The sequence below is a fragment of the Setaria viridis genome, chromosome 8 (genome assembly GCF_005286985.2).
Source record: "Setaria viridis chromosome 8, Setaria_viridis_v4.0, whole genome shotgun sequence".
Lineage (NCBI taxonomy): Eukaryota > Viridiplantae > Streptophyta > Magnoliopsida > Poales > Poaceae > Setaria > Setaria viridis.
The window spans coordinates 33,219,026-33,290,878 of NC_048270.2; the positions used below are offsets into that span (position 1 = coordinate 33,219,026).

General features: G+C 44.8%; 5 protein-coding genes across 7 annotated transcripts; 4 read left to right on the top strand and 1 right to left on the bottom strand.

The window, feature by feature from the left end:
- Positions 1–11,805: 11,805 nt before the first annotated feature.
- LOC117834535 (uncharacterized) lies at positions 11,806–15,371 on the top strand. The gene is made up of 3 exons (XM_034714090.2): positions 11,806–12,072; positions 13,191–13,529; positions 14,673–15,371. The coding sequence occupies exons 1-3, from the start codon at positions 11,806–11,808 to the stop codon at positions 15,120–15,122; spliced, it is 1,056 nt and encodes a 351-aa protein (XP_034569981.1). The 3' UTR covers positions 15,123–15,371.
- Positions 15,372–20,835: 5,464 nt separating this feature from the next.
- LOC117833732 (xylanase inhibitor protein 2) lies at positions 20,836–22,089 on the top strand. Its single transcript, XM_034713330.2, has one exon. It carries the CDS (start codon positions 20,929–20,931, stop codon positions 21,877–21,879), a length of 951 nt encoding a protein of 316 aa, XP_034569221.1. The 5' UTR covers positions 20,836–20,928; the 3' UTR covers positions 21,880–22,089.
- A 19,086-nt stretch (positions 22,090–41,175) lies between these two features.
- LOC117866313 (protein ACCELERATED CELL DEATH 6) lies at positions 41,176–44,546 on the top strand. Of its 3 annotated transcripts, XM_034750501.2 has the most exons (4): positions 41,177–41,474; positions 41,953–42,012; positions 42,311–42,829; positions 42,930–44,546. In XM_034750501.2, the coding sequence occupies exons 1-4, from the start codon at positions 41,276–41,278 to the stop codon at positions 44,240–44,242; spliced, it is 2,091 nt and encodes a 696-aa protein (XP_034606392.1). In that variant the 5' UTR covers positions 41,177–41,275; the 3' UTR covers positions 44,243–44,546. The 3 variants fall into 3 exon arrangements, with proteins under 3 accessions (XP_034606395.1, XP_034606392.1, XP_034606393.1); XM_034750504.2 differs by lacking the exon at positions 41,953–42,012 and having other exon boundaries at positions 41,176–41,474; positions 42,386–42,829; XM_034750502.2 differs by lacking the exon at positions 41,953–42,012 and having other exon boundaries at positions 41,182–41,474.
- A 12,030-nt stretch (positions 44,547–56,576) lies between these two features.
- LOC117834536 (uncharacterized) lies at positions 56,577–58,529 on the top strand. Its single transcript, XM_034714091.1, has one exon. The coding sequence runs from the start codon at positions 56,577–56,579 to the stop codon at positions 58,527–58,529; it is 1,953 nt and encodes a 650-aa protein (XP_034569982.1).
- A 4,295-nt stretch (positions 58,530–62,824) lies between these two features.
- Positions 62,825–70,394, bottom strand: LOC140220288 (uncharacterized). Its single transcript, XM_072290310.1, has 4 exons — positions 70,185–70,394; positions 70,118–70,121; positions 64,445–65,308; positions 62,825–62,835 (listed from the first exon to the last, which is right to left on the bottom strand). The coding sequence occupies exons 1-4, from the start codon at positions 70,392–70,394 to the stop codon at positions 62,825–62,827; spliced, it is 1,089 nt and encodes a 362-aa protein (XP_072146411.1).
- Between the last annotated feature and the right edge of the window lie 1,459 nt (positions 70,395–71,853).

Consider the following 71,853-nt stretch of genomic DNA (forward strand, 5'->3'; position numbering starts at 1 on the left):
ATGGATGTATAATGCAGACAGGCGGAGCAAGGTGTTTATTGATGGCTTGCATTATTTTCTCGAATTGGCAAAAGCGAACAAGCCAGAGAATGGGTTCGTATGTTGTCCATGCTTCCAATGCAATAACAGGAAGGAGTATTCAAAGGATTCCTGGGGGACTATTCGCAGCCACTTGTTTAAATACGGTTTCATGCCTAACTATTTGGTTTGGACCAAGCACGGTGAACTAGGGGTTGTAATGGAAGATGGCGAGGAGGAGGAGGAAGATGACACCATTCCGGACTGGGTTGCAGGCCAAGCTTTTGCAGGTACTACAATGGGCGAGGCTGATGAAGATGAGTTTGCAGAAAATGACCCTACTGATGACCTTGGTCAGGTGATACGAGATGCATACAGAGATTGCGAAACTGAGAAGGAAGCAGCAAAGTTGCAGCGCATGATAGATGATCACCAAAAATTGTTGTACCCAGGTTGCCAGCAGGGCCATAAAAAACTAGGTACGACACTAGAATTTGTGCAATGGAAGACAAAAAATGGTGTGTCCGATAAGGCATTTCAGGGGATGTTGAACATTGTCAAGAAGATTCTCCCCGAGAATAATGAATTACCGTCCACAACATATGAAGCTAAACAGATTCTTTGCCCTCTCGGATTGGATGTTCAGAAGATACACGCATGCCCTAATGACTGTATCCTCTATCGTGGTGATGAATACGAGAAATTGGATGCTTGTCCCGTCTGCAAAGCCCTGCGGTATAAGATCAGGCGAGATGATCCTGGTGATGTCGAGGGGCAGTCTCTCAAGAAGAGAGTTCCCGCGAAGGTGATGTGGTATTTCCCTATAATACCACGCTTGAAGCGCTTGTTCAGGAACAAGGCGAATGCTAAGTTGATGCGATGGCACAAAGAAGACCGTCAGGAAAATGAGATGCTGAGACACCCCGCAGATGGGGCACAATGGAGATCAATTGATAGAACATTCCCAGACTTTGAAAGTGAAGCAAGGAACATAAGGTTTGGTTTAAGCACTGATGGATTCAATCCATTCGGTGAGTTGAGTAGTGGTCATAGTACTTGGCCTGTGACCCTTTGTATGTTCAACCTTCCTCCTTAGCTGTGCATGAAGCGGAAGTTCATTATGATGCCGGCGCTTATCCAAGGCCCAAAACAACCCGTCAACGACATTGACGTGTACCTAAGGCCGTTGGTTGATGACCTTTTACAGCTCTGGAAGGAAGAAGGTGTACGTGTGTGGGATGAGGATAGACAAGAGATCTTTAATCTACGAGCACTGTTGTTCGTAACCATCAACGATTGGCCTGCATTGAGTAACCTTTCAGGACAGACAAATAAGGGATATCGGGCATGCACCCACTGTTTAGACGACACAGACAGCATGTACTTGAAGCACTGTAAGAAGGTCGTCTATATGGGTCATCGTCGATTTCTCCCTGCTCACCACCAGCTGAGAAAGAGCGGGATGCATTTCAAAGGGACGCCAGACCATTGTAAAAAACCTGCACACCGTAATGGAAAGCGTGTGTTTGAGATGATGAAGGATGTATATGTAGTCTTCGGAAAGGGACTTGGTAGCCAACCTGTTCCGAACGACGATAACGGACATGCACCCATGTGGAAGAAAAAGTCAATATTTTGGGAGCTACCTTATTGGGAAATCCTAGAGGTTCGCAACGCAATAGACGTGATGCACCTGACGAAGAATCTTTGCGTGAACGTGCTAGGCTTCATGGGTGTTTATGGAACCTCAAAAGATACATTGGAAGCACGACAGGACCTAAAAGCCATGGGGCAACGAGATGACCTACATTCGGAAAAGAGAGATAATGGACAGCACTACTTACGTCCTGCCAGTTACACTCTCAGCAAGGAGGAGAAGGATAGCATGTTTGAATGCTTGAATAGTATGAAGGTCCCGTCTGGGTACTCCTCGAATATAAAGGGAATAATAAATATGAAACAAAAGAAGTTTACAAATCTCAAGGCTCATGACTGCCACATGTTGATGACCCAGTTGCTTCCGGTTGCACTGAGGGGTGTTCTACCAGAAAATGTCCGGTTGCCGCTCGTAAAGCTATGCGCGTTTCTCAATGCGATTTCGCAGAAGGCAATCGATCCATCCAAGCTATCAAAGCTACAGAACGATGTGGTGCAATGTCTTGTCAGTTTTGAGTTGTTATTTCCACCATCCTTCTTCAATATTATGACGCACTTACTGGTTCACCTAGTAAAAGAGATTGGTATTCTCGGACCTGTATACCTGCACAATATGTGGCCTTTCGAGAGGTTCATGGCAGTCCTAAAAAACTATGTTCGTAATCGTGCCCGTCCAGAAGGAAGCATCGCCAGGGGATATGGAACAGAGGAGGTGATCGAGTTTTGTGTTGATTTTATTGATTCAATTGACTCGATTGGGGTTCCAACTTCACGCCACGAGGGGAGGCTCCGAGGAATGGGCACCCTTGGAAGGAAATCAAGTTTGAGCAATCATACTGATTTGTTCGACAAGGCACACTACACTGTTCTACAACAGTCATCCTTTGTGTCTCCGTATATCGAGCAGCACAGGCAGATGGTAGCTTCCAAAAACCCGACCAAATCCGATGCTTGGCTTACCCGTCATCACATGGAAACTTTTCCCTCCTGGTTGCGCCAACAACTTATGGGTAACTCTAAGATTCACCCACAGCTTGCCTGGTTAGCCAGGGGACCTGCTACCACAATCGTCAAATTCTAAGGCTATGAGATAAATGGTTACACATTTTACACGAGAGCCCAGGACCAGAAAAGCACGAACCAGAATAGTGGTGTCCGCATAGATACCATGGACAGAAATAATAGCAAGGAGTCGTATTATGGTTTCATACAGGAGATATGGGAACTCGAATACGGACCGCTGTACATCCCTCTATTTCTTTGCAATTGGGTGAAGCTAACTGCCGTCACCAAAGATCAGTACGGAATGACAATAGTAGATCTGAGCAAGACTAGATACAGTGATGACCCATTCGTACTTTCCAATGATGTGCATCAGGTGTTCTATGTGAAGGACATGTGCAGCAAACCCAAGAGGAATCCAGAAGAGACATGGGAGCCAAAGTGCCACATAATTCTTCCAGGTAAAAGAAAAATCGTGGGAGTCGAGGATAAAACAGACCAATCAGATGATTATGATCAGTTTGATGGCATGCCTCCATTCGCCGTTGAAGTTGATCCAAGCATCCTGCTATCCAAAGAAGAGGCTCCGTACTTACGCCGCGATCATGATCAAGGAACTTTCGTGAAGAAGAAATTTTACAACATTGTATTGTAATGCGTTAAATGTACATGACCTTTGTGTATTAATTGATACAATTTGTAATTTAACCTATGTATGATTTCATGTGTTATTAAATTTGTTAGGTGAAGATTTTTTAGATATACATGAACATTGTTAACCACATACTAACATGGATTTTTCTGCGCATTCAAATAATTTAATTAAATAATTTCTTGATCACAGCAATGCAGTAAAATAAATATTTTACAGGCTACATGAGTTGGTATAGAATTAATGATTACTTCATACTTATTGTCAATTTACTCGTTAATTAAATATATTTTTGCATGTACAAAATCTGTGAAGGTTTTGTTTTTCATCCTGAAATGCAGTGAAAAGGTAAAATAAAATCCATTTCCAAAAAACAGGCGGGAGAAGAAAAATAGGAAAAAAGACCTTTTGTCCCGGGTGCTAACAGCAACCGGGACAAAAGGCCCCCCTTTTATCCCGGTTGCAAACGGCAACCGGGATAAAAGGGTACGTTTCGTCTCCCGCCCGAACGTACCCTTTTATCCCGGTTGCCGTTTGCAACCGGGATAAAAGGCCCCCCCCTTTTATCCCGGTTGGTGACGGGACCCGGGATAAAAGGGTGCCCCCGCTAGGTGGGGCTGGGAGCGCACCCTTTTATCCCGGGTCCCGTCACCAACCGGGATAAAAGGGGGGGGCCTTTTATCCCGGTTGGTTACGGGACCCGGGACAAAAGGCTCTTTTGTCCCGGGTCCCATTACGAACCGGGATAAAAGGGGGGGGGGGGTTAAAAGGCACTGTACTCCCTTCTACCCCCCGCCAGTTACACACTTAGCCAAAATTTCGCAAGTCCCGCGCGTTCTCCGCCGTCGCCGCCCGTCCGCCTCCCTCGCCGGCCGCCGCCGTCGTCGTCCCCCATTGCGCAGTCGACGTCCCCCATTGCGCCGTCATCGTCCCCCGGCCGGCCCGCCTCGATCCCCTCCTCGTCCGTCGACGCGCCCGGCCCCTGGCCACCTCGTCGCCTCCGGCCACCGGAGCGCTCCACATCCTCGTCGTCGGCTCCATCCTCGTCGCCCCTCATCGCCCCTCGTCGCCGTCTCGTCGCCGTCCCGCCTACGCCGCCGTCGTCGTTTTCGCCTCGGCCGCCATCGTCCCGCCGTCGTTGTCTTCATCCTCGTCGCCGCCCCGACCGCCGCCATCCCGCGCGCCGCCCGGCCGCCGCCGTCCTGCCGTCCCGCTGCCCCGGCCGCCGCCGTCCCGCCGCCCCGGCCGCCGCCCCGCGCGCGAGAGGTCTGCCGCGCCGGCCGGCAGCGCCGGGAGAGGGTTTTCTTTTTAAGTTAATTAGAAAATTAAGTTTTATTTTTAGATAGAATTGTAATTTTGTTAAGTTAGATTTTTAGATTTCTAATTTTGTTAAGTTAGATTTTTAGATTTCTAGTTAGTTTGTTAAGTTATATTTCTAGTTAGCTTGTTAAGTTAGAGTTGATACAGAGATCGCCGAGTAGCCGCCGTGATCGCCGCCGTCCCGCCGAGTAGCGACCGTGATCGCCGCCTTGTAGCCGCCGTGATCGCTGCCGAGTAGCCGCCGTGATCGCCGCCGTCCCGCCGCCCATCACCACCTAGTAGGCACCGCCCGTGGTTCCGGTGAACCGTCCCCGCCTCCGCCGTACCGCCGCCCTGACCGCCGCCGTGGATATTGTTACAAATTTGTAGAAATTCGTCAAAATTCGTAGAAATTCGTAGAAATTTGTAGAAATTCGTCAAAATTCATAGAAATTCATAGAAATTCGTAGAAATTCGTAGAAATTTGTAGAAATTCGTCAAAATTCATAGAAATTTGTATAAATATTCCGGACTTTGTACGATTCCTGTTATTTTATGATTTCATTATATACATGTATGATTCCGGACTTTGTAGGACTTTGTACAAATTTGTATTAAGACGATTTCTATGACTGTCATGTATGATTCCATGTATGTTTCCATCAATAGTTGAAATGGCAGACGATGAGACCGCAAGGTATATCATGGAGCAGATAATCGCTGGTGATGGTAGTGGCGACAACGTTCCACTATCATACACGGATGAAGAGGGCACCCAGGCGGACATGTTCCTCAACATGTCCGCCGATGGGAATGAAGAGCAACAGCCGCAGCAACAACTTGCCGTGGCGGAAGGTTCCGGCGAGGTATATACAACCATTCTTGTATTGTTTCACGCCACCGCTACTACTACGTACTAATTAAGGAATCTTGAACTGTTAGCCCTCCGGATCGACACAAGGGCAGAAGACCCGAGGTCGTACAAAGGTGATGGAAGGGAGGCTTGTCATCACCGAAGTTACAGAAGAGGGCAGGCCGGTTGCTCCCGAGAAAGTAGCAAAGAAGTACGTGAGTCAAATCGGGGCAATCGTCCGGGACAACGTGCCTATCAGCATCAGAGAATGGAAGGGCAGAAGCGATAATCCGTATGCCCTTCCAGAGACAGAAAAGAATATGCTGTGGGAAGACGTGAAGAGACATTTCACATTCCCCGAAGGATATAGCGAGAAGGATGTCAAAGCGTGGACGCTTAAGAAGATGGCTACTCAATTCCAGACATTCAAGAAGATGCTGGACACCCACTACATCAAGAAGGGCAAAACTCCAGACTTCAACACGTGGCCAAAGTTGAGGGACCACTGGGATGCATTTGTTGAATACAAGAGGAGTGAAGAAGGTGTGAAAAAGATCACGACCAACACAGCAAATGCTAGTCAGAAGGGCTACCACCATCATTTGGGGCGAGGTGGGTATGGCTCAGCAATTCCCAAGTGGAGGAAGATGGAACAAGATCTGATCGAACGGGGAATCGTACCTGCAACTATTGAATGGCCCGAACGATCAAAGAACTGGTACTACGCTCATGGAGGCTCCCTAAGCCAAGAGGATGGGACGCTGATTTTCAATGACACAATACGTGAGAAGGCCGAACATCTCATGGAGAACATTGAAGATTCCAAGGCTGGGAGGTTGAGGGTGGACCGAGAAAATGATGAGCTCACATTGGCCCTCGGTAATCCAGAGCACCCAGGACGTTGCCGGGGGTTCGGGGTGGTTCCGTGGAAGTTCGCTTTCCGAGGAGACAGCGCCTCTTACAGAAGCTGGAAGCGAAGAAAGGAACAGATGGAGGAGAGCTGGCGGCAGATGCTAGAACAAAGAATGATGGATGAAATCAATCGGCGGGTGGCCGACGCAGTTGCGGAGTTGGCGCAATCTGGAGCAATGCTGAATCCTCACACCGCCAGCCCTTCTCAACGCCTCGGGAGCAGTTGTGCTTCTACAGGGGTCCCCGATGCGCAGACGCCCAGGATACCCGTGGAGGAGCAACGGTTCCCCGTGGATGCCATCACGCAATGGACCTCATGTGAGCTGCATGCACCGGTCGGCAACCTCACTATTAAGGTATACTTATACATAATATTTATGCAATCTTGTCAATTGATCCAGGCCTCGAGATCGGAGTTCAACTTGTTTACTTCTGCTATATGTACAGGTAGCGTACGGGAGTGCGTTACCAACCCTGGTAGGGCAGAGCAGTCATGGCATGGACATTCCAACAGGCTACGCCAGCGTCTGCGTCGAGCAAATAGTAGATCCCCAGTATGAAGGTCTAGAGCTCGACTTCCCGGGAGGCGACGGGGAAAAGACATTGGCAGATGCGCTTCATGGGATCATTCTATGGAAGAAACGCTACATCATTATTCCCCGCACGGAGCCATCTCCTCAGACCTCAAGACCGCTCCCCGTAGATCCCCAGCAGCGACCTTCTCCTCATACCTCGAGACCGGCATCTCCTGCTCCAGGACCGTCTCTTCCATCTATATCAAGGTCTCCATCTCCACCACATCCTGGTGCTGGGAGTGACGACGACAATAACAACACCCCTCCCCGATCACCGTCGCCGGCACCAAGAGCGGCCCCCTCGAAGGAACCTGCAGCACCACTCAAGAAGTCACGAGCACCGCCTCCCAAGCAAAGACAGAGAAAGAAGAAAACAAAGGTCGACCCTGAAGTGGCTCGCAAGGAACGCTTTGAGGCAATGTCTCATGAAGAACAGTGGGCAGAAATCCAACGAGAGGCCAGTGAGTGGTTCAAGAAACAAGCCGAATTAAAAAAGGCAAGGGAGATGGAGCCACCGCCAGTAAGTCGGCGAGATTTAAACTTTTTTATCAGGATGGAGGAAGGAGCCAAGAAAAGGATACCACTCTTGTCAAACTATGAACGGGCTCTAGTAAAGGCTGATGAAAAGGATAAAAGAAAAGGAAAATCATCCTCCAGCGGTTCAGTCCCCGACCTCAGCCATTTATCAAAAAAAGATGCTCAACGGGTAAAAGCAATGCCCTTGGATCAACAAGCAAATATATTGAAGTTCATGGAAGAAACAGGTCTGGGACTTGATGAATGCATAGGGCAAGTCGAGACGCCAACTGCACCGCCCCCTGAGCCGAGATGGCCTTATGAGCTAGGCAAACCTCTAGTAAAGCCTTCAATGGTACGGAAGCTATCAACAAAGATGTACGAATTCCATCAATGGTACATGATGGCATCCGCCAACTCGAGGGAGATGATCGGCATAAAGGTAAAACCGATAGATTTTCACGGTGAAGGGGAGAAAGTGCTGTGGCTAGACTTCAAGGATATATACGAAGTGTACCATCATGATGCCCTGGACGTCTCTCTGATCAGCGCTTGGATTTTGTAAGTGTCCGTTTATTATCTCTACATGTAAATTTTGGCGTGCGTCACCGTACTAACTTCATCTTCCATTTCATGTAGGATGCTAATTCAGACATGCCGCCGAGAGGCGTACCTACATGTAGGCTTCATGGATCCATCTATAGTTAACCAACAACAGATACAATTAGCGCCGGAAAAAACCTTTGCGGAAATATACAATTTCCTACACAAACAAACATTCAAGGATTTCATACTACTTCCATACAACTTCAAGTAAGTGTGTGTATACTGTCTACTTTCGATGTCTTTTTCCTTATCTCTACATGTTAGTTAGCTCTAATATGCATGAACATTTTACGCACGCAGCTTCCACTAGATACTTATTATAATTGAGCCTGAAAGAAGCCACGTCACTGTCTTTGATTCGTTAAGGAAAGATCCGGTGGACTACCAAGAATTGCAAGACATGCTAGGCTTGTAATAATTCTGGACCTTTATCTCTATGCAAAAATTTATTTCCTAAATTTTATCCCTGTTACACTATGTCATTCATTATTCTAATCCGCAACGCATGGAAACAATTCATAAGGACACACAAAGGTCCATTCAAAGAAAATCTTACATGGAACACAGACTTCCCGGTACGTATGAAGTCTGCACATTTATTACATTGTATAACACGAATATTTCATAACTTATTTTTTTCCGCACTGAAGTTCTTAAGACAGGAACCCGGGAATAATCTATGTGGCTACTACATCTGTGAGCACATGCACAGTTTTTTGGAACCCAAGGGACCGAAGATGACGCCGCACAACTTTAAAGTACGTAAAATAAATATATTACTAGTTAATTATTTTCTAGCTCCTTATATGTATTTGTTCATGTAACATTCACAAATTTCCAAATTATAGATGTTAAATATTCAACAAGGACTCTTGAAGGAAGAAAGAGTAGCGGCAATATGTGAAGGTCTCATTGGATTCATAATGGACGAGGTGGTAAATCCAAGAGGAGAATTTTATTACGATGGACGACAATTAGACACTCCGATCAGCAACACCACGACGGGAAGATCGTAGGAAGATACTTTGATTTATTTGTATATATAATACGCGCTAATTATGATCAATTTGTACTAAGCTAGTTGAATTGTGTATATGAATTGTGTATAAGGATTGTGTATATATATAGTAATTGTATAACTACAAATCCCATTCGTTTAAATACTAGTTGATTTCGTTCTAAAAAAATCCCAACTACAAGGTTAACAAATTAAAAGGGCCGCGGTACTACTATACGTATACGTGATGCATGCATGAAAAATTCAGGCGTCACGGCAGTGCCATGCAAGCGCCATTTAGTCCCGGTTGGAATCGAGCCGGGACTAAAGGGGACCCCTTTAGTCCCGGTTGGTGTCACCAACCGGGACTAAAGGGCCTGTCCCGCGCCTGGCGTGGCAGACCCTTTAGTCCCGGTTGGTGACACCAACCGGGACTAAAGGGGATCCTTTACTCCTGGTTAAAAGACCCGGGACTAAAGACCCCCCTTTTGTCCCGGTTGGTTTATCCCGGATGGATATCCGAGAGATATGCACCCTACCAACCGGGACTAAAGGCCAATTCTCTACCAGTGGGAGTAGATCTGTATAACCATGCTTTCTGGGCTTCTGGCAGAATTAGTGCAAAAGAGGCCATCACAGTAGTATAATTAGTCAAGCTTTTTCTTAGAGCATGCAGGAAGGTCTTCCTATTATTAATTAACTCAAACTTTTAGATAATATAAACAAGTTTGGATGAGAAATGCAAAATTATCAATTTTATAATTTGCCTTGGATGTGCTGTTTGCCTTGGATGTGCTGTTTGCCTAGGTTCAATTACTGAAACTAGTGTCAAAATCAATAGGTAGTGCAGTGCAAATTACTAGAGCGATGCAAATCTCTGGTTGATATTGGCTTTTTTACCCATCTTCCTGTTATATATTTGTTTACATTGGTTCCAGATGGACAACTAGCAAATATCAAATTCCCTTTTCTTCCTGTTATATACACTGGGATTCATGCTGGGCTATTTGAAATACTGAATATTGTAGGAATACTAAGAGCTGAGCTATTTGAAATATTAAAGCATGGTACGGAGTGACCTGGATGAGTTTGTCTTATGTGCATTTTTCTTTCCCAGTTCCAATCACTCTGTGCCTCCATGTTAGTGTAATTAAATATTATTAGTGACAGCAGTGTATGTTTTAGCTGTTTGGATCCTTCCTATCAGCACTACTTGCTTTCTGTCGCTCTTTGGATACAGCAGGTTTCAGTCAACTCCCGGTAACTGCCTGGGAAGACAAGTTTCTTTCTCAGAGTGTAGCATATAGACGTTTTCTTCTATTATGGATCACTTCGTACCAGATTATTTAATGTTACTTAAGGCCAATTATTTCACTGTCTCAGATTCTTTTCTCTTTTGTTAGCTATTGGTTAAGGCGTTGCTGGGCGGCTTCAAGAAGGGTGCAAGGAACTGATATGCTGAGGCACTGATACATTGTAAGTTCAAAGATTAGCGAGTGGATCCTTAGTTGAAAAATCATAGTTCCTCGTGTGGACTCTTAATTATTGAAAGGATGATGTGTTGGTGACTTGTTTAGTCAGTTCTTGAATTGCTAACTATATGGTTGAAATGATTGGAAGCAGCTCGTGTTTTGTCTTGTTCTATTTAAAGAAACAATTTTCTAACCATAGAAAATGATGTTCCTTTATTCTTCTGTATACTTAAGAATGTATAGCTATCTTTTTTCTGTTCCGCACAACTTCAGTAGGACTATGTGATTTATATGAACTGCTAATTAGCTACATGTGCTGCCGCAATAATATACTCTGGATGGAACCAATGCAAGTACTCTTTATAAGTTTTAAGCTTGCAAGTACTCTTTAGCCATGAGCTGTCTTGAGTCAGAAATATCTACCATACTGTCGTGAGATGCCATTTGTCTATCACAGAAATAACCTGTCTATCAGAAATAGTACCATCAGTGTCGCAATAGAAATAACTTGCCTTCTGTCTATCACAGAAAATAGAGTGCTCTGCTTGTTTGTTATCTAACTCCATTAACAGCTTAAAAAATGTTAATAGTGTAGATTGCTCCTAGCAGGAATGGTATTGTGAGCATCCAAACAAGCTAGAAATGGTCGGCTTAATTCTATAACGGAGTGGTTTATTTCAATGATATACCTATTGATGGTCTTTCCATGTGGTGCCTTTGGTACTTGGTCCTCCTTATCATGTTTACTGAAGTTAGCAGAAAGTTAGGGATTCATAGCATAACGGCAGCTTCCTCTTCCAAAAAAAACCTCCTCATAACATAACGGCAGCTCTGCCAATCAAGTCCTGCAATGCCTTCATGTCTGGGCCAGTAGGGGACCATAATCTTTGTTGTGTTTTCTGCCTTATGAACCCCATCACTCAGAACTTGACATCTCCAACTATAAAGGCAGTTAGTTATTGTGTTATCATCAAGGAGTTGTCTGGTTCAGTATTGAGATGCATTCTGTTTTTTGGACCTGTTGAGTGCATTCTGTTTTTTGAACCTTGAACCTTGTTGAGTGCATTCTGTTAGGTTTCCAGTGACAGTTAATATATGTTAACTGAGAATCTGAAATCCTTATTTTTTAACACAAGAAGTTACTGATTATCCAAAATAGTGTAGCATTTTGATGATAAATTAAAATATTCCTTTTTGCATATGTGCTTTAGATGCCTGACAACAATATAGACTTGGTTAATACAAGCATGGAGCAAATGAGAGAGATGAGTAGGAAAAAGAGAAAAAGGGTGGCTGCTTTATTTGTTTCTGCTGTCATGAGCATGATTGTGCACTGGTATCAGCGTAAGAGACCTAGACATATTGTTGATCCGAATGAAGTGGCTGAGAGAGATGTAGCTACACGCAAACAAATGCTAAGAAATCTGTACCAAGGATCAAATGTCTATTGCTATGATAGTTTGCGCCTAAGAGATCATTTTATGACCTATGTGCCATCTTACGTGAGAGATGTGGTATGTGTGATAACAAGAATGTGTCGGTAGAAGAAAAGGTAGCAATCTTTTTGTTTGTAGTGGGTCATGGCACTAAGATGAGGATGATTCGTAGCTCATATGGATGGTCACTTGAGCCAATCTGCCGTCACTTCAATGAGGTGCTTAGAGGTATTCTATCATTATGCCATGAATTTATCAAGCTTCCTGATCCATCAGCTGTACAACCTGAAGATTCCAAATGGAAGTGGTTTGAAGATTGCCTTGGAGCATTAGATGGTATACACATTGACATTTTTGTGCCTTTAGCTGACCAAGGGAGGTATAGGAATAGGAAGCAACAGATTACCACCAATGTTTTAGGGGTTTGTGATCGTCACATGAAATTTGTTTACGTCTTAGCGGGATGGGAAGGATCAGCTTCAGATTCACGTGTGCTACGTGATGCAATGTCTCGGGACGATGCATTTGTTATTCCAAGTGGGAAATACTATCTAGTAGATGCGGGATACACCAATGGACCGGGCTTTCTTGCTCCATATCGATCCACTCGCTACCACTTGAATGAGTGGGCTGCTCAAGGGCATAACCCATCCACTGCCAAAGAACTATTCAATTTGCGCCATTCAACTGCTAGAAATGTGATAGAGAGAACATTTGGGCTATTGAAGATGAGGTGGGCTATACTAAGAAGCAACTCATATTTTGACTTGCAAAATCAGGTATTCCGTAGTTAGTAACCTAGCTTGAAATTCATCTTTGAATGACCCTAGCTAGCATGCAACTCATTTCTACTAAATTCTTGCAGATTAGGATCATTAATGCTTGCTGCATATTGCACAACTTTGTAATTGATAGACAGATTGATATGGATGATTTACTTATACACCAAGTTGATCAAGTAATATATTTTGAACCTCATGAAGTTCAAAGTGAAGTGGGTATGATTACCAATGTTCAATCAACAAATGAATGGAGCAATTTTAGGGATACCAAAGCTAACCAAATGTTTGCTGATTACCAAGCAAGACGTGGTCAATGTATGATAAATTCTATCATCAATGCATGCTTAAACTTATGATATTTGGTTTTGCTCCTAATATTTTACTAATAACCTTTTGTGAACATTTTTCCTGTAGGATATGGAGAAGGGAAAGAAGTCAGGCTCGGGCAGGGGTTACATTTCTTGGAATGATGACATGGACAAGGCTCTTCTTGACACATTTGTGGAGTACTATAACAAGGGTGACAGATGCCAGAATGGGTGGAAGTCTCATGTCTATACAGCTGCTATCAAGAATGTCCGAGAAAAGTGTAATGTGGATATCTCAAAAGACAATATCATGGCGAGGAACAAGACCTTTGACAAACACTACACTATCATCAATGGTATGCTGGAATCAAGTGGATTTGGTTGGGATTGGAACAAAAATAAAATATCTGTTGATAGTGATGCTGTATGGGAAGAATATGTGGCGGTAAGTTTCAAAAACCACTTATTTACTTAAATTTGTGTTAAGTTCAGAACTTGTTAGGTTATCACTTGTTAAGGTAGACCTAATATGTAGTAAAACAGGGTAGACTTGTACACTGAATGCCAACCCGTGGCCCTGCACTTTGATTGCTTCGCTTGGGACACAGATGGTGTGCAGTGGTCACTGCCACTGCGAGTTAAGCAGTAGGGGCATTTGAGCCATCCAATTAACTAGCAACGGCTAGGATCAAACTTCCATATTTCCTCCTTTTCTCTTCTCCTTCCTGTGTCAAGCACCCAAGTTGTAATTAAAACCATACAGAACACAGAACTTTATACTGAACATGTCTTTTGACGTGAGTCACTAGTTTATTCAACTGTAATTAAAATCTTACAGATGTCTTCTTCTAAACTGAGATGTCCTTAACACAAAAGCTTATACAAAAGCTGTCAGCCACAAAAGCTTAACACAAGAACATATACCTTCAGAGCTTATAAAAGCTTGTACTAGTAACTGCTTGTTAAATTCTGTTCATACCTTCCCAGTTTCTGTTTTACTTGGATAAATTAGCCTGAAAACACTGAGGCAAGATAACTTCAGTTACTACTCACTGATGTTGGCATCTTGATAAGTAGAAATGGTTCGATGTGTTGTTTCTTTCTCAGCAGTGTCTTGATTTTTTAAATGGCGTCGTTGTTTATTCTGAAGTCTGAACCACATGAAGCACTGGTGGTGTACGGATAGATACATGGAAAATAAACCATGTGAGGTTTAACTGGTTAGGGCTTCAATCTTACCCATGATATGCTTATGGTAATTGTTGAAATTTGATCTCAAACTTCTATGATGAAAAGAGAATGGCATTAAGCATAGGGCTTCAGAACTGCACAATATGGTATTTCTCCTTTCCATAATGTTAAATATGCATCGGTTTGTACCCACTTGTGGTATTCTAGAAATTCTGGTGTGTAGCTATGTGGCCTCAAATGTTGCTTACTGTTTAGCTGATGTCATTAACCATGTTAGCTGATGTCATTCATAGGACTTGTATATTTTATAACTTGCTTTCATTGTCATTCACTGGTCCATTAACCATGTTCAGGAGGGGTGTGGATATACATGTGTTAACCATTTGTTTTTTTGTAGAAAAACAAAGAAGCTTCTGGGTATAGGCACAAGACTGTCTTGTACTGGAACTCAATTAGCTTGGTGTTTGGCAAAGACCATGCTACCGGTGAAGCGGCAAGGACTGCAGCTGAGAGCTCAAAAGACATGAGTAAGGAAGATCTTAGTAACAAAGAGCCCACATCATCGGCAACTTCAGGAAGTTTAAAGAGGCAACGGTCAGGTGACTCTTTTACCTCTATGATAGCTGAAAAAATGAACAAGTTCGCTGAAGCACTAAAGGAGGAAGCCCCTAAAGGACCAACATCAAAAGAAATTCTAGACACACTGAATGAAGTACAAGGATTGGATGAAGACACTTTGTTGGACCTATTTGATATCCTGACCGGTGATGCACGCAAGTACGAGTCTCTGTTGGCGCTTCCAGAGAGGATGAGGAAGAGGTGGCTTCTAAAACAGCTCAACAAGTGAAGAAACTAGTTCATCTATATCAAGTGATGGATAATATCTATTGAACTTGTAATAATATGTAGCTCATCTGAAAGTATTATCTTGTATTTTATCTGTATTTTCCTAGCTGGAGGTATGTAACTCGTGTATGATGTGGTTTTCTTCGAAAACAGTGCTAAGTATTAGTCTGAAAACAGTGCTAAGTACTCATCTTTAATTCCTGAGAAAACAGTGCTAAGTACTCATCTTTAAGCTAGGAATTTCGAAGCTATCAGATTTAACCTATATTTTCCAAAGAAGTAGTTTCCTCTCTAATCAACCAAACAATATTTGGAATCTAATTATAGGAATTAGTTTCTTTGTACATCCAAACAAGAAAATTGAAATGAATCTAATTCTATGGAATTTAATTCCTATTGAATCTAATTGCTAGAATGAGATTCTTAGAATGAGATTCAATTCCATCCTAACAAACGGGCCCTACAAGAATTTAGAGATGCTTAGAGGAGATTACACTTTCGAAACCCCAGCACCATCCGTCCCAGCTCGAATACCCAATCGATTTCACATCAATAAGCACTACAAAAAAAAAATCCCTCAAGAATAGGGTTAGGACCATGAACTCGCGATGGAGAGGGAGAGAGGGAAGGGCCCGGGTGCACACCATAAGGAGAGGCGGAGGAGCTTGACCTGCCAGATGGGGAGGCGTGCCGCTTGGGAGGTCCGCTCGCCTCCCTTCTGCTGCATGCGTGCGTGAGTTCGTGGTATGGTTGAGATGAGCGTGAGGAACTGGGAACCAGGTTGGCTTAGTGAATTTGGGCACAAGGGGAAATGGGTCTTTTCATAAATCCTTCATTAGCAAAAAAAAAATGAAAACTTCAGACTTTTGTAACAGAAGTTGACTGAATGGTAAAAATCTATAATGTTGCAACTTTTAATGGTACATAGCAAAGACCGGATCTTTTAATGGTATATCCTAAAGATGCAATCTTTCAGTGGTATGTATCCAATTTTCCCCAATTTAAACGCAACAACATTTAATCTTATCATTAATGCTATACATATGGTGGATATATACACAAGGCATAATACAGTTTAAAGTGAGTCATAAAACATGAGCAATTTATCAAGCAAATAAGAAAAAGACAGCATCTAAAATTTACTACTACAAACACCATCCATTTGTATAAAAGAAAACCAAGTCCCGGTAGGGATACGCTAGCTAATCATCCGTGTGCTGGCTGGATTTCGAAGCTGGTTTGCAATTTCGCATTGTTAGTTATCCATGTCATCTCGCAACTAAAGTCGGCAAAAAGGTAACGGTTATCCGTGCCAGCATCCACACCAGCACAGATAGCCAACCCTCATCCGTATTGGTTTCATTGTGCCGGCATGGATGTGGTTTTAAAGTCTGAAGTGCTTTCCGGTAGTGATTGACTCTTACATGCAATTCCAAGGTTTGCTACATGACAAGTTTAAGGAGAACACGTACAATTTACTTATACATGAACATAAAAAAACATAAACAATTAGTAGCCCTATTTATTCAAAAAACTGATTTATTTGATTAATATGCAAATAAAAACATGGCAGTCTTGCACTTGAAGGTTTCCTGGGTGCTGCCCAAAATTTCCACGATAAGTACAGAATTGGATCAGGATCAATCAATAGAGGTCGAATCGACCACAGGCAGGCAGGCAGCTGATGGTTGTGTGCTCTAAATAAAGTGAAGCTGAGTCATGGAAAAATGTTTCATAGTCGTAGAGAATGAAAGAAGGTTTTAATGCTGGCAGCTTTTGACCCTCTCAAGTATTACCTTCTCGTCGCTCCCAACCTATATAAAAAAAACACTTGTAATTTGCAGTGAGCTAAGGGGATGTTTGATACCCCGTGCTAAAGTTTAGCACCTGTCACATCGGATGTTTGGATGTTAATTAGAAGTATTAAATATAGACTAATTACAAAACTAATTGCACAAATGGAGTCTAATTCGCGAGATGAATCTATTAAGCCTAATTAGTCCATGATTTGACAATGTGGTGCTACAATAATCATTTGCTAATGATGGATTAATTAGGTTTAATAGATTCGTCTCGCGAATTAGCATAGGAGTTCTGCAATTGGTTTTATAATTAGCTCATGTTTAGTCTTTCTCATTAGCATCCGAATGTCCGATGTGACACTGCTAAAATTTAGCACGTAGTATCAAACACCCCCCTAAGACAATCGATCAAGAGGAAGCCACTGCGCGTGCACACTGACACACTGTCTCCCTCTACTCACCTCCCAGCACCAAAGCCAGTAAACTTACATACACATACAGAAGACCATAGTTCAAGATGGAGACAACCATATCGGCGATCACTGGTGATCTAATAAGCCGAGTCGTTTCCTATCTGATCAAGAAGTGCTTGGACAGGCTTACCATACATGAGAATCTGGAAAGATTGCAGTAACTCTTGTTGAGGATCCATGCCGTTGTCGAGGAGGCAGATGGGCGATACATCACAAATTCGAGGATGCTAATGCAACTCAAGTTGCTTGTGGCCAGCATGTATCAGGGTTACCATATGCTGGACACCTTCAGGTACAGATCTCTAGCAGAGAGTTTTATGCATGAGGAGAGTACAACTTAGCTTCTTCAATTCCTTTGAAGCGTTCTCGTACAATTCCTGGTATCTTGAGAAGGTATGCTGAAAGCAACAATCTACGGAGTGTTGTAGAAAATTTAGAGGATGCTATTGCAAATTTGTCTGAGCTTGTTGTGCTTTTGGGGGGATGCGAACGCATGTGCCGTAGGCCCCATGACACTTACCTCTACATTGACAATTTTATGTTTGGACGCCATGTTGAGAAGCAACAGATCATGAACTTTTTGTTGAGTGGTCCAGGATGTCATGGTGCTCCTACGGTGCTTCCCCTGATTGGAGGTTGCAGGGTTGGTAAGAAAACATTGGTTAGCCATGTTTGCAAGAATGATCATGTTCGGTCCCAATTCTCTTCCATTCTATTTCTATTCATGGAGATAGCATAGGGAGAATGGACAATGCGAAGTTCGGTACTAAGCTGACGTTGGTTGTAGCTGAATTTGTTACAGATGTCGACGATGACCATCGGCAATGGAATAATTTTCCAACATCGATGCCGTTTTCATCACATGGATCTTCATGCCTATGCAATGAGGACCTTCCTACAATACACATTATTTTTGTCCACCATGACCTTCTCATAATTCATGGATGTGGTCTCCCCCTAGATACTTTTGTCCAGATACTACATATTGGGAGCTGGCAATTAATCAACCATCACCTACAAATAATGACGATTTTGATGGTAGAAATCAGTCTATGCTAAAAAATAAGCGCAAGGTGATTAAACAAGTCTCTCATGTCAAGAAAACTGGTAGATTGAATAAAAATTCAGATTTGACACTAGATACAGAAAAGTCAACCATTGAAGAAAAAATGGCTAATTCTGTTCATCAAATTGTCCCCAATGATGAGCATGCTTCAGATAATAAAGCTGTACAAACACCAAGTTCGGCTGGAGGGTAAGATAATATCAAAGTGACTAGTTCTGAGAAAACCGGTCCAACCGATTTTGCTAGAAATTTTAGTAAAACTAAAAATTTTAGAACAAGCAACATGGTGATAAGAAAGAAGCCAACCTTTGAGGATCTACTACATAAATATCAGAAGATAGCCAAGCAAAAGCAAAACAATCGGTTAGGAGATGATCAAAGGAGGAGTTCTTCATCACCAAGTGCGAAGAAGCATCAACGATCATCATACTGGTCTTCATCATTTATCCCGTTGATGCATGTGGCATGGAATGCATGTCCATATATATATAATTACAAACCATAGTTTTGTATAATCTTGGTCTTTATTTTATAATTATCAATATTATGCTCATGCTTTACCAAGGGCCCATAACTTATATGATTGGCCGGCATGGCCGCATCAAGATTTCTACTATTAGATATGCTAAGATGCTCAAAAGCCGAAATAGTATACATGTTGTACTTGCTAGGATTTTGTTTCGACTACATTGGTATGCATAATAAATTTAGAAATCATGTATATGAGCGATGTGTTGTTTATCATCGTCTTCAGACAATTTTGATCATTGGGAATGTTTTCTGGCATGCAAGCTTTGCCATAAAATAGGGGGCATGAGTTGACGGATCAAAATTGGTAGATCTAGCTAATTTGGCAAGGCCAACCGGTCTAACCGGTCTGTTGAAGCGGTCTGACCGGATGATCGTCCTGTAGCCGATTCGGCAGTGCAGACCAATTTAGTAAAATGCTCAAAATGCAATTTGGACTTCACTATTTCATAGCTCTGATCGAGTAGATCAAAATGCATAATAGAACGTCCAATTTGAAGTTTGGATAAGAGAGTTATGACCTCGGGAAGATCTGCCCCCGAGGAGACAGGTTAGACCGGTTCGCGAACAAGTCAGACCTGTTTAGGTCTGTAGAGTCCGAGTAGGAGTTGTATTTTCTACGAGATTTGCAAGGGTTTCGACATCAGGGGCAAGATCTCCCCTCCCTATAAATATAAAGGGCCACGGCCGATTGAGAATATTCCAATCGAATCTATCAAAATTATCTTTTATCTTTTTACCTTTCTTCCTCTTTGCCCTACTTTTCCAACCCCATGTGCTGTTATTCTCCTGTCTCCATGGCACGAAGGTGCGCCTGCTCCGATTGGGATACCCTCAATCGGCCGTGGCCTTTTATATTTATAGGGAGGGAAGGTCATATCCCATTAGGAGTCGAAACCCTTATAAATTTCTTATCAAAATACAACTCCTACCTCGGACTACACAGACTAAACCGGTCTGACCGCCCTGACAAATGGACGTTCTCATCCGTACTCCAAATTGGACGTTCTACATATGCATTTTGATCTACTCAACGAGAGCTGCACAATGGTGAAGTCCAATTTGCATTTTGAGGACATTGACCAAAGCGGTCTGACTGGTTGGGAGATTGGTGTCTGGCCAGGTCTGCCAATTTTGGTCGTCAACAGGATGGATCCAAAACAAGGCTAAAGGGGTACTGCCTCTTGAAATTAAGCTAAAATCATGTTTTATATGTAAACTTTAGAATAAAAAACTAAATTCACATGGACATATTTGCAGGGACCGTAGCTAGGTTTTTTTTTTCTAAACCAGGTTCCTTTATTTAATGCAGTCAGTGATTTTCTGTTTTCTTTATTCTCACTTCAGGCCACTTCAGCTGCCGATTTCGCCACTCGGTTGCGGACATGCTAAGGGGTGTTGCATGGTCGAAGCCAAATAACGACTGTATGAGCATAATTGAGTGAGCTTATTAACAACGGGAATTTACACTTTCTTAAGTACGATGGTCAAACTAGAACACCAAGAAAAGTCTGATGGTCATTCACGCACCTTACTCGTATTTTAAGATTTCCCTAATGCTGGAACAGGATGTAGTACATGATAACTATATATGGCGGTGAAGAGTCTGGAGAAAACTTGGATCAGCTAACCTGCACGCATGGATGATGATCATTTGCTAACTACTAGGATTATCCTCCAGGAAATGCTAGTATGGGGCTTTTCGTCAACACCGGCTGCAGAGAAGAGTCGAAGTTTCTGACCGTCTAACTGTCAGCACGGTGATTAGGATGCATTATATTGATTCCTTTGGTCTTCTTACTACCCATAACCCACTGGTGTTGTTCAGGGGGCGCCCCAGTTAAATCCAAAGCAACGCTGGTTTGTCTTGGCTTCATCTTCTTGCTTCGTCCTTCCGCCGCACACAGAACAGCCGACAGAGACGTCGTCCTTCCGGAAATGGCTATAAATACACGTACCCCCACGACTACAATCTTCACAACACCAATCCATATTCGATCCGCACCAGTCACCACAATGGCGTTCCAGCACCGGCCCTGCTGCCTCCTCCTCCTGGGAGCTCTCCTCGTCTCCCATCTCGCCGCTGGGCTCGCCGCCACGGGCCCCGGCGACGTGGCCGTGTACTGGGGCCGGAACAAGGACGAGGGCACGCTGCGCGAGGCCTGCGACACGGGCGCCTACACCACCGTCCTCATCGCCTTCCTCAGCGCCTTCGGCCACGGCAAGTACACCCTCGACCTCTCCGGCCACCCGGTCGCCGGCGTCGGCGACGACATCAAGCACTGCCAGTCCAAAGGCGTCCTCGTGCTCCTCTCCATCGGCGGGCAGGGCGGCGAGTACTCCCTCCCGTCCTCCCAGGCCGCCACCGACCTCGCCGACTACCTCTGGGACGCCTTCCTCGCCGGCGGCCGCGCCAGCGTGCCCCGCCCCTTCGGCGACGCGCAGGTGAACGGCGTCGACCTCTTCATCGACCAGGGCGCCACCGAGCACTACGACGAGCTGGTCCGGCGGCTGTACGGCTACAACAGGTACTACCGCGGCGGCGGGATCACGCTGACGGCGACGCCGCGGTGCGCGTACCCGGACCAGCGGCTGCAGGGGGCGCTGGCGACGGGGCTCGTCGGCCGCGTCCACGTCCGGCTCTACGGCGACCTCCGGTGCACGTGGGCGGCGCGGGAGGCCTGGGAGAAGTGGGCGGCGGCGTACCCTGGCAGCCGCGTGTTCGTCGGCGTGGTGGCGTCGCCGGAGGCCGACAGGGACGCCTACATGTCCCAGAAGGACCTCTACTACAACGTGCTGCAGTTCGCGCAGAAGGTGCCCAACTATGGCGGCATCATGGTCTGGAACAGGTACTACGACAAGAAGAACCACTACATCAGCAGCAGCTAAATAAGCTTCGGACACGGTTCACCTAAGATTAATCTTCATGTGTTGTTAGTTTATATACGTAATAAATAATGTGTGTATTCGTACTGTAATCTACAAATAAAATGGAGAAAGCTGTTTTATGAAGGACACTGTATCTGTATCTGGGCACTACATTGTACTCCTAATAATTGTGTTTGATCTAATTATAATAAAGAACAGTGGCTTCATGCACATCCTGTGTTCAATGTGACTATTATGTGGCGACCGTCGATATCGTGCTATACTATATATACATCAAGAACAAATTGCGAGCAAGTGAGTAAATTGTGTGTGAATTCATCTAATAATTAATGTAAGGCCCCGTTTGGATCATTGGAATTGAATTCCATCCTAATAATCATAATTTAGACACAAATTAATTAAGCTAATATAATTGTATGTGGAATATAGTTGTATATTATAGTTGGTGATATGGGAGAGATACTTGTATGCTGCACTTCTACTATAGAGAAGCGAGTCTAAGAGCGTGCTATAAGAATTGAATTCCATCTAATAACCATAATCTATAGAATCAATTTCCATCTCCCACCCCATGAATTTAAGATAGGCTTATATCTAAACTTTGGAAAGTTGTGGAATGCCACATTCCAACATAAATTAGCCTACTCCATTAAATAGATTCCAATTCCTTGGACCCAAACGGGGCCTAATGGAAAAACGAAAACGAGAGGGCTCTCGTTTTACCCTTCAGGTTCAGGTTATTAGATCCCTCTGTTTGGAACTTTGGATGTGGCTGCTTGTTGAAGAGGAAGGACAAGATGATGTAGAATGTAAGAATGGGGATGAATGAAGAATGAAGATGATCATTTGATTCCGATTGATGTCCGGCTATGTTCCCGCGATGGGCGGCACTATGGTGAAGCTAGGATTTAGGGTTATGGTTAGAAGTTTGGATCTTTGGGTTAGAGAGGGGATTTATTGTGGTGCGAGGGCTACGAGGAAGTCTAGGGTAGAACGTCAAATTGAGAGGAGGCTGGCGAAGCGTAGGCTCATGAGGCGGAGGGGTGCTATCCATCATAGCGATAGGTGCCTATGCAGTGAAAGTCGGTGGAGCATCTTTCTCCTCTTGGTTACTTTTAGTGATGGTTCGGATGGTGATGGTCCCACCAAGTGTCTGAGAGAAGGCAGAAGGAATGGTATGGATGATGGATCGATTGAGAGCCTATGAGAGAGGAAGACGAAGAGTGATGTTAATTGCCATGTTTGAGCTTATTGCAAAGCACGAGAAATGATAGAGAAATCAAACGAGTTTGGGAGACGAATATGGACGTAATTGCGTGGCTACTACCCTGCATGATCCTAAAGCAGCAGAGAGGGCCCGCTCTCTAATCGCATCCTAATATAAATATGTCCAAATTAAACTTGCACGCTACAACGTGATGGCTGAATGCACAAATATGGTTGAAATAAAAATGTCTGGATGGAGTTGTGCACGTAACGGAAAAGCATCCGATCCGGTCCGGAGATGGCCGCCGCTGGCTAGCACGGTCCAAATTTGCACGCTACGACGACGCAGCGCGAATCTTAAAGACAATCGGACGACAGAAATGTTTAACTCGACGATCGTGAAGCATCCGGCCAAGTTAGAGCAGCATGCGTGCGTGGCATCGCCGTCATCATCAGCAACTGCAAACTGGCAGCACGCGTGCGCATATGCAGACTGAAAAGACGGATTGGTCAAACCGTTACGTGGCAACCACCTGGACATATATATAAATAATCTTATCTTTTGTGTCCTGATGATCATTCACGTGCAGTGGACCCTGCCTACACGGCGAAGCTAGCAGCTGATGTGGCAGCGAGTGTTTGAGACCTGCATACGAGATACGTCCGGGCGGGCCCAGCACGAGTACACCACATGCTAATTAGCCCTATCCTCCTCAACGTCCGCAAGTACGAAGCCTCCGGCTTATACTGATCAGTGGTTTTGCAGAACATTAGAGAAGCTTGGAGAATAATTAGATGGTCGTCCGACCTGACAAAAGGTTCCAAACCCTTGTTCTAGTGTGCGCTACGGTAGATGCATGCTCACCAGCATGGAAGGTTCCATCCAGTACAGTGCAAACTCCAGGGATGACCACCAGCAGCCACCTTACGGTGTATGTTTTTTTTACATAAGTTAGAAGGGGAAGTCCTACTTTTTTTTTATAACTTTTTTATTCCAGACTCATTTAATTCACTTCCACGAGGAGTCGAATCAGACATGTCTGGTGCTACTCAGGTACTCTAATCACTAGGCTAGATGTCCTTTTACACCTGATAGGGTATGTTGACTGCAAAATACTCGATTGGAAAAAAGAAATTTAATTAACTGATCAATTGATTACAACTAATTCATAATGACAGTATATATACACCCACAATCGGTGCACTAGATTGAAGGACATTGAAAACAAAGTGTACCTTTTTCTTGAATATACACTCTTCTTTGTTTCCCATAAATAAACAGTACAATTGATAACAACTAAGTCATATCGTTCTCGCAGCAACACGCGTGGTATTCACCTAGTTAATTTTACACTACACTGATGATTTTAATTAATGAGTTTGATTGAATTTAATATACAATTGCGTTTTATTTTTTCCTTCTACTTATTAATTATTACATCCATAGTTTAATTGAGTTTCATTTAGGGTAATATAGAATTATTTTTTATTATATTTTTTTCAACTTATTAGTTACTACATCCATAATTTAATTGAGTTTATAGAATTACGACTCATAGCTCATTAAATTAGTTAATATAACATACAATTGTTGTTATAGGTTGTTAAAGATGGATCATAGAGTATGGATGTATAGCATACGGAGACATTCGCATACATTCATGTCAGAGGTATGAAAGTTTGTGGAGGCTGCGGAGAAGCACGCTCGTATTTGCAAGACAAAGCAAATATGTTGTCCGTGTTTTGACTATTGCAACAATATTGTATGGGAGGATACTAAAATCATCAAGAGGCATTTGATAAAGCGAGGTTTTATGGATGGATACACAATTTGGTTCCAGCATGGTGAGGCAAGAGGTACTTTCAATAACACAGACATTGATACTAGCTCTGATAAAGTGGGTAGTGATGATGTAAACGAAAATGATCGTGCTATGATGGATGATGATTATGACCATGGAGATCAAAATGGTGATCAAGCATATGCGCGTGTGGAACCATAGGTGGACAAGGAATGTGATGTTGATACGGAGTACATGTTGCACCACATTGAACCGGAAGTGTTGCAAGGGAGTGCTAAAGGGTTAGAGAATTTTGAGACACTCAAGAAGGCAGCAAAGGACTGTATGTATGACGCATGTGGGAAGGAGTGGGTAGTGTTGCATTTCGTCCTTCATCTTCTGATCTTGAAGGCTAAATTCGGCTGGTCAGATAATAATTTCAATGATCTCCTTACTCTGCTGGGCAAGTTGCTCCAGAAGCCTAACTTTGTGCCAAAAAACACAAACGAAGCAAAGAAGATTATCAATCCATTCAAGATGTGTGTGCAAAGAATACACACGTGCAGGAACCACTGCGTATTATATCGCGGTAAGTACGTAGCATTGGAAAAGTGTCCAAATTGCGTTGCTAGCTGTTACATTTCTATGAGAACTGTGCCGGTTCCTCCATCGGGAATAAGAGGAAGAAGGGTGCAAAGAAAAGTGCTAGTGCTCAAGTGGAGGACGAGTCCTGTATAGGTACTGACATGACAACTCAGCGCATAGTTCCTACCTTGGTGATGTTGTACCTGCCGTTGATGGACCATATGAAGCGTTTGTTCTCAAACCCAAAGACTGCTAAATTGATGACTTGGCATGCTGATCGCTCAGTAAAGGCTGACGAAAAGCTTCGACATCCTTCCAAAGCTCGCCACTGGAGGACCTTTAATGCCAATCATCTAGAGTTTTCAGATGAATAAAGGAATGTACGGTTCGCGTTGAGTACAGACGGTATGAATCCATTGTGTGAAAGAAGCAGCACGCACAACACATGGCCTGTAGTGATGACCATATACAACCTTCCCCATGTTGGATTTAGTAGCCCGACAGTCCACCATAGGGTTACCCAAGTGGTTAATTTGTAGGCGAGGGCAATTACGAAACCAAGAACTCGAAGGTGATCGCAAGAACACAAATAGCACATGAGGGTTTTAGATTGGTTTGGGCCTCCGGAGAGTAATACCATACGTCCTGTATGTTTGGTGGTTTGTATTGCTCAATGGTTCGATGGGACTCAATGATTGGATACGCTCGGGGGTGCCCTTGACCGCCTTATATGGGCTGACGACTAAGAGTTATAAGTCGGTTTGAATCTAATCTACTCAATAATTGCTTGGAGCTTCCCCTCGAAATATCAGACATCCAAAACATAATCCATATCTCGTAGCTTAAACAATGCAATATCTCGTAGCTTAAACAATGCATGAGAGTTCCTGAGGAGTAATGTCACACCTGTCTTTAGAAACAAACCAAGTGTGCACTGTATGTGTGGCAGGATCAAGTTAGTAATATATACCAAAGGCAATATGATTAGTAAAATTTGTTTAATAATTACACTAGCGACTCAAGAGTCTCAAATAAATACAGCGTCTTATCGAATTGCATAGTAGAACTCCATCTCCAAAGACAATCGACTAGGGGTTGCATACGCCTAGAACTCAGCACCATCTTCACTCCACAGCAACTTCTTATTTTGAGCAACATTTTATTTATATGGAACAAGAATATATAGGAAATAGCAAATGTGAGTACATGCCATACTCCACAAGTGCAAGAAATAAATGACATGCAAGGCTAAATAAAGGAAAAGCTGACTAGTTGACTACGAGACTACGATAAGCAATTTTAGTTGGTCAAACTTTATTAGCAATCCAATTACAATATGAAACTCTTCCCATGACCAAAACCATAACAGTGGCCATACCTCCAGATTAACATAACCAAGTTGTAATACAGAGAGAACCAGATCCACCAGATTAACTAGAAGCTCAAAATCATAACCAGAAACCACCACCCAACTAATTATGTGATATATCAGTTTTGTACATTATAAAGGGTTGTACAACTTTACCCATGAGCGGTGATTCCCATTTGCCAAGTATCCATGGGTCATATTAAACACTTGCAAGGTGAGTTGATTGGGTTTCACTCCGAGGCATTTACAAAGAGTATCCAGTGTGCATTAACCCTCTAAGGTTTCGCCATTACTGCCCCCTCTTGAGCCGTACCAGATCCTGGACATGCATCACCAGCATCGCCCACCTAATACAACACTAGGTTCCCGTAAATAAACAGCCAAGTCCATAGCCCATGTAGATCTCATGGTTGCACTGTTTTTTTAGGTGGTCACTCCATGAACCGGTGCTTAGAAGTTGACTTGGGCATGACAAACACTTTACGCAGATATACCAAAACCATCAAAACCACAATGCCATGCCACATGTCCGAGTCCCTAGAATCCATGCATGTTGCTAAACCATTACCATCAACCACACATTGCAATATGCCATTAGTCAAGATTAAATTAAGAACCCAGACCATACCCATGTGTAGAGCAACTAAGCAGTTATTACCCAACATAAAAGGTAAAGCCCAGGCGAGAAGGGATGTAAGGAAAAACTAGGTACAACCTTAATAGGACCCATCATATTATGACTCAGCATGCAAATAGTATAACTAAGCAGGTGTCATAGGTAAAAGAAATATGATTAAGGGCAGCCTTCCTCAAAGTGCTGCTGCTGCTAAGAGTCTTCAAAGTCTTGCTCTTGAAAACATAGCAATCATCCACAAACATCCAAGGCAAACATACAAGTGAACGAGTAAAATAAAATAAGGACAGTTTACCAATCATCAATACATAACAAATAAGGCAGTCAAACTCATTCTACTCATTGCTGCGATCGTATATATGAGCGCAAGAGTCACTAAAATCAGAGTTAAAATGGAAAAAGATATGGGTTTCCGAGGGAAAAGGGAAAATTATTAGATCAGGATGAAACCATAATATCGGTGATGGAAAACAAAAGCTAAATACCAGTGGCATTGATTACTATGGATATATATTGTAGTGCCGGCCGATGTAAACATGGCATCACCAGAGTACATAGGCAATAAAATCATACGGCAAGCAGGGAATTGTCTGCTTATTTCTATAGGATGGCAGCATCGGTTTATTATTTTGCTCGGCTTGCAAAGATCATGGCTGCTTGCTTGACGTGCCCAGCTTGCTTGACGGCATGCGCGGCTCAGCAACGGTGCATGGTCGGCGCGGCTGGCTTCGTTGGCTCGGCAGGCCAGAGGTGCATGCATGGCGACGCACAGCTCGGGCCGCGCGGACGTAGCAGCCAATGCACGTCACACAGGAACAAATACGTAAGCTAGAAAACAAGAAACGAGGGACGTGGGTGAGATGCAAAACGGAGAGAACAACAGGGGCTTCCTCGAGTGGCGGCGGCTTGGAGCTCGAGCATCGCGTTGTTGCGGTGCTAGGGCACAAGAAGGGCGCAGTTTATTCGCGGAGAAAGGAAAACAAGGGGTGCCGGCTTGCGACTCGTAAACAACGCGCGGGCCATGCAAAGGGCAGCGTGCCTGCCAAGGAGAGAGCTGGGCCGCCTTCTGTTGCTGATGATGCAGGAGAGAGGCTGGCTGTGGCTGCTGGGCTGCAATCTGTACGCTGCTTGCTCGGCCTCCAAACGGTCTGGGCTCAAAAGGACAGGGAGAGCAGGCCGAAATGGTAAAAGGAGAAAAAAGGTAATAGAAAAGGTTTTCTTTACTAGTTTAGAACGTCCAAACAAATATAACCAACTCTTCTAAGCCACCAAAAAATAAATATGCAGCAGCGTGGATGTAACAAACAAAATGTAACCTATGAGTCTTTGGATTTAATTTAGAAAATAATTATTTTACTACACTAAATATCTTGATAACTATATGAAATTAGAAACAAGAGAAATTATTTATATTTATTTGCATTATTTATTCACATCCAAAAATTAGAAATTTTGGGGTGTGACAAGTTATGGATATGGAGTCAGACCTATAGTATCAAGAGAGACCAATAAAAGTTTGGGATGTGGCCACAGGCAAACAAGGAGAATAACACTAAGATTCTGCCAGGTACAATAAAGGAATCACATAGAAGCATAAGCCAACTGCGAAAGAGAAGATGACCTCAAGAAATAATTTCCATACTTATTCAAGGAATAACTTGAATCTCAAGATGAGATTATTTTTAAGTGGGGTAGGTCTATAATACCCGTGCTTTTGTCATGCTCAAAAATCGTTAAAATTTTGAACTTTTAAAACTTGATGCAAAGTACCTTTTCACATATCCACTTGAAAATCAGAAAGTTGTGCAGTCCTTCGATTGTTTACTTATGTATTTGGACCATTTAGTGATACAAAATCCACTTCCTTTTTTAATTTAGTTCAAACCTTTCTAAAAGAAAAATATTTTTTCCCTTCATTAGACTCCTACCAACCCTAAACCTCTCCTCTTATCTCCTTAGCCCAACCCTCCTACGGTCCACAAAGGCCATCAATAGCCCAAGTCCTCCTCCCTTCTCCCTCCCCCCACCCCTCTCTCTCTCTCCAACAATTGCCCCCCCCCCCCCAATCAGCAGGCCAGTCGGCCTCCAAATTTTTGGGGCCCCCATTGGCCCGTATATCATGCATGGCAACTGGGCTGACTACACCAGGCCTCCAAATTTTTGGGGCCCCCATGTTCAACAAGTACAACGTGACCTGACCTCCCTCTAGTGGCCTGCCTCTATTAGCTTTTGAAAATCTGATGATATACGGGCCTGGAGCTGATGGCCTACCGATTAGAATTCTAATCGCCAGATCGCCTAACACCGTGACCGTCGAGGAAGTAGGAACCGCGCTTCTCACCTTCACCTCAGCGCCACCAGCCGTTGCAATCTCGTCGAGTGCTCGAGTCGCCAGGAGCCCAGGACAAGCAGTCAAGCATCAACCATCAATCTGCTATCTGCTATCAGTTGGTATTGGTTACAATTCACAAGTAGATTAAATTTCTTCATCGGTAGGTGATCGCTCAACCAGATTAAAACTGTCCTTGGATTCCGCCGTAATTCAGGTTGCCTTGCGCAGTGTGACTATGGTGAAGTCATTCCAAAAGGATATGAACAAGATCACTGAGAAGGTGCAGGCTTCTGACCAGCGCTGGTACAAGTTCATAGTGACTGGTAATGTAATGTTATGTGGTGACCGGCTCAATGATTTGTGTGCAATCGTGTCAATGATTTGTTAATTTAGCTTTGTTGCTTTGTAATTCATGAAACAGGGAGGCCTATTTATTTATCATGTCTTCTAGAAATAGAAAATATGAGTCAGGTAATGAAAAGCACAAGAAGAAACAAAGGCTTGAACAATTTGCTCAGACTCAAAAGGGTGCTCTTGATAGATTTGTTGTTAAGAACTATCAAACTAGTGCACAAGATGAAACTCCTCAGGCACACAGTGATGGAAATCATGGTGATAACATAGACAACATTGAGGCTTACACTTTAGAAACTAAATCAGTGCAAGTTAATCCCAACAATGCGGATGGTGTTGATGATACCCTTGATAGATCAGCTAGTATTGAAAGTGACAATGATTTGAGGGTTCCTTTTCAGCCTAACATATTTGATCCAAGATATTGGGATGGACTAGATCGAAAACAGGTTGATATTTTGGTCCAAAAGGGTCCTAAAAGGGACTTATTTGTTCAGAAAGGTCCTAAAGATAGGTTATCAAGGAGGTTTTCTGCAGCATTATATACTAGAATTTTATCAAATGGGGAAACTTGTGCTAGAGAATGGCTGGTATATTCCAAAGAGCTTGATAGAGTATTCTGTTTATGTTACAAGTTATTAAGGAAGGGGCAACTAAGGAGTCAACTAGCAAATGAAGGTCTGAGTGATTGGTCACATGTTGGCACTCGGACTTAAAGATCATGAAACTAGTGCAGATCATATTACAAATATGGCCTCTTGGTACGACATGAAACTAGTTGCTCATAGAGAAATTGAGAAGGAAAAGGAACATTGGAGGAAGGTTTTGTTCAGAATTATTTTGATTGCAAAATTCCTTGCAAAGCATAACTTACCATTGCGTGGCACCAATAGCAAGCTGTATCAGGAAAGCAATAGCAATTTCCTAGGCATGGTTGAAATGATGGCTGAATTTGATCCGGTTATTCAAGAGCATGTTCAACGCATAACAAATGATGATATCCATACACATTACCTTGGTCATGGCATCCAGAATAAGGTAATAGATTTGCTTGCTGCTTCTATCAGGTCTGAAATAATTAGAAAAATAATGGAATCAAAGTATTTCTCAATTATCCTTGATTGTACCCCTGATATAAGCCACCAAGAATAAATGTCTTTGATCATAAGATACTGTTGGCACTAGAAATCGGTCAACCGAATCCCAGCAACCGACACACGACCCGGGAGAATCTGCTTAGCTCCTGTTCGGGTAAATGCCCTGGTGCGGTTCGCGCGGCGTGCCAGCCAATCTGACCTGTTGATTGGCAAGGAAGAACACGTGTCAGGTCCAGAAATTACGATCGGCTAAGTTTCCGATCGAGAGAGTTTATCGGCGAATCGGCCGATTAACTGTGATGATGAAATCGGCTATAAGACAGCCTGATCTCTATAGCCTTGTAGACAGGAAATTGCTAAAGTGATCGGTACAAAGCTTATGATAACAACACTAGGAACAGATCTAATCGGCAATAGATGAATCTAACGATAGAAAATAAAGAAAGCCGATACTACCGATTCCTAGCTGGATAACTGGTGATAAAAAAAAAAACTAGAAAAACAGGTAAAAACCTATGAATCTAGCAAATATCGATAACTAGTGAATAAATCTAAACGAAACAACAGCGATACGCCCGGAGTTAAAGCTTAGATATTACTCGATAAACGGAACTTACAGAATCGGCCAGAGATCAAGATGATGCAGCCCTGCCAACCCGCACGAACTCGTGGAAAAGAGAAAAGTAGTAGCGAAGTCGCCTGAAAGTAAATACGAGGAAAAAAGTAGCTTGTTGTATTGATTGGTTGATGATTACAGATTTACAAAGGTAGCTATTTATAGCCCCGTACAGATAACTTCTTAACCGACTAGAATCCTATCTCTAATTCAAACAGAAAACGAATATCTACAAGCACAATTTGTGCTAGGTTAGTTACTCCACGCTTCGTGGGCTGACCTCCACCTTGTCCTTCCATCCCTTTCCAAGCCCATACAGGCCCAATTAGTCCACCCTCCTAATCGACTGATTCCTTATCGGCAAAAGGTTACCGATTGGGACTCTGGCGTATTCGGCCAAAAGCGAGATAAAGGTCACCGGCCGATTCCGCACTATAGCACCATTTGGCCGATTCCCAACTGTGCTTCTTCGATTTCCTTTCTTCTTGGTGCCGATTCTACTAGTGACGAAATCTGGCGTCAACAGATACGTTGACACATCTTCAGATTCTATTTGCATTGAGGAATTGTTCTTAGGTTTTCTGGATATTAATGATACTACAGGCCAAGGGTTATTTGATGTTTTACAAAATGAATTGAAGAATCTTGACCTTGATATAGACAATGTGAGAGGACAAGGATACGACAATGGATCAAATATGAAAGGGAAAAATATAGGGGTACAAAAGAAAGTTTTGGAGATCAATCCTCGAGCCTTTTATTCTGCTTGTGGCTATCATAGTCTTAATTTAGCACAATGTGATGTGGCAAAGAGTTGCGGTAAAGCAAAAGTTTTTTTTGGAATCATACAACGTATCTATACAATATTTGCTAAGTCCACTAAGAGATGGTAAATTTTGAAAGACAACATATCATGATTCACTCTCAAGCCATTGTTAGCAACTCGCTGGGAAAGTCGTGTTGACAGTGTTAAGGCTATAAGGTTCCAAATGCAGGATATACGAGAAGCTTTACTAAAAGTATCAGATACTGATAATGATGCAACAATATGTAGTGAAGCTAAAGTCCTCCTCCCTTCTCCCTCCCCCCACCTTTTCTCTCCAACAATTGCCCCCCACCCCCCTCATCAGTCATCAGCCTCCTATCTCGATCCATTAATTCTGAGCTCCCCGATAGCGGGAAAGAAGCTTCGCATGCCCTTCAAGTGTCCAATGGAAAAGAGCATCAACCCTTCCTTTCTCCTACCCAAACCATCTCTTCTTCTCCTCTACCTTCACTTCTACTGGAGGGCATGGCCGTGATCTTGCTTCCCTGATTTCCACTAGCATGTAGCAAGACTAGCCGCACCATCTTTGACCGAAACTGCTCTGCCACATCCTCGAGCCCATGCGTGCACCAATTTTGCCATAAATTACACTGAGCCCAAGCTACATAGCTAGGAAAGACCTCACCGTGGCAAGATATTTCTGCCATGGTGAACCAACATAGCTGGCTTATAAAAAGGCCTTGTCAAGCTCCCTGCTAAGGACCCCATGCTTGAGTGACACTACAAGAAATCTTCTTGCCTATGACAAACCTAAAAGTCTCATAAACACATTTTTTTCATCTTAAACCGTGATTTATGAAGCTCATGTTAAGAAAACCCTTCGTCATTAATTGAGTGTCATAAACCGCAACTAGTGACATTCCTTATTTTGGTGCGTCACTCAGATAATGATGAATGTAAATTCATCCCACAAGTCATCATAAAACTATCTCTGAGGTTACGTCACGTTCGACAAGAATCCAACGTGGCTCCGATGTGGTGTGACAATTGTGATGAATTGTTTCGTCATGAAACTGATTTAGGCCCAATTCTTGTTGGATTAAGCCCAATAATTGCTGTCGTCATGACTAGGTTTAGGCCCAATTCTTGTTGGACCAAGCCCAAAAATTGTTGTCATCATAACTTGGTTTAGGCCCAATTCTTGTTGGATCAAGTCAAACATATGCTGACATCATAACTTCATTTAGGCCCAATTCTTAATCTAAAAATTTGTTGTCATCATAACATTGTTTAGGCCACAAAAGAATGGGCTGACGGGGTGAGCCCACAAAATTTTGGGCCAAGTTATTTTTGATATAGCTCAGGTAGCGCTTAATTAAAATATAATATGATTTAATATTACATGCAAAACAATTATGTAATTGACAGCTCAAATAATTCGTACATACCACACATACAAATAAATATTTCGCATCACACTTCATACATTATTATTCATGTCCAAAGAACAAGCACAAACATATTATCCATATGAGATCACAAACCCATGATATCTCTTTGACAAGAACAAAGCTGACTTAAGCAGTTGGGAGGACATGAGAAGATGCCTAAGAAATACATTGACCTTACCATTTGAAGTTTAGTAGTTGACGAAGGAGGTACTTAGTTTGTCTTGCTGACTTATTGCTTTTTTTCAAACTTTCAATCTCCTTAGACTATTAGATAATCAAGGAAGGGACTTGACTACAAATCTTGAGGACAAGAGTTTGGTACTGCAACCCCAATGATTGTTTTGAATATTTCAGCCTACAAATGAAAGGAGTAGAAGTCAAACTTCAATCTTAAACAAAGCAACTAAATAAAGTAAAGAATACAAGAGTAGGATAATCACTTGTTTAGTTACATACCACAACATGTGATTGAATTTCATTAATCCTAGAATGTGGAACTAGGCCCTGCACAATATGTATTTGGCCAGTTGTCTTAGATATAAGAACAAAATGTACCATGACCATAGAAATGCAGATGTCGGCCTTGCAGAGAGATCTAGAGCGGCCAAGGTAAGAGAAGGAGCTCAAATCTAACACAATACACCATGAAATAGGGACCGTGGCCACCACTAGGTGTAACTATGCTCCGCTCCGGATAGAAATAAACTTGAGCAAAGTGCTCTTCGGTGAAGCAGATGTAGATTTAGAAAATTGGTGGGGAACTACATAGAAAAGAAATGAGATTCTCACTTGTGGAGCTCGAAGATGCAGTGGTGCATGGTTGGACAGAGCAGCCAGTGGTTTGTGCGGCATCCTTGCTCAACTACTCAGCTGCATCAGCATGGGCGCAGCCGCTGCAAGGATACTGAGATGTTCCTCCGAGACTGCCGCCAACCATCTTGCATCTTGATGCCCACTGTTGGTATATTTAACAATCATGAATAAATCCGCAAGCTCATGGATACCATTGTAGCTTTCACCTCAGAGTATTCCAAGGGTTATCGAATCCAAGGGAATGTGTGTGTATACCTATGACTCTAGTATCCAAGGACAACCAAGATAAATGTAGGCGAAGGGTAGAGAGGATTACTAACGATAGCACTTGAGGTAAGTTAAAGGTCGATCTCTTATTATTTTTGCTTGCTCCGGGCACTGGCTTACTCCTAGTCTTCTAGGCAACTTTGGCCAATGGCTCTACGCTATATCCGAATGCGGAGGATTACACAAGACCAATAGGGCTGTCACCACCTACGATCTACTCCTAGCAACCCTAGGGATATAAGGAAAACGAAGTATAACCCCTAGACTACACGTTTACACTATTAATTACTACTGACGTCCCATAGCAAACCTCAACACTCTATATAAATATAGAGCGACAAACCCACAAGCAAAGAGAACTGATCTCACTTAAACCTAAGTACTTAGGTACATAATTTAGCAAGGTCTAAAGGTACACATGAGAGCTTATAAGCCTATACTATGATTGCAAGTGTATCTGACTAGCATACGAGCATATAAGCTAACCATATCAACATAGCAAGGGTATAAGACTAACTCATGCATATAAGAACCAAGCATAACACTATATAAAGGAATCACGGACACTCACTTAACTTGCTCTGAAGGAAGCCAACATCCGTAGAGGTACAAGCTGGAAGGAGAGTGCCGACACCCTGGTACTCCTCCCGAACACCACTCACTCAATCCCTATTCTAAGCACTAGCCTAAGCAGGGCTTCACCATGGAGTGAAGCTCTCTCTCTTGTATCTTGAAGTGGTGTGTGTGAAGTGAAGCTTACCCCCTCCTTATATAGGCTCTTGGGGTCGGGTCCTGGAGGGAATATGCGAGGAATCTTCCCTAACTAATGCAGGGGCACCATCAACCGCCACCACGTGTCAGTTGGGGATGACAGGAGCCAAAGGTAGTTTGGCCAAACCCCTGGTTCGGCCGACTCCACTTGGCCGCCTCTCACACCGCCTTCGCTCTAGGTCACTGCCCTATGGGTCCTCACTTGGGTACGGGGTGCTTGGGTCGTGAAAGTAGTTGGTTTACTCCCGTTTGTGGGCCCATGGATCCTCGTGCTTGCTTCTGATTGGTCAAGAGTGTGTTTCCTTGCTCTTGAGGTGTGTTCTCTCCTATAATTGACCTGCATACAAATATTCACAAACAGTTGTGGAATTCGTTACTAATAACTCCTACCGCTAAAGTTGATTCTTATCTTTTTGGTACTTTTGCAGGAGTTAACGGCCTAAATTTGGTACTTAAGAGTCATTAACACCCACCGCCCATGGAGCTTGCTGCCGCCGCTGAGGTTCCCCGAGACTGCCGAGGTCGGCCGCTACCACAGATCTGGTTGGGCTTTACAGCCAGCAGAGAGGAGAGTCCTAATTTTGGAAATACAAGATGGGAGTTTGGAGGGACACTGCAGTAGCCATGTTTTGTTTTTTATTATTTGGGGGTAGGCAAGAGAATACAGAATTTAAAGATCCCGCTTCCAAGTTCCTGGGCACGAAATGAAATTTGGTAAGCTGCACTGGCTCCGAGATCACCGACAATATTGTGCGTTCTTATCGGACCCATTTGTCAGCGAAGCTAGGTGCGTTTCATCTTGCATACAACACAGGCGGAAGACGAATATCTGGGAGAGGCCCATGCTTTAGTGAACCTGGGTGCGTTTCTAGTCACTGACCATAAAGGGAAATAGCGGCTTTCTCCAACTATAATACCTACGCATCAATTTTTTTAACTCATCTAGATGTAAGGATTTTCTTTTTTTTATCCTGACCAAAGCGCACTCATGTACCAGCTAAATATTTCGCATGCCTACCCATGAATGAAAGCCAGCATATTCTGCACTATACTTGTGGCACGATTCCTGATCGGTGCAGTACTGCATATTCCGAGCATCACACATATTTTCATGGCTACAATAATCCCGTGAGGCATGAGCTGCGAGAAGGTGCACTGCGTTATTGATCATTCATGGTGCTTCAATATATAGGCATGCCCCCGTAAGGTCTTTGCTCATCGGCTCTTCAGACCTCCTTGGTTTTGCACCCTGTGAGAGGTGAGTTCATAGCTTTCGCTTCCTATTTACACGTTGTCATCATTGCTTGTAGGAGGATGGATGGTCATGCGAACAGAGCAGGTAACTTGGATGATGTGCCACCTCCGCAACAACCAAGCTTCATTGATCCATATGATTAGTATGACATGGAGAAGTGGATGAGGATGAAATGGAGGAGGTGAAGAAATATGTGTTTGCTTGGCTGCAGGACCATGGTCACACTCGTGTGCGTCGCAATGGTTGCTTTGTGTGCCCATTCTGCCACCTTGCTCACCAGAGGTGTGGTATTTGTGAAATTCTGCAGCATGCGTCTGGCATTGGTGGCTCGAGTCATGTTACCTTGGACTTGAGGGCTAGTCATCGTGCATTGGAGGACTATCTCCTCGACGATGCTCATTTCGCTGCATTCCGTGCTGCAGCAAGTATGCCAGAATAAGCTTATGCCATATCCATCTCCATGTCCATGTCCGTTGTCTCTTCGTACACCAATTTAGTATTTAAAAAATGTATACTGTCATTGTTGTGTGCGTGTGTGCCCATACCACTGTACGAGTGTGGACATGTAGGGATTTATCATGTATGTGTACTTAAGAATGCGATCTAATAAGAATGGTCATGGTTTATTCATTATTTCAGAAAAAAGGATCTTACGTTGTGAATCTTCTTTTATAAGCTGATACTCGTGTATACTTTGCTCCCTATTCAAGGCACAAAAGAAATTCCCTGTTGTTCGCTGCCTCTGCTCTCTTCCCCACATCTTTCCAATCTCCACCGCCACCCAACAAGCTACTCATCCTCGATGCCCAAATCCACCAGCATGGCTTAGCGCCAGAGAATCTCCTCAAAGCGCACCAACACACTCTTCTCCATAGCAAAAGACCTCTCTGAGGAGTTTGGCGCCCACGTTGCCATCGTCATGTTCTCCCCCACCAACGAGCCCAAAGCCTACTGCGCACCCACCGCCAAATCCGTCCTCCGCACCTACCTCCCCAAGATCCATAGCTCATTGTCTCCAGCTTGTTCTAAAATGGCGGAGGAAGCCACCGCCAGGGTTGATGGAATGAAGCAGGAGGCAAAGGAAACCGCTTTCCTGGCTGAGGCGGAAAGGGCATGTCAGGCTACGTCATGGTTGAAGATCTTTGCGGCTTCGACGAGTGCAGGGAAATAGAACTGGTGGGACGTGGACGTGGAAGCTCTCGGGGTGGACGAGCTTCCGGTATTCATCAGGGCGTTGGAGGTGCTAAGGACCGACGTCCAAGGCCACCTGGATGCAATGGAATCATCCCAAAAAGAGAAGATGCATCCTTAATCCTTTGTTGTTAGTGCTCTCATAGCAAGATAAATCATGAAGATTTTATCTGAACTTTTATGCTACCTTAATCCTTTTGTAATCCATGCAAGCAAGATTTGTATGTTCTCCCATTAGAGGACGCCATGAGAGATGAGGGCGATGGAGAAGGAAGTAAGGGCAAGGTGACAAATGCATTTACAGCAAAGAGTTGGAATAATTGGAATATAGGAGAGAAAGCACTTCTGAGACATATGGGTCCTGTTGCACACAAAACAGCTAAAGAGAAATACATTGGCTTCGTGAATCCTAATGCAACAATTGATGATTGAATTGAGAAGTGGAGTAACGAGGATCGTCCTCTTTATGTGATGAGATTGACTTATTCACTATGATGCTTGAAGTTTCTATTGCATCAAGGGTTGGCCTTCCATGGACATGATGAAAGTGAAGACTCTAGCAACAGAGGGAACTTTATTGAATTGCTTAAATTTCTTGCAGCCAATAGTGAAGAAGTCAATAAGTTTGTTCTCAACAATGCTCCAGGTAATTGTTCCTTAACCAGCCCAAAGATGCATAAGCAAATTATTCAATGTTGTGCCATAGAAACAAGAAAATAATGGAAGAACTTGCGCTTTGCAATTCTAGCTGATGAGTCTAGTGACATGTCACATAAGGAACAATTAGCTCTTTGCTTGTGTTATGTTGATAAATTGGGAAGACCATGTGAGCATTTTATTGGAGTTGTTCATGTAGATGATACAACTTCTTTATCACTTAAGGAAGCAATTGAATCTGTACTTAGGGGGTGTTTGGATCTTTAGGACCTCCTAAAATTTATGTCACATCGAATATTCGGAGGCTAATTAGGAGGATTAAATATAAGCTAATTATAAAACTAATCACACAGATGGAGGCTAATTCACGAGACGAATCTATTAAGCCTAATTAATCCATCATTAGCACATGGTTACTGTAGCATCACATTGTCAAATCATGAACTAATTAGGCTTAATAGATTCGTCTCGCAAATTAGTCTCCATCTGTGCAATTGGTTTTGTAATTAATCTATATTTAATACTCCTAATTAGTATCTAAACATTCGATGTGACAGAAATTTTAGGAGCGACTAAAGAAACAAACACCCCCTTAAATTGGCATGGTATACCCTAGGTGCAAATCCTAGGCCCCGCACTGATATGAAGAGCATGTTGCGGAGGAATGAATTACATAGGCTTCTTTGTCATAGAGATATTTGCCCTCACAGAGTCTCTGTTTGTGCTGCTCTCTACAAACTAGACCTACAAATGGTCCTGAGCTTAGTAATTGATATTGTGGCCTATATTTACCCTCCCAGAGATAGTCCATGTCGTAGCCTATCATCTGCCACATTATCTTTTATTCTTTCAACAGGTTGTGCTTAGTAAATTTGCAATCCATTTCACCATATGGTTTGTTATGTTTTGATAGTTTTTTCATATTCATCTTTTGTCATCTCGACGAAACTAATAGGATGCTAGTATCGAGAATCCAAATGTTCATATATCTTGGCATCTCCAATATTTTTCTTACTTATATTTTTTCATTATTGCCATCCTATTTTTATCGCATAATGTCTGATAGTTAAAAGTAATTTAAATCTAGGCCTACTATCATTACATTTTCTTTGGTTATGACTCTATTATTATCTCAATTTCTTAGTCTTCTTTTTTACTTTCTTTATGTTCCGACACAATAACTTTTGTTGGCTTTATTTTTTAATTAATGGTACAAGTTGGTAATTTATTCATTGCTTAATAATTTTTAGATTAATAACTTTTGTTGGATTTAATTTTTAATTAATGGTAGAAGTTGCTATTTTGTACCTAGGTAAAGGTATTTTAGATTAATTTTTAGTAATGGCAATAGTGGGTTGTTTTGAGTTAGGCATAGGGGTATTTTAGGCTAATTTTATCATAATGGCAGTGGATGGATAATTTTTATTTTTTATTTTTCTTCGATTAATGTGGTAATTTCTAGACCTTAAGCAGACCTTAAGTGAAAATGTGGAGGCTTCTTTTGTTGTTAAAATACTAAGATAATAGAAGGTCTGAATGTGTATTGGATCTTGTGCTATAAATACCTAGAGGGCATTGCCCCCTCCAATTTAGGGGTATATATATCGATTGGGGAATCAGGGATGGAGAAAAGTCTGGGAACTGTGGCGGCGGCTGCGACAACCAATGGAGTCGAGGGGGAATCCATTCCGCGAAGGTTCTCGCGGGAGAAGGGGTCATTCGAGGTTAGGGAATAGGGTTTATTGACGATATTTTCTTTCCTACGACGTGGACCCTACCTTACTTCCCACACTATCGTTGCCGCCAGATGAAAGGGATAGAGTAGGAAGGTGGAGAGTGGGCCCAATGAAACAATAAACAAAATATTGAAAGTGATTAAAAGAGACATGTAAGAGACAAAGAGAAGACCATTGTTGTGCAACTTGTCTCATATAGCTTGTCTCGGAGTCAAGAGCTTGGCTCAACCATTGGCCTTGCTCTTACGCACGCCCTGATGCGTGTATGTTATCGCCAGCAGTGACGATCCAGTACCGTCACGACCACCCTTTTCTGGTCAGTCTTCTCTTGCAATGCGGGCATACATTCGGAGACGTCACTCTCTGGACATGGTGGCTCATCGCGTCTGCATCTAGCCACAGTTGGTGCGTGCATAGACCGCTGAGTGATCAGTAAAGTCTTTATATTTTCACGCACGCAGCTGCTCTACCATGAATCCTACCTTGCGCACGCACACCAGCCACAGCATGATCGGATGGAGCATCCGCAGCAGCACGTGGTCCAGGTCGGGCGTCCGCCCTCGCGTGGCTCGTCTTCAGACGATGCCGCATGCTTGGTCGGCATGTGCCCTGCTCTCTATCGCGCTGCCAACCGAGGGCGCACGGAGGAGGTCATGGCGCTGCTTCTGCAGCAACACGCCGCCGGAGCTGCGGCCAAAGATCGTCAGGACACTGGTAACACAACAGCCTTTCATCAGTTCTTTGCTTCGGATACCCATGTACTCCCTCCCTTCCAAATTGTAGGTCATTCCAACTTTAATGGAGAGTCAAACTATTTTATGTTTGACCAAAATTATAGAGAGGATTACAAAGATTTATAGCACCAAATAGATATACTATGAAAATATATTTAATGACAAATCTAATAATACTTATTTGGTATAATAAATGTTAGTACTTCATTGTATAAATTTGGTAAAACTTGAGATGCTTTCACTTTCAAGAAAGTTAGAATGACTTACAATTTGGAATGGAGGGAGTATGTTTTGTTATAACTTATTTTATCATTAAAAGTACTGAAGCATATATTATATTTTGAAATGTTTCCACTAAATTTGTAAATAAGACTAATGATCAAACGTTTGTCAGAATATGTTTAAAAATGGAGGGAATATTTAGAAATCTAATCGTATGTATTTGCTATGCTATGCAGGTATATATTATTTGTGTATGATCATGAACAGAGTTATATTGATGAAAAAAAGGGTTGATAGTGAGTGTTTGAGCACCCTTTGTTCTCTTTGAACATAAGATGGAATATCATGAAACATAGGCCCCTTTGGTGCCGCTCTTGCTGGCTCCTGCACTACTGCTCCCGAAAACTATTCATTACTGTAGAGCTGCTGTTTTTCAGCTCCTTGCTCTAGACAACGTGGATGGAGGAGCTGAAAAATGTGCGCCCTACCCTGTCTTCATTGGTGGCATGAGGATGCCGCTGGGGTTCGAACCTGGGCTGGCACGCTCCACACATATGTTTTCCTCTAAAAATGATTTCCTGGCATATGTTTCAGGCATTATTCAGCATGGACAGTGTGACATACTCGAAGTGAGCGCGGAGGGTAACACCGTTATTCACGTGGCTGCAGAGCAAGGGCACCACGAGTTGATCCAGGAGCTCTACGTCAGGTTCAATAACATCAAGGGCCTCCTCTCTCACCAGAACTCAGCGCTGGACACGCCGTTGCACTGCGCGGCGAGGGCGGGGCACGTCAGGACAGTGGCCATCCTCATCCAGCTTGCCCAGGACTACTGCGGCGAGAGCATCCTGGGATGCAAGAACGAGGCCGGCGACTCGGCCCTGCACATGGCGGCGAGGCACGGCCATGGCGCGGCGACGGAAGTCCTGGTCTCGGTGGCGCCCGAGCTGGCGGCCGAACTGAACAACGCCGGCGTGTCGCCGCTGTACTTGGCGGTAATGAGCGGGTCGGTGCAAGCCCTTAGGGCCATTATCGCGTGCAAGGACGCGTCGGCTGTCGGGCCGAGCTTGCAGAAGCAGAATGCTCTGCACGCTGCCGTCTTCAAGAGCTCAGGTTAGTTCGTTCCGTGTCTGCTTCGTGATCATTGTAGCTTCATGATGATCAGCATGACATTGTCACGGAACTAATCTGTTCAGCATTGCACTGCCTGCAGTAATGGTTGACCTGCTCCTGGAATGGAGACCGGCTCTGGCGGAACAAGTCGACGGCAGCGGCAGCAGCCCGCTCCACATCGCGTCGTCCGACGGAGACAGCGACGTCGTGCGCGCGATCCTGCGAGCGGCGCCGCCGAGAACGGTGTACAAGAAGGACTCCGGTGGACTCTCGGCCCTCTTCGTCGCGGCTCGGATGGGCCACCACCGCGTCGTCAATGAGATTCTGGAGTGGTGCCCCGACGCCGCGGAGCTCCGCGACGACAATGGCGGGACCTTCGTGCACGCCGCGGCCAAGGAGAAGAGCGACTCGTTCGCAAAGGAGAAGCACCGCCACTCTGTCGTATCTCTCGCAATCGAGAACCCCATGCTGCGCGGCCTCCTGGACGTGCAGGACAAGGATGGGAACACGCCGCTCCACCTCGCGGTGGCCGCCGGCGCGCCGCGCGTCGTGGATGAACTGCTACGGAAGGGCAAGGTGCGCGCCGATATTCTGAACAACGACGGGCGCACGGCATTGGACCTCGCCGCCGGATCGACAAGCTTCTTCACGACGGTAAAACTGGTGGTGATGCTGGTCGGATTCGGTGCACAGCTCCGGCCGCAAAGGCAGGACCATCTGAAGCTGTGGAGCGGCCACGACAGCATAGCGAAGGATATAGAGAGAACATCGGACAGCCTCGCGGTGGTGGCCGTGCTCATCGCCACCGCCGCGCTCGCCGCCGGGTTCAACGTGCCCGGTGGGTACGGCGAGAAAACGGGCGAGGCGAACCTCGAGGACAGACTCGTCTTTAAGGGCTTCCTGGTCCTGGACATTTCCGCGGTGGCAGCGTCCGTTGTCGCGGTGATCCTGCTCGTCTACGGGAAGGCGTCGCGCTCCGCTGGCTCGTGGAAGAGCTTCGCCGCGGCGCTGCAGTGCATGTGGGCGTCGCTCATCTGCCTCATGCTGGCGTTCTACGCTGTGCTGGATGCTGTGACGACCACGAAGGCGGTCTATCGCTACGGGTTTCCGGTGATCTTCGCGTGCATCGTTGTCTTGAGTATCTTCATCATGTCGCGGATCGAACCGGTGAGGACGTCGCTCACGGTCTGGAGATTCATGTGTCATCGTGCGAAGTCGTCGCGCCAGACAGGCTGGAGATTCATGTGCCAGCAGCGTTGTCACTTGAAAGGATGGCATGCTGTCCAGAGGCAGTTTCCGCTCGCCGGTGCTTACGTGCTCAACTTGTGTCTGTTTACAGCTACATATGTTCTAATAGGGATTGTAGGTTTTGTAGGCATCTCTTGGTTAGAGCAGCTCCAGCGTATGTTTTAAGGGGGTGCTAGCTCCAAATAAAGCATTAGTATCACTTTTTCTAGGCGCCAAAACCCGGAGGGCACGGTGTCAGGAAGCACCACTTAGGCCCCGTTTGGTAGGGCTTCTCAAAGTGCTTCTCCACCGGCTTTTGGTGAAGCCCTACCAAAGGGTCAATTTCAAAACGGCTTCACCACCAAAGCCGGGGAGAAGCCGCAAAACGGCTTACACTAGAGAGGAGAAGCCGAAAAAAGTGGCTTCACCGGCTTCTCCTCCCTCTCCAAGCATTAAGTGATCATAAAATTACATATATTGCCATTGAGAAGCCGTTTTACCAAATGTTTTGCAAAACGGCTTCAGCTTCACTAAAAAAGTCACTCCACCGAAAAAGCCGAAGCTGAAGCCGTTTTATGAGAAGCCGAAGCTCTACCAAACGGGGCCTTAGCAGTGGTGCTAGCTTTTTGCACCCGCTGCTTCAAATAAAATAGTATATTTCACTCTTGACTACTACATTACATGCATGGGAGGAAAAAGCTGACAGCGAGAATTGTCTATAGGATAAAAGGTTGCTTTTGCTTTAGCTTATACGTTGGAGCATTTTGTCTCAGCTAGCACCTGGATGACATGTCTGGATTCAAAATTCTTGGAAGGACTATACGCTGGCCTTGCTCTCAGAGAGCATCGAGGAAATGGGTCGGACACCGTCCACCTCGCCTGCTCCCTCTCCTCTGTAGAAAAGAAATGTAGCATAGTCGATAGCAGTAGTACAATAATCTACTGTAGATTGGTTTTCTCTACTCCTAAAAATACGTCCACACTCTGTGGTAGTTGGTTCCGCGCCGACAGGAGGGCCCCGACCCCACGCCTGGCTGCTCCGACCGCGAACCTGGCTTCCCAATCCGAATGCTAGCTGCACCTCCACGTATAGTTGGCCATATGGGCAGGGCCCGTGGGCCGGCCCACGGCATAGGATTGTGGCCCGATCCATGCACGAACCGGCACGGTGGTCGTCGTGGCCGTCCTGACCTGGCCCACACCACGGGCCGCTGCCTCAGCCCACGTGCTGGCCCATTTGACCTATCAAAATTACGTGGGCGGCCGAGCCTGTTAAGGCCCGCTCAGCCCACGTATAAAACCCCCCACCCCAAACCCTACTTCCTGTCCTCCATCCCACCGCCGCCTCGCCCGCTGCTTCTCCCGTTGTGCGCGCACCCTCCGCCGCCTCCCCGGCCGCTTCCCCCGCGCCCCTCTGCCGCCTCCCCGAGGCGCGTGCCCTTCGCTGCCTCCTCGTGCTGCTTCTCCCGCGAGGCGCGTGCCATGAAGGCAACCTAGGGCACCTGTGCCGGTGCCTCGTCTTCGCCGCGGTCGAGGAGGTGGTGGCGGTCGAAGACCGGGTACGTCAGAAGGATGTGGCCGTGTGCGAAGATGTCGTGAGCCGGCGCGAGGTCCTCGGCATCACAGCCGGGCAGCGTGTTGGAGAATATCGTGGCTGCGTGTGGCATTGGGAAGGCAAAGCTGAGGATGGAGCCGGGCAGCGTGTTGGAGAATGCCGTGCCTGCGGGTCGCCACGAGCACGGCGAGGCCGTTAAGGCCTACCGGGCCTACGTGTCGGCAGGGCCCGCCTAAGGAGGTAGTGGGCCGTGCCTGGGCTGCTCCTTCAGGACGCGGGTCGGCACAGCACAGCACGGTTACTGTGCGGGCCTAAACGTGCCAAGCCTAACGGTGGCGGGTCAAATCGTGCTCGTGCCAGGCCGGACCGGGCCGCTTGTTTGGCCATCTATAGATCTATACTCCCCTCACCTCCCTGCAGCAACTCCTCTGTGCCGACCTCCCGGCTGTCTTCCTTGCAGCACTCACTAGTCGCCAGCTATCCTCCGCTCCCCCAGCTGCACTCGCCATCCGTCGCCGCTGCTCTCGCCGCACTTCTCCACTTTCTTCCCCACCCATCGCTACTGCCTCTCCCCACCCGCCGTGACCCAATCCACCGCCTACCAACTACTCCCCTGCGCAACTCCGCATCGTGGTCTAGGGCCCTCTTCGGCGATCAGATCCGGCGTCTCCACGGCCGGATCTGCCAATCTACCATTTCCTTCGCTCCCGGATCCGCCGCCGCTGCTGCCAGTGTTCTCAGGCGGCAGCCACAGCTGCTGTCGGGCCCCGGTCTGAAGCGCGGTGTTCAACGTGTCGACCAGCATCATCGGCGCCCTCCGTGCTGTTCCTCGTCGCGCTCGTCGACGTCTACGTGCTCAACGTTTTCCCCGTGCTGTTCCTCTGCGCGCCACCAAGCAGACTGCGTGCCCCGCCGCCGCAGCCTCCCCTCCGCCCGCTCCTAGCAAGAGACGGAGCGGGATTTGGGACCGGTGACACGGCGCCGCTGCGTGAGGGAGCTGCGGCTGCCACATTTAATCAGCGACGGGAATGAGAGAGCTGTGGGACGTCGCCGCCTTCTGCGTCGTCCCTGCCTGCAACGCCCTCTCCGCCGCAAGTTCCTGCACGCACGTCGCCACCACCTCCAGTACCTCACCACCGCCATCATGGCCCCCCTGCTTCTGCTCCTTCCCCACTGCTCCGATTCGAAAATCCTTTCCCACTTCTTGAATCGTCTTAGATTATTGGATGAGCTGCAATTTTAATCATGATCTTCTGATTTGTTTCGTATGGTCCTGAATGGATTCAGACGCATCGAGCAAATTACGTCAAAGATTACACTGATGGTGATACAGGGGAGCCATGAGATTGATTCTAACATGCCGTCGTTCCTTTTTGGCTTTGCGCTTACAGGCTCCAGCAGCAGGGGCGACGACATGGGAGCTGTGGCTGTAAGCAGGGAGGATATGGAGGTGAAGAAGATGGAGGCCGGCGGCGAGCTACGGTCCGAAGATATTGGCCTCGGCGTTTCTCCTGGCCATGCATCTTTCTTTCTTCTCTGCTATGCCAAGCGCCGGCAGCTTACCAGCCGGCAACCATCTTTGTGTTTCTTGGGCACCAGCTAGCATGACGGCGAGAACGCTGAATTACGAGAAAAAAAATTAAGCTTATAAGATTTTCTCGATATTGTGGTCAACTTTGCTCACATTTTGTTTGTAAAGTTCTCCAGCTTATGTGTACAATGTTGCCTGAAATGACTTTCCTGTTCGTTTATATGACATCTAGCATATGTTGACTTACATTTCTGAAATTTCTATCTGAACATGAGCAGTTGCATGAGGCCGAGGGTCAGGGTGTGGTGTTTGATGCAGCTAGCCTAGATTGAGACGAAGAAGTACAATGATCACGTATGCGTTGCCATTTGCGCTAGAATGCAAACAGTGGCACTTGATTTCCTGTTTCAGTCTGCCTATAAACTAAAAGAGAGCACTCCTGTGGAGATAATGTTACACTTTTCCTTCCTGAAGTTAAAATGTCAAGCAAGTTATGAATCGTTTAAAGTTCTGCTCTTTTAATGTTTGCACTACTAGAAAATCTGAATTCGTTCAAGATGGTTTGGGCAAATTTCAATTCAGTGGCTGGTTTATATTTCAATTCAGATGGTTGAGTGTCTGATCCAACTTTAGCAAAAGCTGGTGGTCAGGCTACAAGTTGATGCATATCCATGAGTACAAAGCTTGAGCATTCTGTAGTATGAAAAGCAGGTGGGGCTACTGTTGTTGTCTTAACAAGTATTTAGTTTTCATACAAATTTAGTGTTGTGCATTGTAATCCGAAACTGACTTTCAGACTAATACTTGAAGGTCATTCAATGATAAACCAGTGAAGGTATCAGTTGCCTCAATTGGGAAGGACTTGTTTGAGAGTGTTTGACCCACTGAAGGTCATTCTATCGTATCTTGGGTCAGCTATTTTGCAAGTGTTTGACCCAATCAACAATATGATGTGTGTAAATTTGAGTCACCTGTTGCAATGCGCGCGCACCAAACTAGTCTAGCCAATAATCCTATTCTTGCTAGTTAGGTATTCTAGCAAATTAAATAATCCTATTCTCGCTAACTAGCAAGGTTGCGCACACATAAATAGCACGACTGATTCGAATTTTGCTGCGTGTGCAATCTTAGTTTCCAGAGAGAATTCCTTATCTGGCCCTGAAACAAATGGCGCTTCCCTATTTGGCCCTTTTTTATCATTCATCCCTTATTTGGCCCTTCCGTCCACTTGACTGTTAGATGGCCTGCGAAAATACATCTTTGCCGCTGGCGAAAATCACAGCATGCCTTATTTGACCCCCTTTTTACAAAACAACAGATTGCATATCTACCTTATTTGACCCCATGCAAGACAAAAAAAAAAAATTCGGCATATCTGTTGTAAATGTGAATATATAAAGCTCATTTATAGCCAAATTCTCCACATTTGCAACAGATATATTTAAGCACAACATCAATGATATGCAATCCACAGGAATTTCCGACACATAGTCCATTTTGGAGATCTCCCATTTTGGACAGCACCCAAGTCATATGGTTCAAATGTGCATCTCCAAGCATACAAGTTCATATGGTTCAGATGCAGTAGGTTTATATAAATAGGTTGTTCACATACAGATCCACCATCCACCATCTCCAACGCATACGGTTCTTCACATACAAGTTCACATGAGCACAACATGCTTATAATAAGGTAAAAACCACAAAATCGCAAACTGAGCCTTCTTTTGCTTCTTGTGCTCGTCGCTAGGCTAGCAGAATCAACTTTTTTTGCTTCTTGTGACCATTGCAGGGCTGTCAAATAACACACCAGATTTTTTTCCCTTTCTCTTTAGTTTCTTTCTTCCCTTTGGGATTTGAGAGCTTTATCTTCCCTTGTGCATTCCTCCATTTAGGCTTTGTGGCAGCAATGGGATTTGAGCCAGTAGACATAGGAAACTCAATGCTAATGGGATCTGGCTGAGTTGTGCTTCCGGCTGACCTGCACCTATGCATGCATAAGAAAAGAAAAAAGAAATTCAAAACCTAGCTAATTGGAAGCAAAGGAATTTTCAGCACAAACTAGAACCATATAGTACATTGTTGAGCCTCCAGATTCTGATGCACATTTTCCACCTTTTGTAGTTGTAGGTCCTACACTTTGGCTATGGTGACAAGAAAGCAAATTAGCAGTGAACGCTCTAATTTAAACATGAGCACAAGTGTGAAAGTGTAAACCTTGGTGGGAAACACATAGAGGAAGATGGTGCATCATCATTAAAAGGGACTATGCTTTCATCTGTTGATGCCCGACGCGCCGTGGTCTGGCTGGCGAGCCCTCGAGGCTCGCGGCCTGGCCTGCACGCGCCCAACGCTCCGTGGCTTGGCCGACCATGATGACTCCTCCCCTCGCTTGAGTGGCCGCTGCCACGACACCTCTTCCCGTGCACTGCCGGCCAAACCCGCCACCTGCCCACCTCGCCTCCACCTGCCCGCCTCATCTCTGCTTGCCCGCCCGCCCACCTTGACGCTGCCACCATCGCCAATTTGGATCGGTTCCTGGTGGTAGCAGTGGATAGGGTTTAGGATGTTTCATGGGAGAGATGGGGAAAGTGACTCTTTAGTGAGATCTCCTAATTCGTGGGGTCTAGGCATACCTCGTGTCCATCTATCGGGCCGTGTGGTGACACAAGGGCGTAATGGTCCATTTTGGAAAACTATGATAGGAGAACTAGCAAAACTGAAGGAACATGGACGGAAGGGCAAAATAAGGCATTGTTGGATTTATAAGCCCGGCGGTTCACCAGGGGTTACCCAAATGGTTGATTTGTAGGTAAGGACGATTGCGAAACCAAGAACTCGAAGGTGATCGTGAGAACACAAAGGACATAGGGAGTTTTAGATAGCTTTAGACCTCCGGAGATTAATGCCCTACGTCCTATATGTGGGTGGATTCTATTGCTTGTATGGGATGTGGTACCCTCGAGGGGCTCCCTTGGCCACCTTATATAGGCTGACGACCTAGGGCTACAAGTCGGTTTGAATCTAATATACTCGGTAATTACATAGAAGGTAATCTGAGTTGGAATTCAATACGCGTTCCATGATATCCAGGCAAATTTTAATTGTCTGGTTTCCTTGGCGTGTACTTCAAGTATCTTCATGTCCTTAGCACGCACACCCTGGTCGAGCGGGCCCACTTTTCAGGTCCGCCTAGTATTCTAGTCGGTAGGGATCTATGTGGTACTCATATCTCTCAGGCATGAAAGATTATAAAAGGGCCAAATAGGTAAATTTTGGTTTTTCAGGTCTAGATGTGACACCCGTTCCAATTGGTTGGCTCAGTGTGGCCCATGAGCATAGGTGCTCATGTTTAGTACCACCTTACTAGTTGAGCAAGGGTGGAGCAAACTTATAAGCCTTTGTCAAGTAGCCATAGCACCTTCGGGTTTAACCCTTTTACACAAAGCAAGGACGAAAGTGTAAGTAGGGTGCTATGCATCGCGTGCCCACCCCTCGGAAGAGCTGAGCAGTGCGGCTTTGGAGGACGGGTTGTTACAAATTGTATCAGAGCCAACCCTCGCGGTTGCACGTACGGGTCAGTGTGCGGGCATATGGCACATGGCGCGTGTGGGCTCTGTATGGGATAAATAGCATGACATATGGCACCAACACTGGATGTATGATCGTGCACTAAGAGGGAACATTCCTGGACATTTACCCAAGTGTGGGTGAGTTGGATCGACGAGGACGTCGAGTTCTTTGAGGGGGGGTGTATGTGGCACCCGGTCCAATTTGGTTGGACCAGTGTGGCTCATGAGTGCAGGTAGTACCACCTTGCTAGTTGAGCAAGGGTGGAGCCAACTTATAACCCTTTGTTAACCAGCTATAGCACCTTCAGATCAACTCTTTTGTGAGTATACATGTACCTGCTGTGTACACCCACCACCCTAAGACCCTGTATACATGCACGTGTACCGTGTACGCTCGTACTTGTACGCGAGCATGTATAGCTAACACCACCCACACCAACCTTGGGCATACTTATGCATGAATGTATACACATTCCACATACGTATGTCTACATGCCCATAACCACCCATACTCACCAAGCACACACCAACGTATATGTGTAATCGCACTTAGTATGTACATGCGAAGGTACCACATCCATGATAATCCCTACCCCTTGTACGTGTATATAGCTACATATGCACGTACCTAACTAGACGCCAACCTTACACGCATACACATACACCATTCGAGACCACGACCCATTATTAGGTCAATCGAGTCATTCATGATGATTTGATCTGGCTTTCTCTCCAATGGAAGTCAATCAAGTTATTTGTGATGATTTGATCTAGCTTTCTCTTCAAATTCACATGATACTGAAATATAATAACGTGGTCTGATTTTTGCAAGTTAACCCCCACCTAGACCCCTTATTTGGAGAAGTCAATCAAGCAATTGTGATGATTTGATTTGGCTTTCTCTTCAAATTTACATGATAGTGAAAGATAATAACGTGGTCTTGTTTCCACCAAGTTAACCTCCACCTCATCCCCTAGCAACCTCACTTATTGGTTGGATGGATTAATCCCATCTAATCTGTTTTCAAATTCACACAGTAGTGATAGACAAACTAACTCTCATCCTAAGGACAAGCAGGTTGATCCCTCTACGGCTGGTTATGCTTTGTTTGTTTGTTTGTGATGCTAGGTTGCGTAGGATAGAGCTACGAAGAGAAGACCGATGATCAAGACCCTACTCGAAGAGGAATATGAAGGACAAGATAATACGAGAACTGAAGTGTGTTGGATCTGTTCGAAAAGGAAATCAAGGTAGCTAGAGGAACAAAATTGCCAGTGAGAGGAGGCAAGTCCTATCTTTCTCCCTTCCACATACATTTGCCTTACATACATGTAGTGAGTACCACTATCAGATGTAGACATGTCCCTAGTATATTACTCCACAATTTTAACATAAGCCTACCACCAGCTTGTCATGGGAGATCGCCACTTAGAAATGCACTTATTATGAGAATCATGTTACCTTTCTAGGTTATGAGCATGATGATCTAGTATTGTACTGTGTGGGCGTACTAGAGCTGCTTGTGCTGTGTGCCTTAGGATACCTTGTGCCATTTTATGCCAGGGAAACAGGGTGCCTGCGAAGGTTAACCTAGGGGTGGCGACGATCCTGTGTGGGTATCCTCATTGGAGAGCTTACCCTAGCACCATAAGAACCGATTCGTTAGACATCTGACCTAATCACACTAGTGCAACCTCATGCTGAATGGGAAGTCTTGATCTCACACTAAGTTGGAACCTTACTAAAGCCTGGGGGCTGAAGTAGGCAACATGGCGTCAGGAGAAGACATAGGGTGCTGTGTGTTCTCCCATAAGTCTGGCTTAGGTCCAGAGGTGGTGGTACCTCTAGGTTTTCGATCTGTGTGATGTATTTATATTGGCCATTATTTATATGTGTGATATTTTGTTAACCTAAGCCCCTGACATTTCGTCAGTAATAGTATAGGGAAAGGCCGGCGGGTGTTAGATCTCGGCATGTTAGTTTTGCCAGCAGTGCATGGCTGGACGAAGCGCGCCATGTGGGTAAAGTGTACAACCTCTGCATAGTATATGAATTGAATAGCCACGTCCTTAGTACTGGGCAACCAGTTATGGTGAGGTCTATATGATTAGTGTTTATAAAGAGATTGCTGTGGGAAATCACGTAAGGAACCGACGACAAGAAGCCATGCTAGTGACACATGTGTTGGCTTGACAACCGGAACTGGCGGGAATGGAGAATTCTCCCCCAGGAACCAAACCTCTTTTATAAATATCCACCTTCGATATTGCATATTCACCAGAATAATCCCTTGCATGCAACCCGCAAATCCTTACCTTACCTAAACCCAATTGTTGGACTTGCGGAGTAGCTCGTGTACTCATACCACCCTTATTGAACATTTTTAGGAGAAAGCTGCAGGAGCCCTCACAATGATGAAGGAATACCAGCAGATGTACTCAAGGAAAACAACGGGTTAGGGCAAGAGATAGGATAAGAACCCATTTGATGATAAAGATTACTCTCAGATTGGAGTACGCAGGGAGGTGACGGACTCGTACCAGAGTACGATTAAAGATGAGGACTGTACTCTGGAGGATTCTTGAAGATGAGGGTTATGTCTACATCCAAGAATGCCTGTAGGAATTGAGCCATGACACCATAAGTCCGCTGCAGGAGATCTCTGATGTTTATCATGTTGCTCTGTTTGTAATGTTTGCCTTGATTGCCTTGTTGGCATTAGGCCACTCCTGCAAAGACATAAATGTAACCCTATTTTAGAATCAATAAAGATCAAAGTATTGTTTTGGTATCAATCTCTTGCGTCTGTGCAGAACTGATACGATGTGCACAGTGGACCTCTGAAAAGCATTTTGAGAATTTTACCAAAACCGATCTGACCGATTTGCACATCCTGTCAATTTTAGTCGCCAACAGATCTGAAAGGTCTTGGTAAATACAGCTAGCCGGGAACAATTGCAATATTGCTGGCCGTGAGGTCGCACTGCCTCCACCGGCCACCATTCACCAATAGCCCCGCGCCACTATACGTCCAGTTCTAGTGTGCTAGTGTACGCATGCTTGCCGCACTAATCTTTTGTGGTGCAATGTGTAGGAAAAAGGTCTTCTCATTGTTCACAAAAGCAACCACTACTTCCTAACTTTGATGTGAGCCATAATCCTAAAACATTATTTCATTCTTCCACAACATGTGGTGGACGTTGCAATCTATATATACTTGTTCTTTTAGAGAAAGTATGTAGATAAAATGACCAAATTACCCTTATATATATATTTATATTCTCTAAAGTATGCATGTGAGAAAATAAATATTTAATAGTGCAAATTAAAAAGGATAATATTGGAAACAATAGGGCAAAGTTGCCTAGAAGTTGTGGAACAAATATTTTGCATATTATAATGGAGGCTAAATCAACAAGTATCATGATGAACCAGAGGGAGTACTAAATTGATTTTTTTAACCAGACTTGACTTACCAGTGTATTAGCTTATACGTAATGTATTAATTACAATCAAACGAAATCATGTACTTCCTCCGTTCTTCAATGAAGAGTGTAATTGTAGATTTTTTTCCCGAACACATTAGTATGGTCGTCAAATGACCTCAGTACCGTAATTAATTTGCCGAGTCCACCTATTTCGGTGTGTTACCTTTCTGATCCTTTCCCTACTAGCGTAAATCGTGGCATGCAAAGTAATTAAGGCCGGCAAATATGTTTTTCCACTCGATTAGGCATGCAAGATAATTAAGTGGACCCTACTTGTAGTTCAATTCTTAAGATTGCACTCTTCATAAGATATTTCTTTCAAATGCTAGAATTGTAGTTTTCATGGACGGAGAGAGTAACTTATTTTTTGTTTGTCACTTCACTAGTGCACAACTGTGAATATCACTAGGTTCTTATGAAGCATGGCATTCCTTTAGTGTTGAAAGCACGTACGTGTTGCGAATTGGAACACTACATAGTGGCCGTACTGGTCAGGAACGCAGTGGACAGGGAAGTGGCAAACACCCATTTCTTCGCTGCTGCATAATGCCGTTCCCATAAAGTACTGCTCCATTACTGCTAATGCACGTTCCCATCATGTTGTTGACAGCCTTGGCACTGTGCATGCCTGCTTCTTCAGGGCAGAGCTCGGGCAATGGTACGGTGGCGATACTGATATCCTCTCGCCCATGGCTTTCAATAATGATCTCTATACGCCTCTCATGTTATCCTTAGTGGCAAACTGGCAGTGGTGGCGACTGGATTGCTGTCTCAGTGGAGCTGGCACGCCACTTACATGGAGCTGCTGGGTGTGTGATCCTCCAGGGAGCTGCTGTTACTGATGGGTGTGTGGTCCCTACTATAGCACTGCTGGCATTTCCACATGGCTGTGCCCATATGGAACTGCTGGGTGTGTAATCCCCCTCTCCCAGCTTGCTATAGTAGGGATGATCCAAAAATTGTAGAAGCTTTCGTCATCCTGGCCGTTGTCGGCATGTTCCTCTTGCACATACTGGGTTTGTTACGCCGGCGGTCGAGCCGTAGCCTCCTCCATGCTATCGTGATGGGAATCTACACGCTCTCCTATCCACTGGTGAGCTACACTATCGGCCGGGCTGATGTATAAGTCCGGTAGGAAATACGAAGACTTCGCCGTGTGGGCAGTGCTTCTGCTCCTCGGCAACACGGACAGCCTCACGGTTCGCCACCTCAGCGACATCGACAACTGGAAGAGCATTCACGTCAAACACCTCTACCAGGGATTCTTGCTGGTGTTTATCGTTGTGATTATTCGCCAGTTCAAGAATTTGCTCTACCGGCAACCGCTCTATGCCATCCAGGTGGTGGTCATCCTCAAGGGGTATCCGAGGATCGCTTCCATGAGGATGGTGAGCAAATCCTACATATTCAAGAAGGTGAAGGTGATCGCCGAATACATGCAGCACAAGGACAACCTGGTGGTAACCTTCGATGGCCTGTGACCATGGAAGGCTACCAGTAAATGGTCGCTGGCGAGAAGTACTGATGAAATAATGGGCTTGGCCCGTTCTAATTTCAGAAATTTCAAATAAATTTCAAAGGTCTACGTGGGCATGAGCAAGTGGTTGAGTGGTGCAAACCTTTAATTCCACATTGCTAGTAGAGGAGGAGGATGACCAACTTAAATATGGAGGTTGTCTCCACTCCTCCAAGCTATGTGTGTGGGGAGAGAAGGAAAGCTCTACAACATTAAAAACTCTGGCTAAGTCTACATCAGGTAGAGTATAAACAAAAGTTAATCATCACCTTGGCAATTAATCGATATGTACAAGAAGGAAGTTAAAAGTTAAGAAATAAAAAAGAACAAATAAACAAAAGTTCTATACTGAACCTGGTACGCAGTAACTAATTAATGCACGGAATTAGTCTTTGGCTCTGAAATTACTATATAAATGAGATAAATGTTATAACAAGCTAGCCCCGCTATTGCTAGTTTGTGTCAATAAAAGTAACAATTAAATTTTATTGGTCCACCGTGATTTAACAGGAAAGTCATCATTCAACACCGTTGTTATATAGCTCAACCACCACCGAACGTTGCTTTTTCTCCTATATATACATACAGCCTCAGGGTTCTCTAAGACCCAAACAGCGTACTTTTGGAGTGAGCTAGGTAGAGAAGTGTACAGCGCCCTCAGAAATCAAATCTGCAGCCAATGCAACATGGATCCGGCACCGAGTCCCACACCCAGTCCCCTTACCAACGAGTGCCGTAAAGATCATACAGATACCGTAAAATTTTTTGTCATCCTAGCCGTTGTCGCCATGTTCCTCTTGCACGTACTGGGTTCCTTACGCCGGCGGTCGAGCCACACACTCCTCCATTCTATCGTGATGGGAGTCTACACGCTCTCCTATCCGCTGGTAGGCTTCACCGTTGGGCTGATGAAATCATCCGAATTCTACTACGAAGACTTCGCTGTGTGGGCAGTGTTCCTTCTTCTGCTCCTCGGCAGCACGGACAGCCTCACGGTTTGCCGCCTCAGTGACGTCGACGACTGGAAGAGCATCCACGTCAAATACATCCTTCAGGGATTCTGGCTGGTGATAATCATTCTGATGATTTGCAAGCATCATGATCAGGAAACCTACGGCCAGAAACTTCCCTACAGGTATCCGTTGTATGCCATCGTGTTGGTCGTCATCCTCAAGGGGTATCTGAGGATCGCTTCCATGAGGATGGTGAGCAAATCCTACCTCTGCAAGAAGGTGAAGGTGATCGCTGAATACATGCGGCACAATGACAACCTGCCGGTGCCCTTCAATCCAGTGACCATGGAAGGCTACCGGTACATGGTTGCTGGCGAGAAGTACTGCGTCAATCGGCAGCCTGGGAGCAAACTATGGTACAAGGGGGACGGCCTTAAAGTTGTCACCGTGGAGCAGATCTGGCAGTGCACTGGGAGGCTGCTGGTCCTTGCGCGGGGCAAGCTGCTCAAGGACTTGTGCCTCTCTATGGCACTCTCCAAGATGCTCAACCGAAGGTTTGTTGGCTTCAAGCTCTCAGAGGCGGGGAATGAGAAAACCCATGACTTTGTGTTCAAAGGCCTGCTCGCCGGGAACACGCCACATCAGAGGGCCTTCAAGGTCATCGAGGAAGAGCTTGTTTTTGTCCATGACTTCTATTACACAAGGTATTATTACCTCTACCAGAAAGGTCGATACATTGCCCTCTGTCTGCCCATCGTCATGCTTGCCCTATGCTCGTGGCTCACCTATCTGCTCGTCAAGCAATACAAGAGAAGCTCTCTGCTGGATGCCACCATATTTGTAACTGTTGTCGTGGCATTCCTGGAGGCATACCAGCTCTACCTGTACGTATCCTCAGGTTGGTTCAAGGTGGCACTAATACAGAGCTACATCGACACACCATTTTTGCGAAGAAGCCGTTGCCTTGAGATGATCATAGGCCTTCTTTTGAGGTTGAAGGCGATTGCACCATGGAAGCGCAGTCTTGGGCAGTATTGTATCCTCCAGGAGCTTGGTCGCAAAAGTAGGGTTAGGAATTGTCTCCATTATGCTACGCTGTATTTGGTGGACAAGGCCATGAAGGGAAGCAAGAATTCAGTGAAGCTGTCCGAAGATGTGAAGAAAGCCATCACTGATTCCCTACTAGCAAGCAACGGACACCTGACGAACGGGGTAACATCGCTGCAAAGAAATGGCGTCCATGATGACCTCAAATGGGCATGTGATGCTACTGCTACTGACGGAGCGGTGTCTCGCACCATTGTGGCCTGGCACATTGCTACAACCCTGTGCGAGCAGAAGCTGGATATACAAGCCAAAGAGGAAGACGCTGTCAAAACAGCCTCCACTTTATCCAAGTACTGCATGCACCTCCTTGCTTTTGCACCTAACCTCTTGCCCGACCACAGGTCCATATCAGAATCCATACTTGATCAGTCAATCGACGAAGCAAGCAAGTTACTCAAAGAGGCCAAGGACAAGAAGATCAAGGGCAAGAACACGAAGATCGAGGCCAGGTGTGACATATTAATGGAAATTAACACCGATGGTTGTGTTGCTGATGAAACAAGGCTTGTTGCGCGGGGCGTTCACCTTGCAAGGCAACTGATTGATAACATACAAGACTTCACAACACGGTGGAAGGTGCTATCTGATTTCTGGGCAGAGATGATGCTGTACGTCTCGCCATCCGACGATGCTCGGGCGCACCTGGAAGTTCTTGCAAAAGGAGGGGAGTTCATCACGCACCTTTGGGCGCTGCTCACGCATGCCGGTGTGTTGAAGCGAGGACCCACAGAGCCAAAGGATGTTGTGTGATCTGTCCAACCAGTGCACAAGTAACAGTCCATATATCAACCTAGTGCTTGTAAGTAGTAACATCCTAGAATATTGCCTACAATAATGTTGAGACAGACCTACTTGTGGCATACCATGTGCGAGTTAGGTCCCGTTTGGCACAGCTTTTGCTTCCGCAAAAATGGCTCTGGCTCTAGCTTTTCTGATGAATCAGTTTTTTTGGCTTTAGCTTGGCTTGGTGGAAAAAACATTTGGTAAAACGACTTCTCCTCTTATTTTAGAATGTATATAAGTCAAATGTCTATAGTATCCTTTTCTCCTTTTCTTTTTCTTTTTTTCCTTTTTCCTATTTCTTTTCTCTTTCCCCATTTCTTTTTTCTTTCTTATTTTCTATCTCCTTCACATTCCTTCTTTGATTCTTCCATTCTTTTTTCTCTCTCCTGCAGCCTTTCTCTTTTTTCTCTCTCTCCGGGCCACGTTGCATGCCCTTCTTCCTTTCTTTCTTTTTTTTTCCTACCTTGTTTCTCTCTCAGGCGGTGCTGCTGTCTGACCCGCACCTGGACACATGCGTCTTTACGCATCATAAGCCAGGGATGAGCCATGATAAGCCAGAAAAATAGTTCATGCCCTGCAGTGCAAGCCGTCATCTGTATTTTGCGGGGTTTTCGCCTGTGAGCTGTTTTGAGCTGCACCCTTTTGGCACAGCTTGCCCATAAGTGGCTCCTTAAGCCGGTTCATGAGCCGTGCTAAAGGGCAACTTAGTCTGTCGAGTTTGTATCTCTTTTCTGTCGTGTCTGTTGTCGGATTTTGAACATAGTGGGATCTGTAATTTCCTCAAGTTTCATTAAGAACAGTGCGCATTTAGGTTGTTGGACGTGCGCGTATCTTAGGTGGTCATTACAGTCATGATCCGGTGACCACTTGAGTCACGATCCTTAGTTATGTTCCGTATATAAAGGGGAAGAAAACCGAAAATGCTGCAGCTTGGTCGTAGCACAAATCCACTCCCTCTCAGTTGCATTTGGTCGTGTGTCAATCGAGCAGATCTTGTTGCAGCAGAGACTGACCCTACTGACCCTACTACTACAGAAGGGGCGGGGATCCCGTTTTGAGGATTCTAGCTCCTCAGGGAGGGGTTCAACCTTGAGGATGATGCCATGGTAGGAATTCTTGCGTTCATGTTCATAGGAGACTGAGGGTGTGTTTGGTTGCATGCACCACATGATGCGTGCATGGATGATCCTGGATAGGGTGGTTCAATCAGGATGTGTTTGGTTGGTTGTATCATTTGATTCATGTATGAAATGATTCAAAATAATAATGATTCTTTTGTTTGGTTGGATGAATTGGACCAACTCATCCAGAATGAGGCCATCCCACTTAATACATTATTCTATTAATTAAAGTGAACCATATGGTACAAACAAATTGGTTGAACCACCCCATCCAGGATCATCCATGCATGCATCATGTGGTGCATGCAACCAAACACACCCTCAATTTGCTTGTACCATATGATTCATTTTAATTAGTAGAATAATGTATTAAGTGGGATGACCTCATTCTGGATGAGTTGGTACAATTCACCCAACCAAACAAAATGATCATTATTATTTTAAATCATTTCATACATGAATCAAATGATATAAGCAACCAAACACACCATGAGTGTTATGGAAAAATGTTGTCTCCTCGCTCCCTCTTCCCTCTTCGGGGAAGGAAACCTTTATTCTTTGCTGAGCGTATTGGATCCCTCGGGCAGGTATTTACACGATGTTAGGATCCTAACACTGGTGGCGGGCCACTTAGAGACAATAGTAATGAAAGGACGGACTTCTTTATGTGGCACCTAAGTACAGCTCTATGCACTCATGCTGAGGGGACACGTCCACAATTGTTTTCAACTATCGTATCGTGATCAGAGGTGGTGGCTGTTAGACGCGTGCCTAGGATCTCTAGATGCACATCTAGTCGGGATCATAAACGACATGAGGGACATGGTGTTTCTGGTGTGTGCCGAGAGGGAGTGAGAGAGATAGGGGTACCTTCACCCCTAGGGGTGGGAGCAGCAGAGTTGCTGGCCCTCGCTGGTTCGCTTGGTGGAGTCTGCGCAAGGCAGCGACGCATAGTGCCGAGTCTGGTCGCTGGTGAGGTAGCGGTGGTACTTCCCGCCGCTACTGCGCAAAACCTAGATCGGTAGGTGTGTCGGTGGGGCGGCTGGCTGCGGCGAACCTCGTGAGCCGAGCTGGGTCCCCCACCCTGTTTATATAGCGCAGCACGACAGGGGCCCACCACCCAATGCTAGGGTGAGCACCCCCGATCAGGGCGCGGATCAGGGTCCCAATGGGCCCAAAGGCCCATTGGGGACGAGATCAATCTAACATTCTCCCCCTTGATCTCATCATTTACTTTTAACTTTACACTTTTCGCTTTTATTCGTTTCATCGTAGATTAATATGTAGAGCATGCCTCATCGTCACAGCTTAATCGCCGATAGAATCAACAGCTACAACACACCTCTCTATTTTAAAAAAATTCTGTTTCTTTTGGGCCTTTTCCAATCCAGGAATCATAGGCTTTCCCTTAAACCCATGCCGGCTAAGTGTTCTCTGAACACATTGGGTGGTAAGCCTTTCGTGAGCGGATCCGCAAGCATATCTTTTGTTCTTATATGCTCGAGACTTATAGTGCGATCCTGGATTCTGTCTTTCACAACATAAAACTTTATCTCAATGGTTTTGGAAGCATTGCTTGATTTGTTGTTGTGAGCATAGAATACTGCTGGCTCATTGTCACAGTACATCTTTAGTGGTCTGTGAATACAGTCAACCACTCTCAATCCGGGTATAAATTTCTTTAGCCACATCGCCTGCCCCGTGGCCTCATGACATGCTATGAATTCTGCATGCATCGTTGATGACGCAGTTACTTTCTGTTTTGAGCTTCTCCACGAGATAGCTCCTCCTGCGAGAGTGAATACGTATCCAGACGTGGATTTTCTATCATCTTTGTCTCCCGCAAAGTCTGCATCTGAATACCCTTTTATCTCTAGGGAATCAGATCTCTTGTATGTAAGCATGAGTTCTTTTGTGCCTTGCGCGTAGCGCAATGCTTTCTTTACCATCTTCCAGTGTTCTACACCTGGATTACTTTGATATCTACCAAGAACCCTGGTGACAAAAGCTAAGTCAGGGCGAGTGCACACTTGAGCATACTGTAAGCTTCCGACAGCTCAAGCATATGGAACCGCTTTCATTTGATCGATCTCGGATTGGTTCCTGGGATATTGAAAATTCCTAAAACTGTCGCCCTTGACTATGGGAGTTGGTGTGGCCTTACTCGCATGCATATTATACTTCTTTAGAACTTTTTCTAAATATGCCCTTTGCGATAATCCAAGGACCCCATTCAGTCTATCTCGGTGAATTTCTATGCCCAAAATATATGATGCTTCACCAAGATCCTTCATATCGAAGTTTGAGGACAAAAACTTCTTTGTCTCTTGCAGTAGATTGATATCACTGCTTGCAAGTAAGATATCATCCACATACAGAATTAGGAAAATGTATTTCCCATTTTTGAACTTTGCATAGACACAATTGTCCTCTATGTTCTCTTGAAACCCAAATTTCTTGATTATATCATTAAACTTTAGATACCACTATCTAGAGGCTTGCTTTAATCCGTAAATGGATTTCCTTAGACGACATCCCATATTCTCTTTGTCTTCCATGATAAAACCCTTTGGTTGTTTCATGTAGACATTTTCTTCTAAATCCCCATTTAGAAATGCCGTCTTTACATCCATCTGATGTAACTCTAAGTCAAAATGTGCAACTAGTGCCATTATTATTCTGAAGGAGTCTTTACATGAGACAGGAGAAAAAGTCTCATTGTAATCTATTCCTTCTCTTTGTGTAAAGCCTTTTGCCACAAGTCTCGCCTTATACCTTTCTATATTCCCTTTGGAGTCACGTTTAGTCTTGTAGACCCATTTACAGCCTACTGTTTTGGCTCCTTTAGGAATCTCTTCAAGTTCCCAAACATTGTTGGAACTCATTGATTTCATCTCATCTTCCATGGCCTCTAGCCACTTCGATGAGTGAACACTTTTCATGGCTTCCTCATATGAAGTGGGATCACCTTCTATATGAACTTCTTCTGTATTATAAACTTTATAGTAATCAGGGATAGCTGATCTTTTGACTCTTTGAGACCTTCTAAGCCCCTCACTTTCGGGCACATTCTGTGCCTCTGCTTGTGGCACATCATTGAGAGGTGGCTGCTGCAACTCTTCTTTGTGTATAATGATGGGTTCAGTTGGCTCCTGAAGGACAGGTTCCAAAACTTCACTCATCGTTTCCACAAGTGGAATCACAGCAGGTGCCTGCACCACAATATCAGGGACTGTAGCGGGTGCTTGCACCACGACCTCAGGAACTATTGGTGCGGGAATAACAGGTAGTGAGAAGAATGGTTCCTGAATCATCGGATTAGGTGCACACACCCGCTTCTCCTCAAGATCAATCTCTCGAGCCACCATGCTCCCCCTCACCATCTGATCCTCTAAGAAAATCGCGTGTTTCGTTTCTACAAACTTTGTATATCTGTCTGGATAGTAGAAACGAAAACCTTTTGATCTTTCCGGATAGCCAATGAAGTGGCAACTTACTGTTTTGGGATCTAGCTTCCCAATGTTTGGGTTAAATACTTTGGCCTCAGCTGGGCTCCCCCACACACGCAGGTGGTTTAGTGAGGGTACTCTTCCTGTCCATAGTTCATACGGTGTTTTGGGCACCGACTTACTTGGCACTCTATTTAGAATGTGAATGGCAGTTTTCAACGCCTCCATCCACAGTCCCAATGGTAAGGTGGAATAACTCATCATGCTGCGCACCATATCCATCAGTGTACGGTTACGCCTTTCAGCTACTCCATTCTGCTGAGGCTCGCCCGGCATCGAATACTGGGCTACTATGCCATTTTCCTGCAAAAACCTTGCAAAAGGTCCAGGAACTTTGCCAAATGGGGTATGTCGACCATAGTACTCCCCCCCACGGTCGGTACTATTTTGATTCTTTTGTTATGCTGATTTTCAACTTCAGCTTTAAATATCTTAAATTTATCCAGCGCTTCTGATCTTTCTTTAATTGGATAAATGTAACCATAACGGGAGTAATCATCTGTAAATGTTATGAACGAGTCATAGCCATCCACGCTTTTCACAGGAAATGGTTCACAAATATCAGTGTGGATTATCTCTAAAACTCCTGTGCTACGTTTAGCGTCTTTTTTAATTTGCTTTACAAACTTTCCTTTAATGCAATCAACGCATTGTTCTAAGTCTGAGAACTCTAATTGAGGAAGAATTTCATTCTTAACTAGTCTTTCTATTCTCCCCCTCGAAATATGGCCTAAATGACAGTGCCATAATTTCGACGATGTTTCATGAGTTCTCTTTCTTTTCTTTGTTTGTTGCTCTGACGAGGATACAATCATATTGACATCACACACAGAATTTACTTTTTCACGTAGTGATAATAAATACAACTCATTGTGAAGGATGGCAACACCAACACATGCATTATCGAACCAAATGGCACACTTTCCATTTCCAAAATGACATTCATATCCATCATGGTCCATACGTGAAATGCTGATCAAGTTTCTGTGTAATGAAGGAACATAAAGTACATCTCTAAGTACAAGCATGAAACCATCAACTAGCTCTAGAGAGACATCGCCAACAGCTTCAACCTCTGCTTGGACTCCATTTGCGACTTCAACGCATCTTTCGCTTCTTTGCGTAGTCCTCGTTGAACGGAATCCCTGTAAAGAATTTGCAACATGAACAGTTGCACCTGAGTCTATCCACCAAGTAGATTTCGAATACTGTATATACAAGGATTCATTTACAAAGGAAATAGTATTCTCACCTCTTTTTGCCATTATTGACTTTAACCAGTCGGGACATTCTTTCTTGTAGTGCCCCTTTTTCTTGCAGTGTAGACATTGATCTTTGTCTACTGTGAGAGGCTTTTGGTGATACTGCTGCATAGGAGCCTTTCCTCGTGCCTTGAAAGAGGAGTTAACATTCTTTTTCCTGTTGTCCTTCACATAGTGCAATGAACCACCATATGAGGATCTAATTCTGTCCTCTTTCTGCACGCACATGGCTATCATTTTGTCCATGTCCCACTGTTCTGGCTGCATGTTATAATTGAGAACAAAGGTGTCAAACTCTTTTGGCAGAGAAGCAAAAACCAAATGAATAATGTGCCCAGACTTGAGCTCAAGATCCATTGGCTTCAACTGTGCTGCCAAGTTGTACATCCTCAAGATGTGATCTCTTATGCCAGTCCCTCCACCATTGTACCTCTCTGTGGCCAGCTGCTTGAACAGCTGGGTAGCATATATCTTTGAGGAACCAGTGAACTGATTCCTTATCTTCTCGAGGTACTCTGTGACGGAGTCACACTCTGTGATCGAGCCCAAAATAGCAGGCTCAATCGTATTCTTTACCAAAGCCATACATTTCTTGTTGGCAGTGGTCCACTGTTTATTTTCATGGGTGTATGCCAACTCCAGTGGAGCATAGTCCCTTTCCTTTTGCTGCCATGCAGCATCATCATCACCTTCAGCCCTCACTGGCTTCTCTGGAGCTTGTGGCCGCGGTGTAGTCAGCACCCAGTCAACTTCTCCACAAACGAAGGAGAACTCAATCTTCTTCCTCCATTCTGTATAGTTGTTGCCTTTCAGAATGGGTATCTCTTTGAGACAAGCCATTAAGTTGAATGATCCTGAAATTTGCAATCCAAAGTGAGATCATAACAACAATTGTATGATTTATTTCCAACGTTGGTCAAAAAATAAAACATACAACTGTTTATGCAATTTAAAACTATATCACCGTTGGGCAGAAATAGAAATAAAAGCATCAAAAAAACTTTTTAAATCATGATACAGTTATTAACAACGTTGGTCAGAAAATAACAGCACCATAATCTAATTAACTTTATCATGCTCTCACAAATTTAATTGTCTCGTTGGTTCAAATTCAATTTAAATAGAGCAATAAATTTGACTTTTGCAGCAGAAACTGTGAAATAAATCTATTTTCAGAAGCAAAAACACTGTATAAACTTTATTAATCTCTAATACAAATTATCCCGTTAGTTCAAATTATATTAGAGACTAAAACTATGCAAAAAAACATTAATTAAATGCTTCTGGAAATAGAAAGAACTAATTATCAGGCGTTACTGTGCAAAACTTCCTTTTCGGCCCAGCAGCGAAAACGGCCCACAGCCCGTTCCCGCGCTCGGCCCGCTTGCGCGACGCCGTCGGCCCGCTTAGGCGGCCCGCCAAAAGCGGCTTGGCGCTGGCCCTCCCACGCGGCTGCGTACACAGGCCGCAGCGTGGGCCTGGGCCGCGAATGCGGCCTGCTGCCGCCTCCCGCCTAGGCCGTTTCCAGCCCGAGCGATCGTGTACCCCCGCCGGCCGTTGTGAGCCATCGATCTAATCGGACGGCCGCGCGTTGATTTCGGCGGAACAAAAGCGCCCGACGGCCGATCCCCCGGAAACCCTAGCTTCATTCCTTTCTTTCCCCCGCGAGATCCCACCGTGGCGGCGGTGGCGGGGCTGTCTCTCCCGCGCCCGGCGATGGCCGGCGGCGGCGGTTGAGGGATGGCCCCGCCGGAGCACGGCCGCGGCAGCCTCCCTCCCTCTCTTTTGCTTGCTTTCCCTCCCCCTCTCCCTCTCCCTCGGAGCCTACTCCAAGATCCAGGAGGTGGCCATGGCGACCATGGAAGAGGGCCGGCGCCACCGCGGGTCCCCTCGCTGGCGCGCGCATCCACCGCGAGGGTTGGGCGCGCCGCCGTCGAGCGGTCCTTTGGTGGTGCTGTTGCCCCCCCCCCCCCCCCGAGCCTCGAGCGGATGCTCCGGCGGCTCGGGTGGACCTTTTCCCCGGCGAGCCCGAGGCTCGGCCGGCCTTTGCCGCTCGCCGTCGGTGGACGTGCGACGGTGAGGTCGGCGACATGTAAGCCGCCGCTTTCATTCTTTAGATCTAGGGTTAGGGTTTTAGGTTTTACATTTTCTGTTTCTTTTTTGATCTACTTCTTTTTCCCGATCTAGAAGGGCTTCTAGTGAGGTGTCTGATACCATTGATACCATTGTCTGATACCATTGTTGTCAGGTGGTGGCAACCAGAGAGCAAGCTTGCTACGGATCCTGACACGCGCTGCAGCACTGCAGCACCACCTGACAACGACCATTTCCATGTCTAATTTTCTTGCCAGCCAGATTCTAATTCATTTGGAGTTTTGGTCTGCTCCAGGTATCCAGTTTTCGATCACTCTCTGATTTCTGGACATATGCTGCCCACCTTTAAAATGCATTTTCTTATGGTCTGTGAGATGCAGATCAGCAAATTGGTATTCCGGTGTTTGTTTTCCACGAGCAGGACACAGGTAGTTTTTGTCTGGGCTTACAGACGTTGCATGCGTCGTTGGACGGTGTGGCAGACAGCTCTCTGATTGCTGCTGCTGGGTCGCTGTGTCGTCTGGGCTAGGCAAGCTGACCAAGTCTATTCTTCATCGATGGGCAAATCTGTTCTTTTGCGGGCCCATGAATTTAGGTGCACGCATCACAACGCATTCAATCATTCACACGCGGGGTATCTTCAAGCTGAAGGCTGGGTCTCAACTTGTGTTGATTATGTTGATGCTTGCTAAGTGTGCATCAGGTAGAGTATTCTGGTTATATTAGAGATCTAATAACCTTGGTTTAAATTTGTAATATCAATATGTACGAGCAGGAAGTTAAATTAAAACAAAACCAAAGGAATAATCAAAAGTTCCATATTCAACCAGGTACGTGGTACTGCACAAAATTAATCTTTGTCTTAGAAAGTTCTATAGAAATGAAATAATTGTTATAATAAGTCTAGCCGCACGAACCACCTTGTTAGTTTGCTTCGAGGGAAATTAGCAATTAAATTTTGTGGTCCACTGGGATTTTATCCCAAGGCTTCATTGTAGACTGTTCCATGGCCTACATAAATGGTATGGTTCTATAGCTCAACAATCACCAAGCGATGTTTTTTTCCTATATTCACCACTATCTGCATGACACCATATTCATAACGGTTGTCATGGCATTCCTGGAGGCATAAAGGCCTTCTTTTGAGATTGAGGGCATTTTGGCCATGGAAGGGTAGACTTGGGCAGTACTGTATCCTCGGGGAGCTTGGCAATAAAAGTCGGGGTAGGAATTGTCTCCATTATGCAACACTGCGCCTGGTGGACAAGGCCAAGAAGGGGCGCAAGAAATCAGTCAAGCTGTCGGAAAATGTGAAGAAAGCCATTGTTGGTTCCCTAGTGGGAAGCAACGGCCACCTGACGAATGGGGTAACATCGCTGCAAAACAATGGCATCCATTGTCTCTCATGGCCATGTGATGCTACTGCTACCGACGGAGCGGTCACTCGCACCATTCTCATTTGCATATGATGCTATACTGCTACCGACGAAGCGAGGACAAGCTGGATAGATGCACCTTTCAAAACAGAAGACGCGGTCAAAACAGCCACCATTTTACTCAATGACGCCACAGCTTGCCTTCGCACCGTACCTAACCTCTTGCCTGACCACAGCTCTAGCTATATCGGAATCCATACTCGATAAGTCAACCGAGAAACCAGTCTATTTACTCAAAGAGGCCAAGGAATTGAGGAGCAGGTGTAAGAAACTATTGGAACTTAGCAGCGACAGTGGTGATGGTGATGAAGGACCTCTCGTTATGCAGGGTGCTAAGCTTGTGAAACATCTGATCGAAGACATACAAGAACCGAAATTGAAATGGAAGATCCTCTCTGATTTCTAGGCGCAGATGATGCTGTACATCTCGCCGTCCCACCATGCCCGGGCGCACCTGGAAGTTCTTGCAAGAGGATGGGAGTTCATCACGCACCTTTGGGCGCTGCTCATGCATACCGGTGTGCTGAAGAGAGGACCTACAGAGCCAAAGGATGTCTGATCTCTCCAACCAGTGCACACGTAGCAGTCCATATATCTACCTAGTGCTTTGAACATTCTATTTATATTGCCTACTGTCATGTTAGGACAGACCAACTTGTGGCATACCATGTGTGAGTTAGTCTGTCGAGTCTGTATCTCTTTTCACGCCGTGTCTGTTTTCAGATTTTGAACATAGTGGGATCTGTATTTTCCTCAAGTTTCATTAAGAAGAGTGCACGTTCAGGTTGTTGGACGTGCGCGCGTCTTAGGTGGTCATTACAGTCATGATCTGGTGATCACTTGGGTCACGAACTCACGATCCTTAGTTGCAGCTTCATCGCAGCACAAATCCACTCCCTCTCAGTTGCATTTGGTCATGTGTCAATCGAGCAGATCCTGTTGCGGGAAAGGGAAGCCTTCATTCTTTGCTGAATGTATTGGACCCCCATTTTGGGCACAGGTAAAATGGGTATTTACACTTACAAAAGTAATAAATGGACGGACTTGCCAAGCAGGCTCATAACTAACAAATATGCCACAGAACTTGGTAGACTCATTTCCTAAATTCTGCAAGAAACTGGCGATGGTCCTGAATTACATGACTAAGATGTTTAGCAGCATTTTGGAAAATATACCGCAAACAAAGACGATGCCTCGTGTTAGGGAATAAAATTCTAATTGCAGCAGACATGGCAGCACACTAATCCGTGAAAATTGTGCTAGGATGCTTGTTCGACATTGCTGTTAGGATTGTTTTCAAGAGCCAAACAAATGATTCAATGGTTTCATTATATAATATTGCAGCCCCAAATATAATTGTTTGCTTGTGATGGTTGGTTCCAAGAAGTGGTGCAAAAGGCATCTCAAATTTGTTGGTTTGAAATGTTGTGTCAAATGACACTGCATCACCAAAACATGCATAGTCCATGATAGCTTGACCATCTTTCCAAAATAAATTGCTATCCGACCATCTTCCTCATCTACTTGTATGGCATAAAAAAATATAAGATCCTCTAATTGCTTATTCTTCAAATATTCTAGTAGTGTTTGTGCATTATTGGATGGTATGTACTTCCTCCGCTCACGACCAATCATATTATTGCAAACCATTTGTGAGAAAGGTACATTCTTAACTCCTCCGTACCACTGCTTAAAAAATTCATACACTTTGGCTAGTTGTATTCTAGCTCCTTGTATACGAGCAATTAGTTGTTTATCTACCTTTGTAATATTTCTTTGAGACCTCAGCTTGTTTACCTTATTTAGGCTAGCAAGATAGTGATTGTGGTTAAATACAACCTTTTGAACTGTCCAAATGCCCTCTTGACTTATACTAAACTGAACCCGAGCATTGAAATTTATCCTTGTAGTAGCATTTTCTTTTGAAGTCTCATGTGATGAATGCTTACTTCGTTATCCTTGATTGCTGCAAACTATGTGCTTTTGATATATATACTTCCATCTGGTCTATACCTTGTAGTGCTCTTTCTTATACTAAAACCAATAGTCCTTGCATATGCATTGTACATTTCATATGCATCATCCTCTTATTTGAAAGACATCCCAACTTGAGGTACAGGTCAGGATTACTACCCTCCTGCAGTCCAATGAAATATACTGAAAGATATGTCAAGACTCCATTTTGTTACTTTTGAACTACCTGATCTTGAGGTGCCACTTCTTCTGACATCCCTAAAGCTGATATGGTTGAATTTGGTGGCATCACCGTCACCTCTGGGAGTATGGACGCACCGGTGACCGGCTCAATGGTAGGGCTCAACGATGATGTCGATGGTAAAGCACAACGGATTGTGATCTCAACTGGTGCCTCGACTGCGAGGGTTGAAGAAATCACGGCGATGGTGTCCATGTTGGTTGTGGGCATTGATGGCAGAATTGTCTAGACCATGTTCCCTGAAGCTGCACTCGATTTTCTGGTGGCAGAATCATGCATCGTCTCGATCCGTTTTTTACGGAGGGGCCTTAATCTCCTGAAAAAATTCTCTGCTGGACCTTACGCTACGTGGGGTGCGGCGGTGCTCCATTCGTATCACGCGGGGCTTGGAAGCTCGAGCTGGTGCCACCGGCGACCGACCGCCAACGTGCGGCGCGGGGGCGGGGTGCTGCGGCCAGCGTCTAGGGTGGGGTGCCGCTGCACGCAGGACAAGGAGTGCGAGCAGTGCCACCGTCCGCAGGACCGGGAGCGCAAGTAGTCGCCGTCGTGGGAGCGCGAGCAGTCACCGCCATCCGCATGACCGGGAGCGTGAGCAGTCGCCGTCGTGGGAGCGTGAGCAGTCGCCGCAAGGGAATCGGACATGGGCCGTGGGGTGCCGCTGCTGGGCCTCGCGCTACATGGGCTCAACGCTCGAGCAGTCGCCTCAAGGGAATCGAAAAGGGAATCTGACACAGGACGCGTGGACGTAATCTAGGCGGTGTCACACCAGGCGCACGGTGCGGCCCCGCAAAGAATTTTGTTCCATTGTTAATGGATTTCTTCGAATGTGGCACTTGGTTTTTCATTAGTGTTAATAATGTGTCATTGACCTTTTCCGGTTATCATAAGACATTTTTTACTGGATATATGACAGTTGACTGACTTCAAACAAGAGTTAATTAACCGGGTGAAATGTACACCATAATGGACTTTCAAAAAATAAATCTACATCATCAAGATGGACGATAGAGGGACTAACAGCAGGGAACTTAGAATTTTGGTAGGTTATACAGCTTCATCACCTCAGTAAGAATTTGCTGGTGATTGGATGCGGGCTGCAGGAAGAGAGTTCAGTTTTCTTTGACCATTATTATGAGGTCAGAATTGCAGGCTCTCTGGAAGCTCTTCTACAGGATTGTGCAAGGATTTCTTTCGCTGAGGATGCAGACAAGTTATTCCTGTTGACGTCTCTGGAACCTTTTCTACGGTGACGTCTTTTACATAAATCTCTGATATTACAAAATGTGAGCTTCCATGCAAATTTATATAGTTACCTAAAAGAAAAAATTAGTAACATGAAAATTTCTCTAATTCTTTTTTAAACAACGTATAGATGCATACACTTGTACATACGCATGCCGACTCACCTATGAACGAAAGCACACACATCTACCCCTATCATCAAATCACATCCACACATTACTCAATGAAGGAGTAAAATCTGGCAAACCCTGCTGAAGAATAAATATCTAAGTTCAAAATGTGTATGAGAAGTACAGATTAAAGCCTGGTGAGTCATATTTTGAGAAATGTTTATTAAAAGCTATGGAAGAATTTCGAGATGTGGGATATTCAAAAACAGGTATGGTTCGCAAACCGGATTTTGAAAGGACAT

Bases quoted from the DNA above. Each gene is read 5' to 3' on its own strand.
- LOC117834535 (XM_034714090.2), top strand. From the start codon at position 11,806: ATGGAGCAAATGAGAGAGATGAGTAGGAAAAAGAGAAAAAGGGTGGCT. The intron at 12,073-13,190 runs GTATGTGTGATA...TTTTTCCTGTAG, and splicing joins CATCTTACGTGAGAGATGTG to GATATGGAGAAGGGAAAGAA. The intron at 13,530-14,672 runs GTAAGTTTCAAA...GTTTTTTTGTAG, and splicing joins TATGGGAAGAATATGTGGCG to AAAAACAAAGAAGCTTCTGG.
- LOC117833732 (XM_034713330.2), top strand. From the start codon at position 20,929: ATGGCTATAAATACACGTACCCCCACGACTACAATCTTCACAACACCA.
- LOC117866313 (XM_034750501.2), top strand. From the start codon at position 41,276: ATGGAGCATCCGCAGCAGCACGTGGTCCAGGTCGGGCGTCCGCCCTCG. The intron at 41,475-41,952 runs GTAACACAACAG...TATGCTATGCAG, and splicing joins CAAAGATCGTCAGGACACTG to GTATATATTATTTGTGTATG. The intron at 42,830-42,929 runs GTTAGTTCGTTC...CACTGCCTGCAG, and splicing joins TGCCGTCTTCAAGAGCTCAG to TAATGGTTGACCTGCTCCTG.
- LOC117834536 (XM_034714091.1), top strand. From the start codon at position 56,577: ATGGGAGTCTACACGCTCTCCTATCCGCTGGTAGGCTTCACCGTTGGG.
- LOC140220288 (XM_072290310.1), bottom strand. From the start codon at position 70,394: ATGGACACCATCGCCGTGATTTCTTCAACCCTCGCAGTCGAGGCACCA.